Source organism: Malania oleifera, chromosome 5 (assembly GCF_029873635.1).
Source record: "Malania oleifera isolate guangnan ecotype guangnan chromosome 5, ASM2987363v1, whole genome shotgun sequence".
Lineage (NCBI taxonomy): Eukaryota > Viridiplantae > Streptophyta > Magnoliopsida > Santalales > Ximeniaceae > Malania > Malania oleifera.
In genome coordinates, this window is record NC_080421.1 from 2,751,939 (window position 1) to 2,824,027 (window position 72,089).

At 36.1% G+C, this 72,089-nt stretch overlaps 2 protein-coding genes across 3 annotated transcripts in view; both read left to right on the forward strand.

The window, feature by feature from the left end:
- The window catches only part of LOC131156600 (serine/threonine-protein kinase STY46), a 16,448-nt gene extending 9,830 nt beyond the window's left edge, over positions 1-6,618 (forward strand). The window contains exons 7-16 of the mRNA XM_058110412.1: positions 613-663; positions 2,404-2,579; positions 2,655-2,762; positions 2,948-3,021; positions 3,208-3,383; positions 4,458-4,553; positions 5,509-5,589; positions 5,689-5,742; positions 5,891-6,025; positions 6,220-6,618. Coding sequence (XP_057966395.1) covers positions 613-663; positions 2,404-2,579; positions 2,655-2,762; positions 2,948-3,021; positions 3,208-3,383; positions 4,458-4,553; positions 5,509-5,589; positions 5,689-5,742; positions 5,891-6,025; positions 6,220-6,303 — 1,035 coding nt within the window. The 3' untranslated portion in view covers positions 6,304-6,618. The remainder of the gene's footprint in view (positions 1-612; positions 664-2,403; positions 2,580-2,654; positions 2,763-2,947; positions 3,022-3,207; positions 3,384-4,457; positions 4,554-5,508; positions 5,590-5,688; positions 5,743-5,890; positions 6,026-6,219) is intronic.
- A 27,487-nt stretch (positions 6,619-34,105) lies between these two features.
- Positions 34,106-53,437, forward strand: LOC131156601 (mechanosensitive ion channel protein 6-like). Of its 2 annotated transcripts, none has more exons than XM_058110413.1 (5): positions 34,106-36,215; positions 48,261-48,384; positions 51,671-51,964; positions 52,072-52,274; positions 52,782-53,437. In XM_058110413.1, exons 1-5 carry the CDS (start codon positions 34,423-34,425, stop codon positions 53,068-53,070), a joined length of 2,703 nt encoding a protein of 900 aa, XP_057966396.1. In that variant the 5' UTR covers positions 34,106-34,422; the 3' UTR covers positions 53,071-53,437. The 2 variants fall into 2 exon arrangements, with proteins under 2 accessions (XP_057966396.1, XP_057966397.1); XM_058110414.1 differs by having other exon boundaries at positions 34,117-36,215; positions 48,261-48,381.
- Positions 53,438-72,089: the final 18,652 nt, after the last annotated feature.

The following is a 72,089-nucleotide window of genomic DNA, read 5'->3' on the forward strand; positions in this document are numbered from 1 at the left end:
CTGAATTCCTAGTGAATGAAAGGCCCAATGTTGCAGTGGGGGGGAGGGAATGGAATTCGAGCCATGGCATAGTGTCATTATATTGTCATTTGATGGTATTTTGAGGTTTTCACATGGGGTATATTTATTTTTGTAGCGGACAGTTGAAACCCTAAGACAATATTTATTTTGCGGGGGCTCTGGACATAAGCGCATAGCTAGACAACATAAAAATTGCTGTGTTTTTTCCTCCAGTTTTGTTTTCTTCTGATTTGCTCTGCATGTGTGGGGGTTGGCATAATCCTAGTCTTATTTACAATAAGACTTGATTACGTGCATCAAATCTTGTTTACTGCCCATTCATTCCTATGAGATTGTTGAAATTTTCACACTAACAAATCATAACCCATATGAGATTTTTGAACCTCGTTTTAGTCACATATGTTAAGGGATACCTGATTTTGTTTGATTAAGAGCTATTTGGAAATACTAACTGCTTTTAAGGTTTCCTAACTTGCTCATATTTTATAAGTAAAAGCATCATGTTAACGTTATAGCTTTCTTTTTGCGTGGTTTAGTCCACTGCCATTTCCATGTGACACTGCTTAATTGAATTGATATTGGAAATTTTAGGAAACAGAGCAGCTTAAAACTGCATTGGAAAAGGAAGTTTTGAAAATTGAGGTAATTCTATTTCTTTCTACTCATTTGTTACTGCTAAGGCATGATATACATTGTTGACCACAACCTAACTGCATAAGTTTTTATGTATAGTAATCTAACATGGTATCAATGCCATGCATGCCATGAGGTCTTGGGTTCTAGCCTTGTTGCCTGTGTTTATTTTTTGTTTGTTAAGAATTACCCTATACCCTGTAACTGGTATTTGTTTATCATGTGTTCATCTCTCCATATGCGATCAGGCTGTACGTGCAGAGGAATGTTAAGGCTTGATTTACGTTGTTGGTCTACAACCTAATAGCTTGAGCTTTTAGGTAAGGTGGTAATCTAACAATTACAACAGAAAGATTATGAATCACCATATATTATATCCGAAGTTAAAGATCTCAGTTTGGACTTATCCTTACAATGTTAAGACTATGAATCACTTCAAAAACATGACGTAGAAGCTAAGTAGAGGGTTGATGAATTTTTTGTCTTGAACTTTCAATTGAATATGTTACTAACCTCAAATAGAATAAGGTTAAAATCTTTCATTCACCTGTATCTTTACCAAACTATGCTTAGATATTTTTGAGAAATTGATCTGGACATGTTCACAGCAAGTTGGTGGTCTTGAGTTTCTTGTAGTTCTAAAATGATCTTTTCTCCTTGACTTCTTGACCTAATGAATGATGACATTTTCAGTTGAGTTACCTTATATATATGAGCATAAAAGGTATCAACATCTGCATGGATCAAAATTCATAGTTATCATAGTTGTTTTGTATGCTCCCTAAACCAGTAGGAACTCTCTCTCTCTCTGTCTATACACATGCACTCATTCATGCATCATACTTGGTAATCCTAGTTGTCTTGTTAATTTATTTGTCCTCAAATGGTATCAGTGTATGCATAACCAGCATAACTTGTTTTGTTCTTTATAAAAGCTGGTCTCACTTTTTGTCATGTGTTTTCTTAAACTTCCATTAACTTTAGGGGTTAATATTTGGTGCTTATACATATGACAAATTTACCTAAAGCTCAATCGATAGGTTGAGGGGCCGAGAGGTGTCATACTATTTAAACGAACTCTGTTAGGTGGACCAACCGACCAACCAAGTTTGCTGAAGCTAAAAACTTGGTAGAGCTTCTTGAATTTGTTTTCTCATTTGTCCAAAAGCAAAACCAAATCTGAAGCTTGTGTCTTTTTTTTTCCCTTGGAAACTCAGTTTTCGTTTTGCTATGGCATGCTGAAAATAATGGTGTGTAAGTTCCAATGACACTAAGGGCTTATTGAATACGGTGCATGCTTTACATGGTAAATGCTGAATGTATACCACTGGACGACTATGAGACTTTCAGGTGTAAGAAAAATGGACATGTTTCAGTTGCTGTGTCTATATTTTTTTTGTGCAAAGGTTTGTTGCATATGAAAGATTTTGAAGATTGGGCCATGCAACATTTTGCTAGTATCGTGAAATAATCTATTGTGACAACCTGTGCAGTAATTGACATTTTGTGAAAATCACTCCATCAGAAAATTGAACTTATTCCTTATTGGTTGTTTGTTTGTCCTGATTCTATATCTTTATTATTTACTTTTACCTGTTGAATACATACCAATGGAGACTACACAGTTCATGTAATGATTGTTCATTGCGTCCATTGAGAAAACTTGATTGTGCTTTTTAGGTTTTACTGATAAATGGGTTTTTTTTCTCTGTTATGTGCTTTTCTCCATTGATGTTTATTACTGTGCAGAACCATTCATGGCCAAGTCATCATTCATTATTACCTTTAGGAGAGCAAGAGCAAAGGCTAATCAAATGTGAGCCTGACCATGTAACTATACCCAATGATGGGACGGATGTGTGGGAAATTGATGGCAAACATTTGAAATTTGAGAACAAAATTGCATCTGGTTCATATGGTGACTTGTAAGTTTTTCTTACTTCTGATTCACATTTCCTTGTGTTTGAATAGTCAGTGAATTGTTTCATTTGATTGATTAGGTACAAGGGTACATATTGCAGTCAGGAAGTGGCTATTAAAGTTCTAAAACCAGAGCGCTTGAACTCAGATTTGCAGAAGGAGTTTGCCCAAGAAGTCTTCATCATGAGGTTTGTTTATTGTAGTCCTGTCAGATCTGCAATAATTTGCCTTTTTTAGAAGTTCTCCTACATGTGTCGTTGCATATAATGATATATAATTGTACATGTACATGTACATAAAATGCATGCGTGCACACACATGCATAGCAGTAATTCGTAATTCTCTTCTTACAAGATCCCCATGGTACTTGCAGGAAAGTTCGACACAAGAATGTTGTACAGTTCATAGGCGCGTGTACTAAGCCTCCAAGCTTGTGCATTGTAACAGGTACATTTCTATGAGTTTAAAATGTTTCTAATAAAACAAGGAAGAAATTTCAATTTCAGAATGAAGCTTATATGCTCCTGAATTCTGCCTGTATTAATAAATGAATGAATTAGTTCTTCGTTTATTTACTTATTTTCTATTGTCATCTCTGCCAATTTTAATTTTCTTTTTAATTTTTATGTTCAGAATATATGTCTGGTGGAAGTGTGTATGACTATCTACACAAACAAAAGGGTGTTTTTAAGCTGCCATCCTTACTTAAAGTAGCAATTGATGTTTCGAAGGGGATGAACTACTTGCACCAGAACAATATAATCCACAGGGATTTGAAGGCTGCAAATCTTTTGATGGATGAAAATGACGTAAGATGCTCCCTTGGATCTGTATTTCCAGCTATGGCAATTTGTTTTGAATTTGTATTTGATTCTTGGAGAGATCTCCATATCCAACAAATGACAAGTTGCTCAGATGTGTAAACCTGGTCCTGAGGAGACCTGTTCATGAGTCTTGGAGAGATCCCTATGTTCAACAAACCAGAAGTTGTTGCTGAAGAGAAATATACTCTTCATCAGGATCTAGATGCAAGCATGTGTTTACAGTATCTTAATTGGCAGGAGGAGCTGAAGACGGATGCTCTTCATGATGATCTAAAAGAACACATTCACAGCATCTTATTTGACAGAAGTACTGCAGTTTTGTAGTTATGGTTGTAAGAACCTTATCCCAGCTGCAAACTATGGGAACAAATAATCTGTGGGGAATTAGGCCGCAACAGGGGCTTTCTGTCTTACCAAAATATCTACTTTACTTTTTAACCTCATGTCTCGGGTGTCATACTAACATACTCCTTACATATACAAATGGTGTTGTTCTCCAGTTTCTCATGCAGTGCTTGAAAAAAACAAGAATGACATTTGCAATACTTGATTCTTGTCAAGATTTGTACCAAAAAATGGCCAAAAATAAGAAATTGTTTTGAGTAGAAGAATTCCAACTAGGTGGCTGCTTTTATGTATTCCCACACAAGTACAAGCACGTGCATGCGCATGCACACGCACACGCACACTCACACGTACAAACACACGACACAAAACCAAAAAGAAAAAGGAAAGGCTTGTTATCTAGATGAATTTTTTTCTCATGTTATTTTATTGGTGTCGATTCCTGATCTTCTCTTTGTATGCCTTGTAGTTAGCTGTTACTGAATGTGTTTTGTAAAACAGTGTGTAGGTGGTTTTAATTTATATCAGTGGTGGTTGATACAATCAACTCATAATATTTTCCATGACATTCTTTGTTCTGATTTATGCTATTTAATTAATCCCCTGCACTGAGACATGAGAGTAAATTTTGGCGATTTCTTGAGTCTACACCAATGCCCCTATCTCTAGCTCCAGCTTTTAAATTGATTTCTATTTCTATGCATTGCATTATAGGTTGTCAAAGTAGCTGACTTTGGAGTTGCCAGAGTCAAAGTTCAATCCGGAGTCATGACAGCAGAAACTGGGACATATCGATGGATGGCACCTGAGGTGTGCCTAATTTACATTAAATGTTGGTTCCCTTTTTAAGTTCTTCATATGTGTTTGTTGACGCAACTGAATTCTGCTTTTTCATTTCCTATGAACTTAATTGATATATCTGTTTATTTTCTGTGAGATGCTTCTAGCTTCTTGATTGACATATTTATGCCCATATGGTTATGCACACCGATGCTTCTAGCTTCATGGTTTTCTGCATATTTATGCTTGTGTTGTAATGGGAGTGTTTTTTTGCTTGGGCTACACAGTTCAATCCATCTTCCATCCCATATCCCCTCCTCCACATTACAAAAAAACTCCCTGCCTCATCCCAAGGTTTAAAACTGGAACCGCCAAGTGTTCCGTTGTCATAACTTTCATGCTGTTCCTTGCCAAAAGTTCGACTTCTAGATTAAGCTTCCATTTTTTATCCATATGCCAGCCATAAGAAATATGTTTCTTACATACTTTCTCTGCTGTTTTTATATGATTTAAAGCAGTTTTTTTTCAATGGTAATTTTCATTCTGTGCAGCTAGATTGAGTAGTTCAATTTGTTACAACATGAAACAAATTATCATGAGTATGTTCCTTTGACAGGGGAAAATTATTTTTCCCATCTCCAAGAAAAAAAGCTCAATGATAAATGAGATATGGACCTTATGCTTGCACTGTAAAACTGCTGTGGCAAATGTTGTATACAATCAGTTTATGTCCATTTCTGCCTCATAAAAAAATAATAAATGAATAAACAGAGAAAGTGGCTACGTTTGTTGCACATTTGCCACAGCTGAAGCAATTGTGGACAAACAAAAATTAGGAAAAAAATTTCAGCCACTTGAAAGACTCCTGTCACATACCTGCTTCTTATTGTGATCTGACTGGGCAGTTGAGATGATCAGTCTTGGTCATTACTATTGTATCCGTGGTGCACATTTTTTTTTTCCAACAGTTCTTTTTGCAATGTAGGTTATTGAACATAAGCCATACGATCACAAGGCTGACATTTTTAGTTTCGGAGTTGTGTTATGGGAGTTGCTTACTGGAAAGGTACTGTTGGCTATTATTAGCATTTTCTGAACCTAGAAGTATAGTTAAATCTGTGTTCTTGTTCTGTTCAATCACACCATTCCAAATTTGTCTTGCCAGATTCCATATGAATACTTGACCCCGTTGCAAGCAGCTATTGGAGTTGTTCAGAAGGTAAATAATAATATTATTCCACAACAATGTTGAATATGGCTTTGGTATTTGGTAACCATGTAATTTCTACTTCCCCAAACCATTTGTTGTTCTGATAGGAAAGACAACTTTTCTGTGAAAATATCACTTGGATTAACATGGTTTTCAGGGTATGCGGCCTACAATCCCTAAGCACACCAATCCAAAGCTCATCGAGCTGCTTGAGAGATGCTGGCAGCAAGACCCAGCATTAAGACCCGATTTCTCCGAAATTATAGAGATCTTGAAGCAAATAGCCAAGGAGGTCATTTTCCTTATGCATATCCAGAATATTTTCTTTTATCCATTTGTCCATTGCTGCTTGGCCTCGATTTTCCTGAAACCCTCCCCCCTACAGAATTTCAGTTTATTAATCCATAACATACTAGGACAACCTTCTTTTGCACTTGAACTGATAGTTAATATAGCTAGAGCAGTTCTGATGAGTTTGTGGTTCAGGTTGGTGATGAAGGTGAGGATCGGCGCAAGGAGAAGTCATCCAGTGGACTCCTATCCGTCCTCAGACGTGGTGGCCATTACTGATACATAAAGCTAGAGAAGATATGTTTTGTGCTTTGAACATAGGCTCTAATTGTATTGGCCATTACCCATCTAACGCTGTACAGTATTTTCTCGACACAAGGAACGTTGGTTTTTTTTCCCCCTTTATTTTTAAGCATATTCAGCTTCCAATCTTCTCTTCCGGAAAAAAAAACAATCTCCCGAACCAACCAGACATTGTTTTCATAGTGCCAACATAGAGTTGGTAAGACTGGTGTGGATGAGCATTGTAACTATGCAAACTCCTGCGGCAATACAACTGCAAATTAGTAAATACAGTTATTCTTTTACTTGCCAGCTGGAATGTGCAATCCAAGTTGTCGCATCCTTGTACTCTTTACTTGGGTATTTTATGTTTTTTACAGGGCAATTATTGATATTCATAATTGAGTTTAAACCCTAAAATGGTTTGCTTTTAGCATAGCTGAGACTTCGTAAGAACTCTGTAGAGAAATATTGTTGAGTCATGTAAATTGCTGTTATTATTTTTCCGTTCAGTTCTACGAGTATGCATAGAGTTGATTGGCCCATTTAAGCGTTCAGCCCATTACGTGTTAGGAATATCTTTTGTAGCTCTATAAATTTGGGCCTTTCTTGGACCTGATGGGCTTATGGCTTACATTTAGGTGATATCATGTGTATGTTCTATTAAAAAAAGTTGTAAAGGCCCAAACAAAAGTATATTATATTAGAACAAATGCAAGGAGGGAGAAAATTTAGGAAGGTGCAAACCCACTGTTCAAGAATAAGTGGTGCTTATTAGATGGATTAATTTTTTGCCGAGCAGTGCTCATCTATTGTTGAGCCTCATGAGTCGTGCTTATCAAATAAGTATTTTTGCGTCTTATAAATTGTGCTTATCAAATCGATCAATTTTTTACCAGGCATTACTTGTCTCTTGTTATCTCATAAGTGTTGCTCATCAAATGGACATTTTTGGATTTCATGAGCTGTGCTCATTATATGTGACAATTTTTTATTGACCAGTGCTTATTTTCTAGGTAGATTTTCCTAGCATGAAGTCTTTACTAAAGGTATGTTTCCTTAAATACGCAGAACATAGAAAAGCCTAAAAGGAGACGGGGCTGCATGTGTGCTCTGTGCAGAATTAAAGAAAATGTGCTGTGTGCAGAATTAAAAATAAATCAGAGTGTTGTGTGCAAGAAAAATGTGCTGTGTGCAAAATAAAACAGAGTACTGTTTGCAGAATTTAAAAAAAAAAATTAGGGTGCCGTGTGCAGAAAAAAATGTGCTATGTGCAGAATAAAACAAAGTGCTGTGTGTAGAGAAAAAAATGTGGTGTAGAATTAAAAAATAGTGCTATGAAATCTCATGAAGTCTCATGCTTCGTGCTACCTCTTTTTCTCCTATAAATAGTTTCTCTCCCCTTCTCTTATTCTCCATACTTGGAAGGGAAATCTTTACTAAAGGTACGTTTCCTTAATCCTACCTCAATGATTTCATTAGTTTCTCTGGTATGTTTTCTTTTCAAATTTAATATGCTTCTTTTTGTGATGATAACCTCCTCTATGTTGATATATTTCTGGGTTCGCGCCATTAGCTCTCCCATATTAGTCGGGGGTTTCTTCTTTATAGAATTTAGGAAATGACAAGGTTGCAGAGTCGTCGTCAGAGCGCACCTATTGCTACTTCATAGTTTAAGTTTCTAATCTCCATAGTTGCATTGACAAAACAACGCATGAACTCTTTCACCATCTCTTCCTCTCCTTGAACAAGGCTTATAAGGTGGCCAAAGTCTTTGCCATTTTCGGTTTTTGACGAAATACCTCACGAACCGCCGCTCTATCTTAGAGAAAGACCTAATCAAGTCAGGCTTCAATGTCTAGTATCATACTCTAGCATTTTCCTTCTTTGTTGTTGCAAATGCTCGACACATAATGACATCATGTATATCTTATAATTGCATCAACATTCTGAAGGTGTTGAGGTGGTTTAGGGGACCTTAAAACCCATCATATCTTTCTATATAGGGCATCTTGAATCTGCTCGGTAAAGGGATCTCCATTATTTTCTTGGTAAAGTGGGGATCATAAGGGTTGATTGCGTACTTCTTTTACCAGCTTTTCTAGTTGATCAATTTTCTTGAGTTTTTCTTCCAATTCCAAGGATCATTGCTCATTAATGTCCAACATGTTGCCTTCTTCTACTTTCTTTGTCATATTTCTACTTTCTTTGTCATATTTAAAATTTTCAAGGTAGTGTTATGTGGTACCACCACTCTTTAGGTGTTGTTTCTACCATGTTCAATAGGAATTCTTTTATGTTGTAAGATTATGCTACACATTTCTTCCACCCTCCTTTGGAAGGCAAAAAATTGCTAAAGACATTATTTGCGGCGAATTGTCTAGTAGTAGGGAGTGAACAAATTGGGGTGATTGATCCCCAGCAACTTGTTTGGCCTCAAAATTGCATGATGCAACAATGATTGAGTTTTAGAAAGAAATCTTTCCAAGTTTTCCACAAATAACATTGACTATTGCTTGCTAAAATTTGTCTAGGGAGAATTTGGGTCAATTACGACTTCCATCATATGTCAAGAATGACCCAAGGTATGCTTTGGAGAATCACTCCAATGCCTAAGTTAGGAATTTGGAAAAATTATATGATTGCAATAGTAAACGAGTAAGTGAGAATAAGATAAAATTAGGTGAGATTAGATGTCTTACCTTTCTTAGAGGATCCTTTTTATAGGTATTTGGAATACCTTCCTATTGATTTCCCTACTAATGGATTGTAAGGATTACATTTTGAATATGTTACCAAGAAGTAAAAAATTGGTATACTAATCCCCTGCTTTAATTCATGGATGTTACCTCTTTTCCATTAATCCCTTGATATCTTTTCATTTTTTAGTCTTATATAAGTTAATGTCAAGTTTAATTTTAGAGTCTCTTTTAGGTTATGTCAATTATCTATAAAAATTTTCTCAATGCATACACTTTGTCACATGAGAGTTCGAATAGTTTCTTTATATTTTTTCCCCATTTTTCTTATACTTATGAAGGAAAAAATATGACTATTTTTTTCTCCTCAATTCATAGCCAATTTTTCATTATTCTCACTATTTTTTATGAATCAAACTTAAGAGACTGCAAGACTCATTTTTCTTCCAACCAAATAGTAGTGACCTCTGCTTGGTCATTCACTCTCCTATGTTTTGTTTTTCTCATAAGCATTTAGAGCATGTACTAGGGGTGAGTAAACGGTCAGTTTGGTGAAATTCGGTTAATTAACCAAATTAACCAAAAATTTCGGTTAATCATTTCCATTAACCGAATTGACCCAATAAGGGGTATTAACCAAACGTCGCCTGACTAAATTACCTGTTTGGGTAATTCGGTTAACCGAATTTAACCAAAATTATTTAAAACTAATTATTAAAAACAGAATTTTGGCGAAGCTTAATTATTTAACATATATTAATTTATATTTTAAATTTAATTAAGTATTAAATCAGTTAACCGAATTTTTATTTCCTATTCACCGAACCGAAAACTGATTCACCGAATTTTGGTGAAGCTTAACTGAACCAATCGAACCGATTTTTTTACCCAAATCGAACCGACCAATTTCAGTCGGTTAAATCGGTTAATTTGGGTTTCCCCGAATTATGCTCGTGAATTTAAAAGAAATTTCATATGAAATTTTAATACATTTTATTTAAATTCGTACAATCCAAATTAAAAATTCAAATCTCAAAATCTTACTCTATATTTAGGAAAACAAAGTTTGGATTTTCATAACATAGTTTAAGGTTATATCGAGTTTCTTGAATCGAAAATTCAAAAGTCATGCTCTCACAATAAATAAATAAATAAAAAGGTAATTTTAAGTTATTGCATTAACCACATGAGTGAAACTCTTTAATCACTTTTATTTTAAATTTGTATAAATCTTTTTCAGTTGTTCGTAACATCTTATTCGACAAAGAAAAAAAATTAATGTTGATATGAAAAAGTATAAATCGAGTTTATTGTAAATTTTAAAATAATAATTCCTCCACCAATTACATTGCCTAAAAAATTAAAATTAAAATTAAATTTAGATTTCGTAATTAAAGATATCAAAAAATTATAGGAAAGCTATGGATGACATGAATATCTGACGTGGTCCCTGAATTGTCAACTCATTAAGAACGATACGAGGTAAGCTCTGCCAACTCAATTCTGACGTGGTCATTTTGCATGCATGGATGTGGAAGCAAGCTTCATCCCACTTACTGAATACTTTTGAGAAGATAATATTAAAAATAGAAATTAGTGGCCCACTAGGCTGCGGGTTCAACCAGTGATAATGTAGCCATGTAGGTGACGTGGAGCCACCCATGAGGCTAAACCCTAGCTGCCAAAAATGGATTCTTTATATTTAAAAAATGTTACCGTAGTCAAAATAGAATTATTGTGTTGTTTGAGAGATAATTTATAAATTGTGAGCTGGGAATTTTAAATTTCATTTTTAATTTAAAAATATTTTAATACAAAAATATAAAGAGCATGCTTTATTTTAAGAATGATTTTTTATTTTATGTCCTAAAAGAACTATCAAAATATCAACTTCTTTTTTAAAAATATAAAAATGAAAAAATCTTTTCATAGGCTTTTGAAAGCTATATTTTATTTGATAATTGAAATATATTAATGAACAAATATTTTTTACTTATCATTAAATTTTTAGTTTTGGGTAAAATGCATTCACCTTCCTTGAAGTTTAATAAAACGGCAAAAACCTTCATTAGATTTCAAAAATATTACAGATCTCCGCTAAGATTTCAAAAATATCACATACCTCTCCTAAAGTTTATAAAAAAAAAACATAAACTTTCGAAACTTTATTTTTTACAAAATATAAAAAAAATTTTGTACCTTTTTGATAAATCTTAAAAAAGGTTTGTGATATTTTTGAAACTTTAAAAGAAGTTTTTGAAATTTTTAAAATTTTAGGGAAGCCACTGTCTTTTTTTCAAAGACTTTTCTGAAATTTTAGTGAGAGTTATTATCTTCTTATGAAACATCAAGAGAAGTTAGTGTACTTTACTTTTTAATTTTAAACTTTTTTATATTTAAAAACTCTTTCCTTTTCATCTTTTATCTTTTTTATTTTCTTTTTTTTTTAATATTCCTATTAAGAACAAAAAAAAAAAAAAAAAACATGCGTATCTAACTTGTCCTTGCTTGCTTTTTTCTTCTTTTCCAAACTCCTCCAAAAAAAAAACATGCGTATCTAACTATAGAGTTCCCTGATGAACTTTTCTCACACAGATAATTCATTTGCCCTCCAGACTCCCCATCCAAAGTTCGGCCTCACCGCTCAGAAACAGAACCGTCGATGGCTTGCCATGATTTCTCTGAGGCTGTCTGTAAAGACCCAAAAAAAAATAGATATTATTAATCAATTAATTAATTAAATAAACAAATAAAATAAATAGTATGAAAAAAAGCTAATTAGAATAAAGTTATATATATATATATATATATGTGTGTGTGTATGTGTGTGTGTGTGCGCATGTGTGTGTGTGTAATGTTATTATATTATTAATAAAACTTAATGGATTGCATTAAATGCAATCCAATGTTGATTTCAAATTTGGTGAAATTCAAATCCAATCTAATGTTGATTTCTGAAATTCAATTTCACCGATTCCTTTCACCGTCCCCCCCGTAACACCCCCCCCCCCCCCCGCGGCGGCGCCTCTCCAATGGTTTTCTCTCTCCGCGGCCACCTCTCTCTTTCTAAAATTTTTTTCAGGAATATTTAGTTGATTGGGAAATGGAAGGTACCGTTGGGTTTCTAACTCCGTCACCGATATTTCTACAGGAGTAGATTTATCGTGAGAGTGGTGTAGGCACCATTCTGGGGTAAGACAATTTTTCCCTATTTTTTCAATTTTTCCTTAGATCTTTAACCAAATCGACGATCGGGCACCACCACAAGGTCCTAGTCGCGATCGTCATCATTTTGGTTGGAGTAAATTTTTAATTTGGGTTTCCTAAACACCATTCCAAAGCCAAAGTGGGATTTGAGAAATTAGGTAAATTGGTTATATTTAAAGGTATAATTATTTATTTAGAATTTATGAGTTTAGGAAATATTAAAATAGTTTTTTATTTATGGTTGATTTAATGGAACTAGGATTTCTTATGCAGGGTTTGGGTGAGCGCCGTAGGTAACTTTTCGGGATCCCTGTTGGCGTAATTCAAGAAACCTGGTAAGGGGGAAATTATATATATTAAATCAGGTTTTTATGGATTAAATAAAAATGGACTATGTTATATATATTTTTTCATGTAAGTATAAAATGTCAACCATGTAAATTATGTTTTCTGAGCTTAGGATTGCTTATTTAGCTACATATATGTGAAAATGAACTGATGAAAGTGAAAAATATTTCAAGATAATTATGTAAGAAATGAAGGTATATTTTCAATAAATAAACGTTAAATATTGGTTGGCTTATTTTATAGGCAATGTATGAACTTTTCTGCTAAAATGTGTTACATGAGTGGATCGTAATGTTGTTTGAACATATGTTATTTGTATGAGATGCAGACCATGTAAGAAATGTATTGTTAATGAAATGTTATAAGGACCATGTTGCTTGTGTTTGATAATGCAACCATGTATGCAATGACAACTAAAAGAAGCTATAGACTAATTGATGACAACTAAAAGGAGTCATATTAGTATATTATAGTGCATATCTATGTGGACTAACTGATGTACAGCTAAAAGGAGTTATAGTACGAATGAATGAAATGAAAATGAAAGGAATGGAAATATGAATGAAATGGATGTGAAATATGAAATGTGAAAGATATAAAAGGTGAAAGGTTATGTAAAGTGAAATGCTATGAAATGGTAAAGTTATGAACATGAACAGTTATGGATGTTTGAATAACGACAAACAGAATAATGTATTATGGTATTATCAGGTATTTATGCTAGTAGAACGTCTTATGCTAGAGCGAGGTAAACTCTTTGTCAGAGGGCTTGCTGAGAAAGGCGAGTATACTAGTAGTATCAGATGTAGCAATCGGCTGCATAACGTGTTAGGGTAGAGGGAAATTACTTATATGGGCAGGTAGATTTCCCTATTCTTGAGAACCTTCACCGGTAAACTTTTGTATAAACTATGTGAGTACAAGATTAATCTATCACTTGAGAGCTTACTGAGTAAGGTGAGTGCCTTGGTATGCTTCAGTCGTGACCCTTGGGTTGCCTAATGTATCAAAGCAGAGGGGTGTTACTTGTATGGATGGGTAATCAACCCTATCCTTAGGTAATCTTGTGGGTAAAATATCTTACATTTGTTTGAATAAGATCAGAAAATGATTTCAGAAATTATGTTAATGATTTGCAAATGATGAATGTTATGTTATATACAAACTTCGTGTTGACCACACACTGTTTTTATATATATTGTTTCTTCCCTTGAGATGTGTCTCACTCGAATATGAATTTATCTTTTTCAGGACCTCCACGAGATCGAGCTTAGAGAGCTCGAGGTTGTTACAGCATTTTTTTGGGTTATAGAAGGGAAAATAGTATAATTTTAATGATATTTTTGGGATATATATTAAGTTATACTTTATGTTTAATGTTTCAAGTATTATGAGATATGGATGATTGTGAATACTGGATGTGTATATATGAGAATACATGTGATGAATAGTTATTTTGGATTATAGATAGAAATAGTAAACTCTGGTATTATATTTGTGAAGATTATATTTATGTTTTTCGTTGCGTACATGATATTAAAATGTAGATTATCAGGTAAATGAATGGATTAGTAGCACTCCGAGCCCACGTAGAGGGTCGGGGCGTTGCACCGTCACCTTAGGAAAATCATAAAAGATCATCAAGGGACTTCTGCCTCCAGACAACAAGATAAAACCCCAAAATCTTAAGTACCCAACTTCGCTATCCATCCAATATACCTGACCTACTCACAACACTTAGACTACCCATTCCTACTCTTATCACAACTCATTCCTATATTCTAGTAGTATTATCCTCTAAAGTTTGTAGAACTTAGCAACTTAAGCTCTGATATCACAACTGTAACGCTCCCAAAAAATTTTTCCATAATAAACATAAAAATAATATCATCATATGATACATTTGATACCATACATGCAACATTCACGGACCCAGTGGGGTCTAAGGTAATACCATCCATAATTAATTTAACCAACCAAACAACGGAAGCAAAATACTATTCTACTACCATATATGTAATGACCTGCTTAATTACCATATATATATATATATATATATATATATATAATATTACAATAATATTCTACATGCTCTGATACCATGCTGGGGGGTAAACCCAATCATTAACCTAAGCAGCGAGAAGCATAAATCATATAGATATAACCATATGAAAATATATACAAAATACAAAACCAATACCAAAGTACTACATGTTTCCCAAAATATACACATACCACTGTTCCCAAAACACCCTCAACTAGTTAGGGTATACAAAATCATTCCCAAAAATATACTCACTGGACACTGACAGGGCACTACTGAAGCTCCTCTATCTGCAAGCCTGATCTACTCGCCTACCTGGATCACCTGAAAAATGATTCAACACTGGGATAAGCCAACGCTCAGTAAGACGAAATATGCTATTACTAGTGTGTGGCAAATGAGCTACTATATCATGAAAATCTATTTTCAAATAAACATGTATAACTGAATATTTATATAAGTGATAAAATCCACCACCCCTGTCCCTATTGCTTAACATGACAGTATTGGAGATTATTATTCAAAATACTTCTAGTATAAGTATGTTCCCTGTTTCAACAAATCTATATATACGTAATAATAACTGAAAATGTACCCTGTGGATATCTGTGTGTCATGACTTACCCCCTCATGACAGGGTTGTGCGGCCCGTAGGCGGGATTTACCCTGGCTGGCCAACCAGGAATAAATCACTATACTCCATCGGTTGATTTGCCCACCTCAACCCATATCTAGATGAGGAGTCTGTCCTCGTCAAGGGCCTAGGTGATCGACCTGCTACCATGTATTATCTAAATAGGTGGTTGCACTCATAAAGTAACATAATATCTGTAGCAACGGTACCGTACTCTGTAACTACATAGTCCAACAAGGTCTGATACTATATAATGTATTTACAACTATCTGATTTACCATGATTCTAGAATAATTGAAATAACCATGATGCTGCATAAACTAAACTGTAATTCATACATCGTAATACTGAGAACTGTATAATCATAACACTGAAATTACATAGTCATAGTACTGATATTCGTATAATCATGGTACTAAGATTCATAAAATCATGATACTGAAATATTGTAAAATCAGAATACTGAAATATCGTAAAACATATTTTCGTACTATATTCATATTCACAAGCCACACGATACTGTAATACATAATTTTCATCATTTAATAATTTATATAATATTTTAAAAAATACCTAACATAGCATATTTCCCTTACCTGACTACTAGAAAGCTCCTATGGTATTCTAGACTAACACCCGCAGGGCCTCCTACAAAACACCCTGAAAATAATATTTTTCAGAACACAATATCAGTATTTCTCCGCCTACATCATTTCTTATAACTACCATGAGGCCAAAAATAGGTTAAAAGGCCTTACCCTGAATTTGGGATGAAATCCTACTTCGTTTCCCTAACGATCCGCTCTGGCAGACTTGTAAAGAACTTTGCCAGGAGCATCGTGGCAGCTTCAGATCGTCGATTCGACGACTGGAGGAGCCGAAATCGAAGAAAGAAGGGAGAAAGTGACGTAGAGAGAGAGAGAGAAGCGTTAAAAGTGAATAAAAATCCGATTTTTAGCTATTTATAGGGCCAGATTTGTCGACGAGACACGTCACCTCGTTGACGAGTCTTTCATTAAATTCGTCGATGAAACCCTGTATTCATCGACGAAATTCAGAGCAGCCAAAAATGTCGCTCGGTATTTTCTCGTCAATGAAATCTTGCCTTTGTCGACGAATTTCCTTATGCCCTCGTCGACGAACCCCTGTATTCGTCGGCGAGTCTTGGCAATTTCCTTGAAATTATTATTATTCCCCCCAAAATGTAATGTCGTCGACAAAGTCTACGGCCTCCTTATATTTCTGTTTCTATTTCTCTCCCTCTTATTATTTAAATAATATCATTCTTCGGGTCACTACAATATATACTAGAGTGCTAACTCTCAACCTTTGTATCAATATCTCCCCAAAACATATTACAGCCCAGAAAGACCAAAAACTAAATATAAACAAAATAGTGTTCTACTGACCCTCACTTTCAACTAGCTCGTTTAGGTCCCGCCCTGGGGCTCTTAGACTCAATTTGTCACGACTTGCTCATTTTTCACATATTTTTTTTAAAAAAAATATTAAAACCAATACTACACATCTCATATCCCAACTTAATAGGTCACAATCCACCTGAACCCGTGGGTACCAGGGATACATCAGAACATACAACAGAAGCCTAAGCAGCAAGAAACATGCAATCATATACATTACATACCATATATTATAATAACCAGAGTTACTACAATCACTGTATTTCCATATGTATATACAACCCAAAAATGTAATATATGGACAATCCCCACAAAAACCGAACTGTCCCGACCAAAAAACTTACCTTTCAGAAAGGGCAACAACTGTTCTAGATCAGCGAGACTTTTCCCGCTCTCCTATCAGGGGCTCCTAAAAAGTTAATAAGATTTAGGAGTGAGACACCTCTCAGTAAGGGAAATAAACTAATACCAGTGTGTGGCAATGTGAGTATTCTGTGTTCTAAATATACCATACATAATATAATCAGTACTGTTTTATCAAATCTGGAAAACATACATATATTAGCACATGGCGGAACATACTGCATTTCATAAACATATCTCATCTCATAATACAATAATAACATAAAAACAATCCTGGTAGGTTAGCTGGCTGTGGTCATGTATTACCCCCACATGACTAGGTTGTGTGGCCCAAAGACGGGACCTGATAATGGTTGGCCGACCACTACTAAGTCAATAGTCTAGTCTGTAGGTCCGATGGGTCTACCCAGACTGGTCCATACACCAAGGGCGATCACAGCACACTTTTTGAAAATAACCACATCGACCATCCAATCTCACACCACTTCGTACAGCGGCGTTAACACAGATATCATGATCACGAAGACCATGGACACATAGCAACGGTACCATGCAAGTGTTAGCCTAAACCAAGCCAACCAAGTTTTGATATCATATACATATACTAAAATCGTGATACATAGATATCTCATATCATTTATTTTCACATCAATCATATCATTTCACATATATATGTGTATCATGAAAATCATCGGCCTGTACGCCGGTATTACACATTTTATCATAGCACGGCCCGTACGCCGACAAATCACATAGCATAGTCCGTATGCTGACAAATCACATAGCATAGCCCGTATGCCGGCAAACATATCCACATAGCACGGCCCGTACGCCAAAAAATCACATATATATATATATATATATATATATATATATATATATATATATATATATAAACATCTCGGCCCGTACGCTGGTTTTCCATCATAAAAATTTATATCGTAATCACATTCCCAGAAAACAGTATTTCACGACATTTTTATACTCATGCCACACTAAACAAATTTTCCACGTATTCAGCATATCATCATTTAAACAGTATTTTCCAAACATAAATCATATATATAAATATATATTTTTTTCTTGAAACCAGATGCTACATATATATATTTATACATGCATTTTCTCAAAAAGAACTAGTTTAGTTTATTCCCTTACCTGATTCCTGAAAAGCCCCTAAGAAAATCTTCCCCGCACCCGCAGGGTTCTCAACTCAACACCCTGAAAATGAAAACTCTCAAAATTAAAATTCAGTATTTTTACGCGCATATCACTTTCTTCAACTGTCGAAAATCCGAATATTGAGTATAAAGTCTTACCTCAACTTAGGGATAAAATCCAACTTCGTTTCCCTGACGATCTGCTCCGACAAACTTGTAGAGAACTTCGCCAGGAACGTCGTGGTAGCCTCAAATTTTTGATCCGACGACTGACGGGGCCAAAATCGAAAAGAGAGAGAGAGAGAGAACCGAAGAGGAGAGAGAAGGAGAAGAATTGGCTTCCTTTGGAAATTTAAAAATTCAGATTTTCATATTTATAGAATAGGAGATTTCGTCGACGAGCCCGTCCTTCGTCGATGAATTCTCATTAATTTCGTCGACGAAATTTAGTCTTCGTCGACAAAATTCAGTTGGCTCAAAACCCCCTCTTGATATTCCTTCGTCGACAAAATTCAGTCTTCGTTTGGCTTAAAACCCCCTCTCGGTATTCCTTCGTCGACGAAATTCAGTCTTCGTCGACGAATTTTCTTAAGCCTTCGTCGAAAAATCCCCTGTATTCGTCAACGAAGCCCTGCTGATCCCCTTTTTCTGTTATTCCTTCCAAAGTTCAATGTCGTCGACGAACGCTTCTGCTTCCTTCTGTTTCTGGTTTCCATTTTCCTTTCTTTATTATTTAAATCTCATTTTAAATTCGGGTTGTTACACGATTTCCTGTAGGCCCTAAAAATTCGATATATTTACTAGGTTGAGACACTTTTCAATAAGGCAAAATAAATTATTAGTAGTGTGTGGCTAACATGAGTTTTAGTGAAATCAGAAACATTCTTTAATTTACTTTAGCTGACAAATATAACATTTGTATAATATAACTCACACCTATACAGTTGGAAATACACATTTTCCTCACAATATAATCAGTTTAATAAATAATATCATTTACATAAATTCACATATATGCGTAAAAGAAACCCCTTTTTGAACAAACAACATTATCATGTATAAACCCCCATGATCGGGTTGTGCGGTCCGAATACTAGACTTAGTCATGACTGGCCTACCACTAGGTTAAGTAAAAGAATCTTGTTTGTTAGTTCGATTTGTCTACCCAGTCTGGTTCGAACTATAGAGGGGTACAACAACTCTTTGCGGCCAAATCGACTGTCTGAAGGCCTACACGTCTCACTACCATGTGGCTGCACTAACTCATTCACTAGCAACAGTACCGTGCTTTTATCACAGTATCGACATTCAGTCGTCATATCAAAACCCATCATTCAGTTATCATATCAAACTCGACATTCAGCCATCATATCAAACCCGACATCCAGCTGTTATAACACATTTCACAATTTCCACCACATTTCCAGTATTTCCATTAATCATTACAAATCACATTTTCACTATATAATATCATATAAAAAAAAATACTCCAATTCAATTGTGCAGTAAAATATAAATAAAATTCATGTCACAAGATTTTTGACTGATAAATCATAATATACTGCTGCTCAGGAAAAATATTTTTTCGTTAAAAACTAGATCTGATCATCTCCATAATTTTATTCAACTCAAAATATAGATTTAATAAGAAAAAGGAGACTATCAACCCTACTTACTTTGATTTTCCCCAAATATATATATGATAACCAAAGCCCTTCATTTCTATATGCCTAAATAGTTCATAACATCATAACTAGTACTTCGGTATCCATATTCTCAATTCAATCGATTCAATTTAGAAAACAAACTGACATAATTTATTCCCCTTATCTGTTCCTAAAAAATAGCCTACCACGTTCCCTGGAACAAATCCCAGGTTCCTGACTACAATGAGGAGAAGGTTGTCGGCAAGCCGAGGAGGAAGAAGGAAAAGACCGAGGGGACGTGCCAGAGCCTCGAGAGGCCAGGAGAGAGAGAGAGAGAGAGAGAGAGAGAGAGAGAGAGAGAGAGAGAGAGAGAGAGAGAGTTTTTATAAAGAAAAATGAGCTCAAATCTATTTATAGGCAAGCTGGCTCGCACGAAACCGTCACTGGTTTTCCTGAGATCCTGTTATACAAGCTCTCTGTTGTTGTAACCGTTGACAGTTTTCTCGAGATCCCTGAAACCATCGACAGTTTGGTCTTGCCAAACCGTGTCCTATTGAAACCGTCGACGGTTTTTCCCAAGCTCCCTAAAACCGTCGACAATTTGGCCTATACCAAACTCATTTCCTTTCTTTTCTTTTTCTTTCTCTTTTATCTTTCTTTTCTCGGTTCGGGTTCCTACAGTTGAATTCTTCAATTTGGGTTTGTGTGATTTTTTTTAAAAAAAAAAAAACTCAATATGAAATTTTAATACATTTTATTTAAATTCGTACAATCCAAATTTGAAATTCAAATCTCAAAATTTTACTCTACATTTAGGAAAACAAAGTCTGGATTTTCATAACATAGTATAAGATTATAACGAGTTTCTTAAATCAAAAAATTAAAATTCATGCTCTCACAATAAATAAATAAATAATTAATTAATTAATTAATTATGAGTTATCGCATTAACCACACGAGTGAAACTCTTTAATCACTCTTTTTTTTTAAAATGAATAAATCTTCTTCAGTTGTTTGTTACATCTTATTCAATAGAGAAAAAAAAAAATTAACGTTGATATGGAAAAGTGTAATTCAAGTCATCCGTTCTATTGTAAATTTTAAAATAATAATTCCTCTATAAATTACATTGCCTAAAAAATTAAAATTACAATTAGATTTCACAAGTAAAGATATCAAATAGTTATAGGCAAGCTTATGCATGCAAGGATGACATGAATCTTGACGTGGTCTCCTCTAAGATTTCAAAAATGTCACATACCTCCCCTGAAGTTTACCAAAAAAACATAAACTTTCAAAACTCTACTTTTAATAAAATACGAGGAAAATATTTTGTCTTTTTGATAAATCTCAGGGATGTCTATGATATTTTTGAAACTTTAAAAGAGGTTTTTGACAATTTTGAAATTTTATGGGAGATCATTGTCTTTTTTTTCAGAGACATTTCTGAAATCGTAGTAAGGGTCATTATCTTTTTGTGAAACATAAGAGGTTAGTGTCTTTTTCTTTTTAGATTTTAAACTTTTTTTTATATTTAAAAACTCTTTCCTTTTCATGTTTTCATCTTTTTTATTTTCTTTTTTTTCCAAAAAAATTTCTATTAGAAAAAAAAAAAATCATGCGTATCTAACTTGTCCTTTGCCTGCTTTTTTCTTCTTTTACAAACCCCACCCCCCCAAAAAAAAGGTCCTTTTGAGAGCCTAAAGCTCTGGATTTCTGTAGTAGAGCATACAATTCTCTCTCCTCAAAAATAAAATATTGTATTATCCTTCATCATAATGCATGTGTATAATTTATTCTTAAACATTTTTATTTAATTACTTAATGCTATATATTTATACTTATATTGCTTTTAGAATTATGAATTTCATGCTTTTAATTGAATTTATATGAATTTTTAGATGATATTTAGTATGATTTTTAACTGAATTCAAAGTTTAAACTGTTAATTTCAAATATAGAGTTAGTTTAATTCAATAATTTAGTTGGTTATTCTTTCTTTGTTTTTTTTTTTTTAAAAAAAAATGAGTAAAAGACACTGCTCTCTTTTGAGATTTCAAAAATTTTAAAAATCTCTTCAAAAGTTTCAAAAATTTCAGAAACCTCTCCTAACATTTGTTAAAAAACACAAACCTTCCCTTATATTTTGCAAAAAAGATAATTTTTTTTTTAGAAAATAATATATCTTTTTGACAAACCTCAGGAAGATCTAACATCTTTAAAATTTCAAGAGAGGTTTATGCTATTTTTGAAACCTCAAGCGAAGTCTCTATCTTTTTATCAAATCTTTAAGAAAGTGTCTTTTTCCCTTTTTTAAATCTATGTTACATTTATTGCTTTTTTTTTTTGCATAAAAATAAAATGAAATGAGATAGAACAAAAAAGAAAAATTAAACTTATTACCTGACTTTTACATATTGTCCAAATATTTTTTTTTCATTTCATTTTATTTTGATATCATTTCTTGTATTCTTCAAATTAAAAGTGACCATTGCCCTATGTTTTGATAACTTTTGGATTTGTATTTGTATTGGTTTTATATAAGGTGTAATACAGAATTGTATTGAAATTTATTAAAATTGAATCAAATTCAAATCCAATGTATGAAATCCATGCTCCCAAATGCAGCTTTAAAGTATTTTCTTTTATGTCAAAATGATTTACTAAAGTTCTATGGTATAGTATGGTTGTACAAATTTAATTTCTTTCTTATTTTAGTTCTTGGACAAATCATTATAAGAGAATATTGCTTTTATTAAAGTTTAAAATTTATGTAAATATATTTAAAGATGTCAACAGAATCACTTGAAAAGGAGTTGTATGTAATTGTTGATTAATCATGAGTTAGTTATGAAATATTTCTATTTGTCAATAATTATGGAAACTTAATAATGAAATGAACATTTATTATTACTAAAAATAAATTAATTGTGCTATTAAAAAATAATTAAATTGTATTAGTAAAAGATAGAGTCTCTCTAATTTCATTCATGAATGTCTCTCATTTTATTCTTCTTGCAAGCTTTTATTCTTCTTTGAAGCCCTAGTTAATTTAAAGGAAAATTCAACTATGACTTTTTTCTAAAAAAAATACTTCGACGGTAAAGCTTCTTGCTTTGTGAGGTAAAGGGAAAGTCGTTACAGTATTCGCAACCTTACCCCTATATTTACTAAAAAGACTGTCTCTTTAGACTCCAACACTTACTTCAATGACTTACAATAATTTATACGTAATTCGAACAAAAGATTAAATGTGACGGAGAAAAAAATTAGTAAAATTAAAGAAGTATAAAAAATAGAGTGTATAATTAATTAGTTGTCACTGCGGTTTTAGTGACCAATCCAAAATGATCACTAAGTTGGCACTAATAAGTATTAGTGACAATTTGCTATTATTAATGACGGTTTCAAACCATCCCTAATAACCTTCTTTTTTGCAAACACCCTATATGAGTGAATTAAGATTTTAGAGATTTTATGCACATGAGAGAGAGAGAGAGAGAGCACAAGACATCCATGGATGCAAATATCCTGCAGTCTGCAGTAGTAGGGTTGTCTTCAAATTCCACTGCTACTCCCAAATGCTTTGCTTTCGCTTCAGTGTTGCGGCCAGCAGCCATGGATATTTTATATATATATATATATATATATATATATATATATATGCCAGCTGGAAGTATCTGCCTCACCTTTTTTCCAAACTTCAATATTCCTTTAAGGGATAAAAATTTGAAGAATTGTATAAAGGTCCAGCTTCAAATCACTGGTGCTCCTCAGATATCCTCTACCTGTTCTAGGGCCCAAGGCGGTGGCTTCTTCTTTGCTTTCCTTTGGAAGATCAAGGGGCTCTCGACTCTGTGTTGGTATTAGAGCAATATAGAGTCGAGAGCCTCTTGATCTTCCAAAGGAAAGCAAACCAATCTAAGACCACATCTCCAACACAATCCTTCCCATGGATTTTCAAACGGAGAACTTGGGTCTTTCAACCAATGCTTTACCAAAGGAGATCAATGAAGACCGTACAACCTTTTTGATGTGCAGGATCCTCCATAGAGGCAAGCACAGAGCATACTTGACGCCATGACATGAACATTAGAGGTACCCATTACAATTTCGTTAAACCTGAGTTTAAGCCTCAAATGCTAGGTTACAGGTATCCAATGTAAAGTTATCCCTCATGAAATCATGAGAACATTACAAGCTCATAGAAGTGAGGCTTAGAAGCCCTTTGGACAAATAGCTCTAGGGAAAGAGAGAATTAGAAAGCCATGGATAAGAGCACAAGGATTTTTATTTCTCAAACTTTTTCCAACCTGTTCTTGAATGGGCTAAAAATATCGAAAGGAATAAGAAAGAGAATAAATTTTGTTTATTTAAGCAAATGGCTTGAATTCTCTTTTGCACTTAATTCCGGCGAGAAGAATTTTCAGGGATTTGGATAAATAATAAACATCCCATCTTAAAAGAACATCTTTTTGTGGGAGATAACTCCCAATGACATGTGTCCAAATGATGCAATTAAGAAGGAGTTTAGTTCCAATTTTCCTTTTTGGAAATCAAGGTGGTAGTGAAGATTTGATCATTTGCAGCTCTAAAGAACTGAGTGTGGGAAGACCAACAATCCGAAGGTAGAACTTTAGGATTAATCATGGTCTTATGAGAACCCGTATCAATGTATGCAACATTTGGTATGAGTTTACCATACTTTTCAAGAAGGAGCTGGATTTGAACATAAGGACTTATCTGTGATTCTTCAGAAGGGAGAAGAGGTTGGACATTGAATATTTCATCTGAGTGAGAATCATCATTTGAATCAGAATCTTCTGAGTCAGTAAGGACAAGAATGGTTTCTTTAGTCATTTCTTCTTATTCTGAAAGAATAGATTCAACATCTGCATCAAGATGCTCAGTTTGTAGCTGTTGGGCAAGCTTTGCAGATTTTGTCCGATTTGCAGGGCATTGTTTAGCATATTGTCCTTTCTTTTTGCAAATGAAACATCGAGAAGACTTGTCATGTCCTCGTCGAGATTTCCTTTTGAAGAATCTGAATCTCTTTTTCCTTCTGGAATCCTTTCTGAGAAGCTTCTCAAAATCATACTCTTTGAAGTGTTTCTTCTTTTTAGGACTACAGATGCAATCCTTTTCTTTGCATTTGATTTGCAAATAAAGCTTCTTGCACTGCTTAGTGAACTTGTGGTTCTGCTTCATCATCTTTGAGAATAATTGGTGTGTGTAACATAATTTTTCAAGAGAGACCAAGGCAAGCTAATGAATTTCTCCAAGAGAGATGTCTCTAAGATATATTTGGAGAGAAGAGAGTCTCCTTTGAAGTTCAAGCTGAATATCTTTTGGTAGAGAATTAACATAAACTTGTTTGAGGTTTTCATCATTAAGACCGCCGAGAAGATAATATTGTCTAGACATTATTTGATAATGAAAATCAAGATCTTTTCTCTTTAATGAACAATGACGCATCTCAAAGTATTCTTTTCTAACTTCATTACCATGAGCATTAGGGTCTCTAATGAATTCTCGATAAAGATTTCCAAGGGCATGAGAGGGAGACTGTGATCTAATGAACTGTAATTGTCTATAATCACCAAGACTTTGAAACCAATCTCTTAACGTTCTAGTGAATATAGAAATAAATTCAAGAAGAACTGTTTCAAGATTGTTGCTTGGTTTAGAGAGTTGGAGATCAATCCAAGCACCAAATTCTCCAATTCTGTCTCTCCATTTTGTGGGTGAGAGTCCTTCAAATGAAAACTAGGGACCATTATGAGTAACAGATTGCTTTGGGGCTGAGTCAGTTGTGGCTGAATCAACTTCAATGGGTTCTTCTACAATTGGAGTTGTAGTATCAGTCTGTTCATTGAATTCCTGTGTTTTGGAAGATCCTGGATCAGTGGGGGACGCCATTAGCATGTGTGAAAGATCTGTAATCTAATCATCTGTTGTGGACGGAGTTTCTGATGATGCTTCAGTAGAAACATCACTGTCATCATCATCTTTGAAGGATGCTTCAGGGATGGACAGAACTTTGTCAGCAAGCATTGAGGGTGGTTGATCCGGGGATGGAAATGGTAGCTTAAACTTTTGATCAACAGAAGTAGGATTGGAAGACTTTGACTTGGGCAAAGTTGGGTTCTTGGGGAAGTGGCTTTGGATGGTATGAGAGAATGTCTTCTGTGGTAATCATCAGTTGATTTGAAATGTTTAGAGTAATCTGGTAAGTAGGATGGAGATATTAACTTATTTATGCTACTCTCACTGTATTTTACCCACTTGAATTCCCATGCGCCACCCATCCTCATTTTAATATTTAATTAAAGTTTATCTCACTCCTTTCATTTCCTTGTTTACCACTGAAACGCACTGCTGATCATATCTGTCGACTATAGTGTTCTTAATTTTCTAGCCTAAGAATATTGTTTTATTCTTTGACATATAATTTATTCTTAAATATTTTTATTTAATTACTTAAATCTATATATTTATACTTATATTGTATTTGGAATTATGAAATTCATGCTTTTGATTGTATTTAATACTCTTTGGAGTAAATTAGGTAGCTCTATTAAAAAGATAAAAAAAAAAATTAGGTGAATCAAGGGGAAGATTCTTGAATAACAAAGAAAGTTGGTGGTGGGATGAAAATGTACAAAAAACCATAAAAATAAAAAGATTTTGGTATAAAACGTGACAAAAATGTAGATTTAGAAAAAAACTTTGAAAAGTATGAGGCAAGAAAAAATGCAAAAAAGACCGTTAGTGAAGCTAAATACAGATCATTTAGTAGTTTGTATGATAGATTAGATACAAAAGAAGGAGAAAGAAATATATTTAAACTTGTTAAAGCTAAAGAAGGGAAGAGTAAATATTTAGGAAATGTAAAATGTATAAAAAGTGTGGATGATATTGTCTTGGTTAAAGATGAAGACATTAAAGAAAGATGGCGAAGTTACTTTAGTAAGTTGTTTAATGAAAACCAAATAGAAGACTTAAACTTAGAATTGTCAAATGAGGAAAAGATGAAAAATATGAGATTTATTCGCAAAATAAATATTTAGGAAATGTAAAATGTATAAAAAGTGTGGATGATATTGTCTTGGTTAAAGATGAAGACATTAAAGAAAGATGGTGAAGTTACTTTAGTAAGTTGTTTAATGAAAACCAAATAGAAGACTTAAACTTAGAATTGTCAAATGAGGAAAAGATGAAAAATATGAGATTTATTCGCAAAATTAGAGTTAACGAAATTAAGTTTGCACTAAGAAAGATGAAAAATGAGAAAGTTATGGGAGCAAATAACATCCCAATTGAAGTTTGAAAATGCTTAGGTGATAACGGAATTATATGGTTAACGAACTAATTTATGAAATATAGTTATAAAAACTAAGAAAATGTCAGATGAATGGAGGGAAAGTACTTTAATACCTATATACAAAAATAAAGGAGATATTCAAAATTATAATAACTATCGTGAAATTAAACTTATGAGTCATACGATGAAATTATGGGAAAGAGTAGTCGAATAAAGATTAAGGTTAGCAACGAAGGTATCAAAAAATCAATTTGATTTTATGTTTGAGAGATCTACCATAAAAGCTATATATCTTTTAAGAAAATTAATGAAAAAGTTTAGGGGAAAGAAGAGGGACTTGCATATGATATTTATTGATCTTGAGAAAGCATATGATAGGATATCTAGGGAAGTTCTATGATAGGTTTTAGAAAAAGAAAAAAAAAGGTGTATGCAGTAGGTATACTGATGTCATTAAGGATATGTACGATGGAGTAATGACTAGTGTATGGACTATAAATGGAGAAACTATAAAATTTCCAATCACCATAGGTATACATCAAGGATCTGTTTTGAGTCCTTATCTTTTTGCTTTAGTGATAGACCAATTGATTAAGAGTATTTAAAATGAGGTTCCATGGTGTATATTGTTTGCAGATGATATTGTATTAATTGATGAAACTAGGGATGGAGTAGAGGCTGAGTTAGTATTATGGAGAGAAGTTTTGGAAATCTAGAGGTTTTAGGATAAGTAAAAAAAGAGAGAGAATTTATGAAATGTAATTTTAGTAAGGATAGAAGGAATATTGGAGACAAAGTTAAACTTGATGATAAATAAATAAATAGTACTTGTAGATTTCGATACCTTGAATCTATTATGCAAGCTGAAGAAGAAATTGAAGATGATGTAATGCATATAGTTAAAGCAAGTTAGGAAAAATGGAGAAGTGCTTCAAGTGTACTTTGTGATCATAGAATACCCTTAAAATTGAAAGGGAAGTTTTATAAGACAAGTATAAGACTAGCTATGTTATATGAATTAGAATGTTGGGCGACGAAAAAACATATTATTCAAAGAGTAAAAGTTGACGAAATGAGAATGCTTCAATGGATAAGTGGTATAACATTAAAAGATAAATTAAGAAATGAACATACGGTAAGTTAGGTGTAACTCCTATATAAGATAAGATAAGGGAGGGACGACTCTGATAACATAGGTCACATAGTGCACTATTGAGGAAAAGTGAGTTATTATGGGGGGTAGTAGAAGGAGAAGGGGTAAACCTAAAATATTTTGAGAGGAGATAGTGAGTAAGGATTTAATATCCCTGAATATGTCAAAAGAAATAGTCCATGATCGCATAAATTGGTGGAAAATAATTCATATAACTGACTCCACCTGGTGGGACTTAAGGTTTAGTTTTGTTGTTGTTGTTGTATGTTTTTAATTGTATTTATATGAATTTTTAGATGATATTTAATATGATTTTAACTATATTCAAAGTTTAAACTATTAATTTCAAACATAGAGTTAGTTTAATTCAATAATTTAGTTGGTTATTTTTCCTTTTCATATAAAGAATAAAAGACACTGTTTTTTTTAGATTTAATTTTTTTTTAAGAATCTCCCTTAAAGTTTCAAAAATTTCAGAAACCTTTCCTAAAATTTGTTAAGAAAACACAAATTTCCTCTTATATTTTGTAAAAAGATAATTTTTTGAGAAAAGACCTATGTCTTTTTGGCAAACCTTAAGGAAGGCCTAACATTTTTAAAATCTCACAAGAGATTTATGCTATTTTTGAAACCTCAAGTGAAATCTCTATCTTTTTATCAAATCTCTAAAAAGGCAAGTGTCTTTTGCCCTTTTTTAAATCTATGCTACATTTATTGCATTTTTTTTTTTTTTTTGCATAAAAATAGAATGGAATGAGATAGAACAGAATAGAAAAATTAAGCTTATTACTTGCCTTTTACATATTGTCCAAGTAGTTTTTTTATATTTCTTTTTATTTTGGTATCATTTCTTCTATTCTCCAAATTAAATGTAGCCATTATGTTTGGATAGCTTTTGGATTCGTATTTGTATTAGATTTGTATAAGAAGTAATGTAAAATTGTATTGAAATTTATTACAATCGATTCAAATTCAAATCCAATGTATGAAATTCATGCCCCAAAGGCAGGCTTAAAGTATTTCCTTTTATGTCAAAATTTTTTACTAAAGTTCTTTGGTTTAGTATGATTGTACAAATTTAATTCCTTTCTTATTTTAGTTCTTAGACAAAACATTATAAGAGAATTTTTTTATCAAAGTTTAAAATTTAAATAAAGATATGTAAAGATGTCAAAAGAATCACTCAAAAAGGAGTTGTATGTAATGGTTGATTAATCGCGAGTTAGTTATGAAATATTTCTATTTGCAAATAATTATGGAGACTTAATAATGAAATGAACAATTATTATTACTAAACATTAATTAGTTGTGCTATTAGAAAAGAATTAAACTGTATAAATAAAAGATAGATTCTCTCTAGTTTCGGTTGTAAGGTTTTTTGTTTTGCGAGGTAGAGGGAATGTCATTACTGTATTTACTACCTTACCGCTATATTTACTAAAAAAAATAAAAAACTATCTATTTAGACTCGAACACTTCCTTCAATAATTTACAATAATTTATACATAATAAATCGAACAAAAGATTAAATGTGACGGAGAAAAAAATTAGTAAAATTAAAGAAGTAAAAAAATAGTGTATAATTAATTAATTATAGCTTTGGTTGAAATTTTTTATCCTTCAATATTATGACTTCTTATTATTCATACATTTTTAATGTGCATTTTTTTTCGATATTACATGTCAATCTCTTATTTAGAAAAGTTTGAATAGCTCATGCATTAAATTTCTCTTTTTTCTCTTATAATGTTACAATTAATACATTTATAGTTGACTATATACATTTTTAATTTCGAATCCAAAGTTTTGATTAATTTTGATAACTGATTGTTTGACTCAAACTTATAATATTTTTTATAATATACCATTAAAAATATTCCACAACAATACAATAAACATACATATTAAAAATTTTAAAACATCATGTGATTATTAATGTAAAAGTATGTGATGGACATGTATTTAAAAAAAATTGTTGACAGTTACTAATTAACATTTAATAATAACATTTCAAAAATAGGAGTGTATAAGTAATAATTTGTTCTTTTATCTACAATGAAAATGTAAATTGATTTGCACTTAAAAAATAAAAAAAAAACATTACCGTCAACTCTTGTCTTCAATTGCATGTTTTTTTTTTTTTGTTGGGCAAGGACTAATTTATGTTATGGAGTCTCAATTTTTTTTTATTTTTAATTTTTTTACTTTTATGAGCAATTATGTTTGTTTTCATTGCCAACCTTTACAAGTCCTTCTCAGACACACCACGCTACAAAAAATGGTATTTTTAGTGACAAAAATATTAGTGATGAAGAAAAATTATCACTAATAATGTATCATTAGTGACGAAAATTAAATTTGTCATTAATAGTTAAGATATTAGTAACACACAACAAGTATCCGTCACCAATAAGACATTTTTAACTCAAACTATCACACGAAAATATTATCAATGATTTTTTTTTTAAAAAAGGCGGCACCTCCATTTATTTATTAATATACCCTCACTTATGGCAGAAGAATACCGTGGTTACAAAATAAAACAAAAGGGAGAATACGGAAAAACCATCCAAAAAATAAAAATAAAAATCAACACTGCAACCAAACTAAATTAGGACAATAAAAACTAAACATAACTAACAAAGAAGATAAAAACATAAACACAACCAAAATTGAATCAAAATACACCCAACGAAACTTAGAGTTGAACTAATGACGATTGGAAACGAGACCCCACCTATCCATCAGAAGAATACCTTTCAGATAACGTGTTAGAAGCTGTTATTTTTTGTAAATTACATTATTTCTCATTTCTTTTTTTTAAGTAAGAAAATCAGTCACACTATTGCCTTCCCTATATTGATGCATCACCATGACATTCACTTCTTCTAACTCCACCACGAGTTCCTCCCAAAATTCCCAAAGATACCACAAAGTATATCTACATTTCCGCAACCAATCAATATAATCAATGATTTATCGATTATTAGTAACGACATTTTTCGTCACTAATAGTCTATTATTAGTTATTGTCGAAAACTATCACTAATAGTTTTATGCTAACATTTTTTATTTTTTTTAGTTAAGATGCAAATTAACGTTGATGTGTATGTAAAAAGGATAATTCTTTATAAGAGGTGGTGTGTAATTTTACATAAATATTTTAAAATTTGTATTGTTGAATGCCTTTTGACCAAACAATAAAGCACTAAAATGGCATAGCCAAACAAACCACATAAATGAAACATCAATCTATTAAGGACTGCACTCGCAATGTCAAAAATAACACAATTATTAAATTTAAAATATTAAATAATTACATATTAAAAAAATCAAAATGTCAAAGACAAAATAGGCGGACCGCGATTCATGCTTGCATGTGCATAGCCATTGTGGCCCGCAAAATTTCATTTTTCAAAAAACCCCCCCTACATAACTTTTTTTGCCCCTAAGCCCTCCATCGTTGAAATATTTTCATTTTCAGGCCTCCCCTTTAAAAAAAAAAAAAAAAAAACCTTAAAACGTTCATCATTAGGTCTAATCCTATCCGGACCCACCACATACGAATCGAGTATTATTGCCCGCTAAAAAACGCACTTAATTTTTTTTTTTTAAATCATAACTAATCCGACGGTGATGGTTTTAAATAAATCGTTTTCCTTTGCTTTGACTTCAACTTTATCGACGTCAGACAGTCCACTTAGATACGAAATCTGTTTTCTTCACTTTCGCGGGCCGTCAAAAAAACATTCCCTTTTTGTCCACTGGTCTGTTCCGCCTGTTGCCGTGCCTTTTGCCGTCACCCTAACACAATCGCTCCTTTTGCCGGCTTCCCCTTTCCGCATAAATTGTAATTAACATGAATCATCTCACCGCCTATAATGTCTCGCCACGCGGATGTAGGGAAGCCACTGTGGCGGCGCCGGTGTCACCCGCTGGTAGTTTTATGTTTTATTTTCTAGCTTTTTTAGTGGAGTGTAGGCCCCGGTACCTCGAGAAGGAGTCATTGGCGCAGCTCGAGGCAGAGCTTTGCAGAGCACTGGACCTTTGGGCAACACTAAAATTACAGTACTACCCTCTTAGCTTAGAAAAATTTACAAGGAATTTTTAAAATTCATGAATTCTCTATTACTAAAATTTAGTTTCATTCTAAATTTTAATTTTGACCCAACATTTTGCCTCTCAAAAAAAATATTTTTTAACTTACTCAATAAAACTGAATTTAATTAAGAAATACTATTAAATTATAACATTAGATTCATAATATAATAACAACATAGAGCCTTAAATTCAACTAGACAAGGTCAAGTATATAATTCATTTTTCATCAATTTATTCAATCAAAAATATTTTTTTTTACTAAATTAAAAATCATTAAATCCTCTCTTGCTGTTTTATTTTAAGTTATTTTAAGTCTACCCACATCCCTTTTAATAACAAAAATAATAATTAACTCACTCTTCCTCATAGATGTTTTACTAGTAAATATTATGATATAATCATAGCATAATTGTTGATTATTTATATTATTATTCTTAATTTAAAATGAAGTCAAGGTGCTGATTGCACGCATGTGATGCATCGACCTCAATCGAAGTATACCAACCTCAATCGAAATATTTTGCACGTGGTGCGCCAACCTCAATTGAGGTGTTGATTGCACACATGTGATGCATCAACCTCAACCGAGATGTTTTGCATGTGATGCACCAACCTCTATCGATCGAGGTGTTCAAGTACATGCAATGCATGTGCTCGAGTAATGTAATGCACATAGTATGTTGATCTGAACCAAGGCATTTCGACTTCAATTGAGGCCCTCAAGTACGTGCAATGCACATATGTGTTGACCTCAACTGAAGTCCTCGAGTACGTGTAACACATATGGTGCGGTGACTTCAATCGAGGTGTCCCAAGCATGTACGTTCATAGGGCCAGCTCTGCCTTTAGGTAGTTGAGGCGCCCGTCTAAGGCCCTCAAATTTTTGGAACTCACAAATTTTTTCTTAATATAATAATATAGTTTTTGGGTCCCAAATTTTTTTTAATTAAATAATATTAACATTATTTATTATGTTCTATTCCCATAATTAGTGATTTTGTATTTCAAAAAGTTAGAAAATTTAATTTTAAATAAAAATAAAATTAAACAAAATATTAAGGGTCCTTAATTAAATCATTTGCCTAGGGCCCCATATTGTGAAGAGCCAACCCTGTATGTTCACCATTCAAGGTATACAAAATTCAATCGAGGTGTCCAAGCATGCTCAACACACAAAGTGTATCAACCTTGATCGAGGTGCCTAATCACATGCAATGCACGTGGTGAGTCGATCTCAACTGACTTGTCATAAACACGTATAGTGGACATGGTGCGGTCAACCTCAATTGAGGTGCCTCGAGCACACGTGACATACATTGTATGATCAATTTCGATTGAAATTTGGATTCATTTCAAAATTTATATTTGTATATAACAAACATTATCTTAAATTAGACAAAAAAAGATTTAATATAATATTAATTGTTGATATTATTAATTAAAAGTATGATAATATATTTAATAATAATACAAGACACAAAAAAGATTTAATTTTTTATATTTTTTATTCAAATGCTTTCCACTCTGATAACGACTTGAAATTTAAAATTTAGTGGTAAATTAACCAACCTTACCGAAACTTTGGTACTAAATTAAGTTAAACTCAGCCAGCAGGAGCACAAACGTAATTAAAAATAAAGTGAGGGCTGTTTTGGAAGACATCGAAACTTCTAACCTAACAGCGGCAATTGCGCTAGTTTGGTGCACTCTGTCGTCCCCGTTAAGGCCACCTGGTCTCTGCTGCACCGGTTCCCTTCACACTGTCTCGATTTCTCTGCAAATCCAAGCTCATATTTAATTAATGGCGATTTCACGACACGCGTCCAACGTCCCGCATACCCTTTCCATTAAATATTTCGTTAGATTGTCATCTCATCATTCTATTTTTGAAGCTTTTTTTAATGGCCATTAATAACAAATTTCCTGCGGACCATCTCTCTCTCTACTGACCTCCTCTCTCTGTCTCTGCCTTTCCCTCTCTTTCTCTCTTGTAAAGATAGCTTTTGCTTAATATTAATGGACGCCTTAAGAAAATCCTTTAAATCCCACAGGCACTCGCGCAAGATATCTGCTGGGGGAGGCGAGGACCTGAGGGGCGAGGAGCAGTCCATACTGTTGGATCACGACATGACATCCGCCAAGGATTCCGGCGAGCGAGGGGAGGTGATCGTGAAGATCGACGGAGACGGCAGCGGCAGAGGGAGTGCTGGTAACGCGATATGGAGGGGGTCGAGTTACGAGTTCTGGAAGGAAGAGAATGTGAATCAGAAGGGTGGAGAGAGAGGGAGTGAGGGTTTCGATTTCCGGCGCCGGTCGACGGAGGACCCGCCGTCGAAGCTAATCGGGCAGTTCCTGCACAAGCAGAGGGCGTCCGGGGAGATGTCGCTGGATATGGACTTGGAGATGGACGAGCTCCGCCGCGATAGCCGGGGCTTGCCGCCCGTGGCGGAGAGCCCGGGCGACAACAGCCGAACGGTGTCGTTCCAGACGGAGATCGTGCCGGAGAGAAAGTACAAGGGCTCGTCAGACGAGGACGAGGACGACGACGAGGACGACGATGAGGAGCGTAATGACCGGCGACAGGGTTCCAACTCCCCCGCCGAAAACGGCGACGGCGAAGTGTTGAGGTGTACTTCGAACTCCTCGTTTCAGAACAAATCGAACTTGTTGAGGTTGAAAACGAGGTCCAGGCTCATGGACCCGCCGGAGCAACCTGATCGGAAATCCGGACGGGTCCCGAAATCGAGTCAGTTGAAGTCTGGAATTCTGGGAAAATCCATGGAAGAGGAGGAAGACGACCCATTTTTGGAAGACGACTTTCCGGAAGAGTACAAGAAGACGAAATTCAGTATTCTAACTCTGCTCGAATGGCTAAGTCTTATTTCAATAATAGCTGCTTTGGTTTGTAGTTTAACAATTCCTTCATTTAAGCGTCGGACTCTGTGGAACCTTCCACTGTGGAAATGGGAAGTGATGGTTTTAGTTCTGATTTGTGGGCGTTTGGTTTCTGGTTGGTTGATTAGAATGGTAGTGTTCTTCATAGAGCGAAATTTTCTATTACGCAAAAGGGTTTTGTACTTCGTTTATGGTGTGAAGAAGGCAGTGCAGAATTGCTTGTGGTTAGGTCTGGTTTTAATTGCTTGGCACTACCTGTTTGATAAAAAGGTTGAGAAGGAGACCAATACAGCAACCCTTCAATATGTGACCAAAATTTTGGTGTGTCTCTTGGTGGGTACCCTGTTGTGGCTTGTGAAAACCCTGATGGTGAAAGTTCTTGCTTCATCGTTCCATGTTAGCACCTTCTTTGATCGAATTCAAGAGTCCCTTTTCAACCAGTATGTGATCGAGACGCTCTCTGGACCACCCTTGGTTGAATTGCAGAATGCTCAGGAGGAGGAGGAGAGGACGATGGCTGAGGTCCAGAGACTCCAGAATGCTGGGGCTACTCTGCCTCCTGAGCTGAAGGCTGCAGCCTTCTCATATGCAAAGAGCGGTAGGGTGATAGCGAGTGGGGGGCTCCAGAAAAGTCCAGTATTAGCAAGAAACGTCAAGTTTTCTGGGGCAATTTCGAAGAAACTTGATGATAAGATCACTATTGATCACTTGCATAAGTTGAATCCTAAAAATGTGTCTGCCTGGAATATGAAGAGGTTGGTTAATATAGTCCGGCATGGAGCTCTGTCGACACTGGACGAGCAGATACTGGATTCTACTCAGTACGATGAGAATTCGAAACAGATTAGAAGTGAAAATGAAGCAAAAGCTGCGGCAAGGAAAATATTCCAAAATGTGGCTAGACCTGGCAAGAGGTTAGTTCTTTTACCTTTCATATTGCTTTAATCTTTTTTGTTTGTAAAGCATTATCCTTCAGTTGTGTGTCTACCTGCATTGGTTTCCACTCAGTATCAAAATATAATTTTCTGCCTTACCTGATTGTCTTTTCAGTTGAAGTTTTGTGTCATGGAGTTGTGTAATTATGCTTTTTGTTGTATTACTTTCTCATTCCAATAAAATACCTGTCCATTCATCACCCTCCAAATCTTATCCAAGAAACTAATGTGGGAGAACTAATTCTACCTTATAGGAACATAGGTATATCAATGCACCTTACTTATTTAAGCTTAACTCTGACAAGCCTCCACCTTGTCTTAACTTCTTTCCATATCTTGTTACTTGCCTCGCATTCCAAAAGTTGTCACATCATAAAGTATGCCTGTGACCTTTTCACTCTTCATACTTTTCATAAGCGTCAAACCATGATTTTATACTATGATAGGAGTAGCCTGAATCAAGCAACCATACATCAGTCAATTTTTTGCCACTTGCTCTGTGCTCTGTAAAATCATATCCTTGTAATTTTCTATCACACTTAAAGCCACATATTATTTTTCTGTTCCCATATTTTTTTACTCAAAAATCTTCTTCAATTCTTGTAAGTCTTTATCTTTTTGCAGAAGTATTGGATATGCACTATTTTTACAATAGTAGCACTTGTTATTGCTATCATCCACCTTTGGTCTGAGCTTGATCCAGACTTCCTGCTACTGAAATCCCTCCCATGTGAAGTGCTCCTACCTTGATTTGGGTTCACCACAAGAGCTCCAGCTTTAGAGTTGCTACAAAGTTTCTTGAATTTCCCATTCTCTAGGGCAACAGTCATCTAACTTGAGCATCCCTTTCCAACCAACAGTGCAGTTACCAATTACCACATGATGCTGGAAGAGAAGTCCACAGGAGGGCTTCATGCTCCTCAATCTTAATATCTGCACCAACCAATTGAGTAATTTATATTATATTCTTCAAAAATAATTCACTTGTGAGGAATTTAGATAATTAAATTTCTGAGGGCCTCAGTGATGCAGGGGCAGCATCAAGGTTCTGCAGCCAAGGAGAATTAGTAGAGAGGAAGGGAGGAGGGGAGAGGGGATACTAGAGGGGAACTCACGTTCTATCAACAATTCAAAGGAGGGGGAAGGGAGGAGGAGAGAGGGGATACCAGAGGGGAACTCATGTTCAATCAACAATTCAAATTCATCAACAATGGCCTACATCATGGCTTTCATACTATTTATAAGGAAGCCTAAACACATAAAATTACACACATGCCCCTAAAACGGCATGAATTACAAACAACTCCCTACTTTACACAAATATTACAAACTAGCCCCTATATATGCATACTACTGGACTAATTAAACTAACTACATAACAAACTACTAATTAAACCCAACAATTATCAATCCAATTCTTCTGGAGTAGTCTCCAACATGAATCTTCCCAAGGTCTTGCTTCTTGTCCTACATCACTTTGTCTCCCTTATCTTAGGCTTTATGATCATTACAAATTTTACTTTCACTCCCCATGTGTGTTTATTGGCTACAGCTCTCAACACAAAGCATATTGTTGCATGCAATTGTCCAACAATTAGATTTTCATATGTTGTTTCATGAGTTAATCTTTTCCTTTTCCAACATTTTCTCCTTCCACATCCTCTCGAACTTCAAATTCTACTGCTTCTCAACTTCCTCTCTCTACTGTTTCTCCTTCTCACCCTTCTAATTGCTCTCCACTAAATCCTATTTTTCCTCCTAATTCTTCTTCCTCCGTGAAATCACCTTATGCTTTGATCCCTCCACTACTTCAATCTCATTTTCCTCTATCTTATGTCCCTTTTCTCACTTTATTGTCCCACTCGTATTTGATCTCAATTATAATCCCTCTCCTATTGTTCATTCGCTTTCAAATTTTCATCCTATGGTTAGTTGTTCAAAAAACTATTCTCCTAAAACATAAACCCTATCTTTCCACTACTTAATCTTTATCCTTATCCTATATGCCATTGAATCTACTTGCTTTTCAAACGCTCATCAAGTTTTAGGATTGGAGAGATGCCATGCATGATGAGAATTTGGCTCTCATATATGATAATGATTGTCATTTTCTTGTTATCGTCCTTCTTAGTATATGATTGGATGTAAGTGGGTTTATCTAATCAAAAGGTATTGTGATGGCACTGTTGATAAAAATCTTGTACTCTGCTGTAGTGCCTGCCATGGATTGCTATTGGCGCATAACTTTTGCTATAGGCCATAACAATATTCTTGCAGCCACTACATGGCTATTATGACAAAAAAAGAATTATCTATTAGTATCAAACTCATTGACCTCTCTCTCAAGGAAAGAGAATTCATTCAAAGGCAACAAGGAGGTGTCATGACTCTTGCTCTTACTCGTGGTGGGTAAGGATTACCTTGTCGGCTGCAAGATGGGTTTGCAAGTGTTTGCCATTGTTGTTATTGAGGTTGGAGTAGGTCACTCACTTCAGCAATATACCTTACTGGGTGTGTTGTGAAAATAACGCCTCTTCCAACAATGCACAGTGGAATAAACAATACCATATGCAACAATTTAAAATGGTGAAATACAAAATATATCCACAACCATAGAAATATAAAGAAAGTAAAGATGAGCAACGACACCAAGAATTACGTGGTTCGGCAAAGCTTACATCCACGGGAGCAATCGGCAAGAGATTTCACTATGAAAATCAAAGATACACACTCAATGATCTTCTCTCCTTCTCTCACCCCTCTCTTACTCTTTTACTTGTCAAAATATGCCCATAAGAACATATATAACAAGCCCTCAGAGGCTTCCCTCCGAATCCCCAACCGTCACACCGTTTACATTCAAAATTTAAATATTTTCTCGTAGCCCAGGCGCACTCGTCGACGAGAACAGGGGATTCGTCTACGAGTCCAAGAAGCCCACTCGTCGACTAGTCTATCCTCTCGTTGATGAGCTTTCTGCTCTGAAATTTTCTGACTCTCAGTATCTACTTGTTAATGAGCACAGGGCACTTGTCGACGAGTCATTGTTGCTGCACCAACATATGTTTTTCTCCCTTTGTTCATAAGCCCCCACAAAGTATAAGAGCCACACCATAAACAACAATCTCCATCTTGGCGATTATACGCCCCTTAGGGGAGCTCGAAAAACATATCTGACTGCTCCACCTTGAATTTAGAAAGCTCAGTTGGGACCGTCTCCCTTCGAGCACTTGGAGACATGCACAAAGTCCAAACATCGCTTGAACTTGCCGATGGCAGCTTCAACTTCTACCATCAATCCCGATATAGTTGTAGATGCAATACCCGAAGACTTTGCCCTAGGCTTCCAACAAAACTTTCCCACAACAGTAAACACAACCACTGCTACAAGTCTTCTATCACCAAAGCCCCCTGCATAGTCTTCAACAAAACTAACAACTGACGGCCCACTCTGTTGCTTGCTGAAACACCCCATTGCACAATCATGGGGGACCTTGACATATCCCGGACATCACATCCCGTCCTTGGGTACCGAGCGGTAGACATTCCATATTGATTCTCCACAGAACCTCCTTGAGACAACAAACGAAGTCTCCTTGTGGTTCCATCCATAAAGTCACCCAGAGATAACACCAATCTCCCTGTAGCCTTGTCCACAAATTCACCCTAAGATAATACCAATCTCCCTGCAGTTTTATCCATGTTAATAAGCAAATCAAGACCCATCTTGGTCATACCCAACACATTCATGTCAAAACCTTTCAATAGAGTATCCAACTGATTAGCCTCAGTCAAAGTCTTTCTAGCCAATAATATGTTATTCACACACAACAGATACATGACTTCACGACATCCTATCACCCTCTTCCAAACTAGAAGCCTCTCTAACGCACACGCCTGAGTAGTGGTTTGATAGTACACATGGGTTTACCGTGATTCTGCTGGTCTCCCGAGTTGAAAAATACTCCCTGCAATATGAACTATGTCATCTCTGCTTTGAGTCTGCTGCTCCACCTACATCACATGCCCATTCATACCGTGATACTGTTGACCCGAGATAGAACTCCTTGCATTTCTGCCTTGAGTCCCTAACTCCACCTGAATAACACGATTGTTGCTACTGCAGTTTTTTGGCATTTGTTTCTCTTCCTTTACCTAAGTACGCTGCCCCATGACTTTATCATCAAAAGTCATATCCTCAATCACCCCTTTGTTTGCTATAGGATCACCTAGTTTGCACCCACCTTTCTTGTACCCCAGAAAAGTGTACTGTCTGAACATAACACCAAGCCTAGATCCTCCATCACTAGAATAGTGTACCAATGGACATCCACTTGCAACCGAGTAGTCTACCGTAAAACCTGCCCACAATCCACTTGCAACTTTCCCATCTAGCAATATCTTTGGCGATCGGTCACACGAGAAACGCATCATACTCATTAACTTCACCAAGAAGTACCCTACAAACCCTGCATATAACCTGCCTTGCTCACTAAACTTCTTGAACGAAACTAGCGTATTCAGCCTCAATGTTTGACTTAAGAATCTCTCTCCCGGCTAATTCTCTACCTCAGCCACTACATGAAGTACACCAAGCCCCTTCGTGATAAATCCACGAAATACATATGTCTATCCCCTGATGCTATCATCATTGGTTCCCAAATATCTGAATACATGTAGTCACCCATATGCTTTAACCGCATATGCCACAGGATACCTGACTCAGATTCAACAGTTGCAACTCTACCTACAATCGTAACATCCTGCAGTGCATAGATATTTCCCGCTATTATTTCTTCTTTCATCACTATCAAGTTACCTTCATACACTTTTATTTCTTCACATTCAGACTCGTAACAATATCCATTACGGTCTAAAGTTCCCAATGAAATACCATTCTTCCTTAGACCCGATTCAAGCTTTACATCACATATGGTTCTTACAATATCACCATACATTCTGATTTTGACATTTCCAATAACAAACATTTTGCATGAAATATCACTTTCCATCAAAATGCAACCAATATAAATTGACCTATAGATGTCAAACCATTTTTTAGGATAAAAGCATCCGGTATCTAAGATCCAAGAATCACCCATGAGGCACTCCAAACCCAATGAAACACGTAGCATATCTCTATCACTACATTCTGAGTCTTCCTTCACTACACTTGTAGATTTTGACTAACCCTTAGACATATATCGGCATTCCCATTTTCGCCAAATTAATGTCGGAGAATTCTCATCCATGATGCGATATAGCACGTCCTTAGCCAAACAAAGACGAATAATTGCTCCCAATTCATTCCAAGTCATTGCATCCATGCTATTCGGTTGAAATTCTGTATAAACCTTTCACCATGCCTTGCTACACCACGAGATCCTTCAATTCAAAGGCCATACAACACACACTCTGATGCCAATTGTTGTGAAAGTAACGCCACTTCCAACAATGCACAGCGGAATAACATTATAAATGATCAAACAATACCATATGCAACAATTTAAAATGGTGAAATACAGAATCTATCCACAACCATAGCAATATAAAGAAAGTAAAGATAAGAGCAACGACACCAGGAATTACGTGGTTCGGCAAAGCCTACATCCACGGAAGCAATCGGCAAGAGATTTCACTATGAAAATCAAAGATACACACTCAATAATCTTCTCTCCTTCTCTTACCCCTCTCTTACGCTCTTACTTGTCAAAATATGCCCAGAAGAACATATATAAAGCCCTCGAAGGCTTCCCTCTGAATCCCCAACCGTCACACCGTTTACATTCAAAATTTAAATATTTTCTCGCAGCCCAGGTGCACTCGTTGACGAGAACAGGGGATTCGTCGACGAGTCCAAGAAGCCCACTCGTCGACTAACCTATCCTCTCGTCGGCAAGTCATTGCTGCTGCACCAACATATGTTTTTATCCCTTTGTTCATAAGCCCTTATGAAGTATAAGAGCCACACCATAAACAACAGGGTGGCATTGAAGTCAAAGAATTATGTCTTTTTTCGTGAGTTGGGTCTACAATCGAATGACAAGATTCGATCAATCTTCATTCTTGGTGGATTGGAAGGGGAAGGTTGGTGTAAATTTCTATAAGAGATGCAAGAGCTTGTAGGGTAGGAGGAGATGAACAAATTTGAGGCTCAACTATTAGCAACTCAAGATTGTTGGAGTTGGAAGGAAGTTCTTTTTGGTACTTTAGAGGCAGGGAAGGTTGGATGGTATTGTGGGAGTTAGGGAAGTTACCACTTTGTGAGTTTTGGAGTAGTTGTAGGAACTCGAACCCGGAAATAAAATAAAATAAAAAATAAATATAATAATAAATATCTTGGAGGAGATATTTTAAGATATTTATATATATAAATATCTTGGAGGAGATATTTTTAGATATTTATATAAATATCTTGGAGGAGATATTTTAAAGTTATTTAAGAGCTAAGTTATGTATTTTTCTTATGTAACTCTCAACTCTCACTCTCTCTCTCTAGAACCCACGCCCACTCTCTCTCGCTCTCTTCGATCTTTTGCCGATCGTTGCTTGATTCAAGGATCGGAAGTTACCACGAGGATCAGGGAGTGAATATCTACAAGTCTAGCGGAGCGGATTCTCAAACTTGGGAAAAAGCTAGGGTTCGGTTTTCAAGCATCTCGGGTTGTTTTTCAGGAAAACAAGTAAGGGGAATAGATTAAGCCAATATGTTTATGAATATACCGATTAAAAAGAAGTTTATGTGTTTATGAATATATATATATATATATATATATATATGATATCACGTGAGTTTCTAAAAGAAAAGCCAACCATTGAATTATGATTTTGAACCTAGGGTTGTATAGTTATTATTGTAGAAATGAAATATGGAAAGTAAGGAATTTTATGGATGATTATAAAGGATTTAAAGGTGTATTTTCATGTATGGTAAAAGATGAACAAGGGTTGGCTTATGTTATTTTAAATGATGTATGTCACGGGTATTGTTGAAAATGTGTGGCATTAGTTAATGAACATACTAAGTTGAGTTGTGATATATATATGTATGATATGTTGGAAATATTGAAATGAATTGGGATTATATTGCATGTGTATTGTAAACAGAGCAGAACTTGAGAGTTAAGTTGCAAGGTATGATTTGAGAACTCAAATGGACGATGGCAAGGCACAGTACTGTTGCGTATGATTTGGGTTAGTGTAGTGCACCCACACGTCTTAGAGAGACTGTGAAGACGGGATAGTCGATTGTGTTGGAAGGGAAGGATCCCTCTGGAGTCTAGATCAGTGTGGGAACAGCCGATCGGACTTACAGACTGTAGAAGGTGATTGATTTAGCTCTAGTTGGCCGACTAGGGTTAAGACCAGCCTACGGGCTGCACAACCCGTTATGGGGGGAAGCATAACATTGATTATCCATCCGAGATGAGTTCTAAATGCATAATTGTTTACTTTAACCTATTAACCATATGATATAAGAACATGTGAATGATATAAAATGTGGAAGTGAGATTCGCTTGCATGAAATCAGAGTAATGCAACGTGAATTCAGACTATGTGATTCCAGCCATGAGAACGGAGTAGCATGAAATCAGAATATACGAAACGTATATGTAAACTATATGACATGAAAGAATAAGAATATGAAAAGATGAACAATATAGAAATAACAGATTTAGAGTAAAGTAAAATGTATTGTAAATTGTAGTATCATGTTTATTTGGGGCGAGGTACATACTTCGCCTGAGGGCTTGCTAAGAAAGGTGAGTGCCCTGATTAGTATTTGATGTAGCCATATTAGGCTGCATAACAAATCAAAGCAAAGGGAAATACTTGTATGGACGGGTAACCTTTCCTATTCTTGGGGACTTCTGCCAGTAAATCTTTCTATGAATGTGTGTGTGTACGAGATACATTATCCACTTGGGGCTTATCGAGTAAGGTAAGTGACTTGATATGCTTCAGTTGTAACTATGAGTTGCATAAAGTATCAGAGCAGAGGGGTGCTATTTGTATGGGCGGGTAATCATCCCAATCCTTAGGCACTCTCGTTGGTAAAAATATTCTGCATGTATGTGAGGAAGAATAAGGAAATGTTTCATAACTATGTTAAAGTTTTTTAATGGTGTGTATATATATATATATATATATATATATATATATATATATATATATATATATATTTGTACACAAATCTCATGGTAGCCACACACTGGTACTGATCTATTCCGACTTACTGAGATGTGTCTCACCCCGATATGGAATTTATCTTTTTAGGACCGTCGCGTGATCAAGCTTAGAGAGCTTGGGGTCGGTGTAACATTTTGGGAGTTATAGGTTATAACCTTTGGTTATGTTTTTGAGTTGTAATATATTTATGTTTTCAGAAATGTATGCATTGTGAATACTGGATGTTGGGTTCTTTCTTTTGAGGAAGGATATGAGTAGAAACTATGGTATTGTATTGAGAAGTTGTTTATGTTTTCTGCTGTGCATGATTATGAAGAGCAATATGAGACACCCAATTCTCCCTTATTGGGCGGGTAGTATATGTATGGTATCAGGGATATACATGTTATGTATGTATAGTAGCACGCCGGGCCTGGTTAGAGGGTTGGGGCATTACAGCAGTAGTGGCAGCGGCAATTTATGGTTTAGGATGCTTTAGGGAAACTAAGGTTTGCAAGAGGAAGGGGGCAAACGTGTGCTGGTGTTGGCCTTAAATGGGTTGGGATAGGAGTGATTAATGTTAGTTAATATGGTCCAACCTTTGGAAAATAAGTCATGGGCTTGTAAGAGGAATGTGGCTCATTTGCAAAATGAAACTAGAACTAGAGGCCAAACTATTTCTGATGGGCTTTTTAGGGAGTTCATTTGGGCTTGTAAGCTTCCTAATACAAGGGGGTTTACTAGGCCAAAATGGGACCATCTCTTCTTCTCATACGCCCATCCTAACTTGGGAACCCACAATAGATATAAAGAGGGTGTCTAGACTCAGTATTTCATTAGAAGATTGGAAGTTTGGGAGTGGATTGTGCGGCAGTGTGTGTTGAAATGTTTGGACATAGCAAACTTGGTCTCAGTCAAAAAGTGAGCACCTGGAAAAGAAACAACATCATGGTATTTCCTCCCCAATAAAGGTGGTCAATGAGAATGAACTCCACTAGTTTTTCTCCAGTGGGTTGAGAGATGGGGGAAGGGAAATCTTGAGGATTGATGAGCTTGCTAGAGGGGGTTTCTATGAAGGATGGATGCCAGAGGCTCGAAGATAAAGGAATGGCTGTTCATATTGGGAATCAATATGGTGCGAGTTCCAGTGACAACATGGTGAGGTTGGATGGGATGTAACATCATTAGGTTTCCAACAAATCAGCAATATTGCAGCTTTACACTTGTTGGGGGCATAATAGTAGGGGAAAGGGGTTGATTTAGGCGGCATGCACTGCATTATAGGGCTGTCGAGACTCTTGAGAGGCCAATTAAGGATTCGTTTAGCTGGGAAAGTGTATGTTTGATTTTTCAGTAAGGTAAGAGAATATCACCATAGATGCGGAAATTAGGGAGATATTTGGCCAATTGTCTATAGATAAGCATGCAACAATGAACATCACTATAAATGTGGAAATTTATAATATTACAAATATTTAGGTCTCGCTTCATATGACACCTTCCTCGGATGATCTTGTGGCAATTTTCTCCACTTTCCTTCATGCATGATTACTCCCTATTCCTATACAACTGCATGCCACGTGTTGTCTCCTGCTGTGCCACATTGTCCACTTGTACAGGTCTCTTCATCAGATCCTTGGCCTGCCACAAAACTTTCTGATATGCATTTGTTACATTAATTCTAGCTTGTACATTTAATGTCCTAGTAAATATTTCACATGCTTTGCACAAGATTGCGTGTATCTTGACTCTTCTATTGTATAATTTGTTATAAACAGCTATATAACTTGTGATTCGCTAATTAAAATATTTATAATCATTATTTTTATTTATTTAATGGTCAATAGTAAGTTTATTCTAATTTTAAAAAATTAGTCTTTATTATCTAGAAGGGCTTTTAAGTCTATGATTTTATCTCTAATATTTACCTTTTAAAAGATTGAATAGTATTCATTTAAATCATATTAGAAACTTTACAATAATTTTAGAAAAGGTCAGAAACATTTAACTATTATATTAACTGTAATTTAATATTGAATTGAACGATAGGCATATATTTCTCTCCACAAAATGATTTACACTATTAGTACTTTTCTTTATAATATTAATTTATTTTTTATTTTTTTAATTAAACACAATTTTTTTTTCTTGGGTGAACCTGTCCAAAAAACTTCATAAATTTAATTTTATCTGAATGTATTTCTGCTCACTAAAAAAAGAAGTCTTGACAAGTTTAATCTATAATTTTTGGTTCATTATATTTCAAAAGAATTCTTCATCGTTCATATGTTAATACTCAAATATAAAATATTCAAGAAATGGGTGGGTATGTGAGTAGTTTGAAAAATAAATGTCTAAAAAAGTAAATATTTAACCATTTAAAACATTAGACCACCATGAACAGTTGAAACCATTTAAAGTTAATCAAAATTATAAAATTTATTACAAAATTTTAAAAAATTTAGATATGATTAAATTATATAATATTTTTACACGCATAGCATTTGCACAGTTGCTATATCTCTTTCTCTACTATTATAGAAGGGCATAACATACCGGTTGTTTTTCAAAATTTTAAATAATAAATCCGATGAGATATTAACCCAACCATCAAATCTGCCTACCAAATCAAGTTGCATTAATGGGTTGAAACCTGAGCTAACAAATTTGCAATGGCTATGAATGCATCCATAAAGTATGTGTTAATGGACAGTGTCAACCATTCTGGTACTTGTGCATTTGTGTTCTCAATTTTGTTGGTGAATAAAGAGTTCCACAAGCATAGGGGTGCTCCCACTATCAGATACATCCTCCAAAGGGCAAAAGCAAATGAAGTTATTACAAAAAAAGGGAAGATAAAAAAAAATTAAACAGTTCACATAGAAATGATTAAGCAAATTCAACGTGATCAAGTCCCATGGATGCATTAGCTTAGCATTGGCAGGCATGACCATTTGATAGTAAGGGGGTCAACTTTTCTCTCTGATCAAACAAAGCATTGCACAAGTGCCACTTGTTGGGAATAGAGGAAGAAGAAGAGAGAGAGGAGATGATGTTAAGGTTGGGTTCTTTCTATATTAAAGTATAAACACTATCATCTTATCTAGACACCATTCATGAAAGGATACACTCTTTCACATAGAGATAGAGACATTCTTTCATGAAAGAATGCATCTCGTAGAAGACATCTATTATAAATGTGTGTGTGTGTGTGTGTTCATTTTATTATATATATGGAAGGAGACAAATCTTAATAGACACCTATTGGAATATGTACCTTTTAGATATTAAGGATAAAATAATAAAATTTGATTAGGCATCCCAATAAGAAAACATATATTTATTAGTTGTTTAATTTGAAAAAATAAAAAATTCAAGGAGGAACCCTAATGTGAAAACAGACGCCATTTCCTCTTCTTTTATGAATAGATATCTTTTTTGGAAAGTGTTAACTTTCACAAAACACCTGGAATACATACCTTTTAGAGAATAATGATAAATTGTAAAATTGAAAAAAGCATCCAAATTCACATAACCTTCGGTTGTTTAAAAAAAAAAAAAAAAAACTGTATACATACCTAGGCCTGCTTTTTCACTGTATATACATTTATAGTGTGTGTACATGTTGTGACTGATAATTTTCTTGTTATTTCCCCTCAAAAAAATTTTTCTTGTTTGTCTTCATGGTAATTTATATCTTAAAAGAAAATATTACATAAAGATCTAGGCTTGCTTGTTCATATTATACATTTAGACTGATAATCTCTTCGATGGGTTACTTGTCTCATGTCTTATTTATCATTCTTCTTTTCTTAAACTTCTAGTCATTGAACTCCTAAGTGTCTTTGCTGGCAGGTACATTATCTTGCAGGACTTGTTGCGTTTCATGCAAAATGATGAGGCTGTGAAGACCGTGAGTCTCTTTGAAGGAGCCTCTGAAAGCAATAAAATTAGCAAGTCAGCATTGAAGAACTGGGTGGTAAGAACTTTATGGTAAATGTTGCTCGTTCTTTACTGGAAATGCAAGTCCTCATTAAACAAGAACCTGTGTGAATTGGTTATTGTGGGGGGCAGTAGAAGAGGTAGGGGTAGACCTAAAATAACTTGGGAGGAGATAGTGAATAAGGATTTAATATCCTTGAATCTATCAAAAGAAATGGTCCATGGTCGCATAAATTGGCGGAAAATGATTCATATAGCCGACCCCACTTAGTAGGACTAAGGCTTGGTTTTGTTGTTGTTGTTGTAGAAACATTTTGATAAAATTAAGCATTAAGTGGTGAATACTGAATGCAGTTTTGGCCCTGTAAAAACTGAGTCATGAGGATAATTGGAACTGTCTCTGCCTCTCTGGGTCTGGATGCTAAATGCTTTTAGTTGTTTGATAACTAACCACTAAATATGTGTATAAGATATGATTTGGGAGATAAGGAAAAGTCTATTATAGAGTATTTTGGAATTTACATTTTTTTTTAGGGCCAAAAATATCTAAGTCTCAGGATTGATCTGTTACTCAATAAGCAGTGGGAAGATCTCTGATTCAGCAACAATTAAGAAATTTACCAAATAAGACCATTTCGCTGACTTTGAGACCATTAACAGCCCAGCCTCTATTAAGAGGCAGCATGTGTATTTCAGGGCCTTCTGTGTTTGGTATTCGGCATGGTATCAGGGTTGCCTAGTGGGTAAATCTGGGTTAACTATCAGGGAGCGCAACATATCTGGGCTCTAATTGAACTGTTTGGCGACATTCTGTCACATACTAGGTCCTTGACCATATGTTTGAGTATAGCAGTTGTTATCAGAAAGATTACAAAATCTGAAACAAATCAATAGAATGATGATGTGATGGTAAAGGGAATAAAAAATGACGAGACAATGAAGACAGTAAGATGTAATTTGTAATTACATCTATTCATCATAGGTTCGACTTTGGTAGATAAGATAAGAGAGGGGCGCTCTTTGGACCCTGTGGATTGAGAGGAATGCTAGGGTTTCTAAAAGTCGCTCAACGTGCTCATGGCTATTATGGAATAAAGCGACTTTCCTAGCTTTCTTATGGGTGCATGCTCTTGGATTTTTTTGGTGATTACTGCTGTCCAACCTCATTAGGGATTGGAGGTCAGCAGGTCAGCACTCTTATAACTGATATTCGTATTGTTTTTTCTGTTCTTTTGGTGTATTATAGCTATTCTATAATTTTTGTTATTGAGAAGGACTCCCTGTCCTCTATCATGTTCTCTGATTCTTGGCTTTAATAATATTATCTTCTTTTATCAAAAAAGATGAGAGGGGCGTTTCAGATGGCTTCTGCAACGTAGGCCAAACAGTGCACCTCTGAGGAGGAGTGAACTATTTGCTGTTAGTGGTAGAAAGGGTAGGGATAAACCTAAAATAACGTGGAATGAGATAGAAAGGATTTAATAACCGTTAAATGTGGGAGGAAATTGCCCATGATCGTGTAAATTGGTAGAAAAGGATTCATATTGCCGACTACACCTAGGACTTCAGGCTTGGTTTGTTGTTTTGTAGGTTCAACTTGGTTGGTTTTTGCCCATGAAGCATGGATACAGGTAAGGTGATGTGAGATACAGATTTAGGGATACATAGATAAAGTTATTCTTAAAAATTAAAGACATGATGCGATGGGGATATGTTTTTAGCTATCAAATTTTAACTTTTACCATGTTCTATCCAAACATGTGTAGCAAGTATCAAAAAGCTTAAATTTGAAAGCAGTGTTGAGGATTTAAGGTGTTATAGTTCTTTGTTATACCCTGTCTTGATTTCTTTAATTATTTAAGAATTTACAAATGGAATGTAAAAAGGATGTGATGCCAATATTTTGTAGTTCTCCAGTTACATCTTAGAAAATGTTCAATGTAGTTTCAATAAAACAATTATATACAAGTATTGAATACATTGTGGACATGTTTAGAGATATATTTTGTAAAGAATTTGACACATTTTTAAAGTATCTGTTGTGTATCCAAGGAGTATCTTAAAATTATTAGTATCTGATAAAAATACGTTATGAAAGCAACTAAACCTTTAGGGGGCTTTTGTTTCTTGGCATCTTTCAAGATTCCCAGGAATGTGATGCCCATGCCATCTCATTCCCACGTTTGTTTGAACATTGGACTATGACATGACGGCCTGGCGGGCATGTTCATATCATGGGAATGAAAGGATTCCCATGAAAAATGGACATTGTATTCCCACCTCTCCCATGAAAATCCTACTTTTTTGACCAAATTGCCCTCACTATTTGGTCTTTTGAATAATAATGCCCTTATAATATAATCATATTTTATTATTATATTTAAAATAATAAATAACTAATAAAATAAAATTTAAAAATTTAAATAACTATGAACATGAATTATTTTTAATTAGAAAATATATATAAAATGTTAATTAAATATATAAATATTTGTAAAATGTCTAATAAAAGTATAAATATTTTTGTCAATTAACATTTTAATTGACATTTGTAATTTAATAAATTTATTAAATAAAACTAATATAATTTTATCTTATAAAAATTTAATATAATAGTTGATACTTAGACACTATATTGCCCTCAATTATTTTGATGAGTCAATTATTAAGTGTTAAATGTTTTAAATTTATAAATGTTGAAAATTTTAGGATATGGATTTAATTAAGTACTATTTTAGTAAGTTTTTGGATTGAAGAAACACACATTTCAAGAGTATAATGGTCATCTTCTTAAAATACCTATCAAGATTATCATGTTGAACCAAACATTGACATGGGTTCAACATGGGAATTCTGTGTACATTCCTGGGAATCTTACAATGGAAGCCAAATAAAAATATTCCCATGTGGTTGGCATCTTATTCCTAGGAATGAGATTCTCAGGAATGTCACTTCATGGGAATATTTTTTATGCTGCAGACCAATCGATCCCTAAGAATTATCCATGCTTCATGGATTTTTTTCTAGCCTAATTTTTTGTGGTATCATTGTTGTGGAAATAGGATTGAATTAATACAATATCTTTGTCTAGGTTTTGAAAAACATATAAGAGAATTGTGCAATTTTGAGCATCTTATTTCTTTTCTTTTCCTTTCCTCAACACTCAACAGCCTCGAGTGAGTGGGTGATTTTGGCAAGTGAAGTCATTTTAAGCTTCCCAACTTGATTTATGGACATAAATTTGCATCCCTGATGTAAGATGCATTGTATTTTTGTTTTATTTAGTGATTAATAAAGTGAGGTGTTATGCTTGTTTCTTTCAGGTTAATGCTTTCAGAGAACGGAAAGCACTCGCTTTGACATTGAATGATACAAAAACAGCTGTAAATAAGCTTCATCATATGGTGAACATTGTGGTTGGCATCATTATAGTGGTTATCTGGCTACTTATACTAGGCATTGCAACCAGCAAATTTCTTGTCTTCATAAGCTCTCAGCTTCTTCTTGTGGTGTTTATATTTGGAAACACCTGCAAGACAGTATTTGAAGCTATTGTCTTCTTATTTGTGATGCACCCATTTGATGTGGGTGATCGCTGTGAAATCGATGGGGTTCAGGTACCAAATTTACTTTGAACTGTATATAAATATTTTTCTGTCTGCATTTATGGAAGTTTTTTGTTTCTCTTATTTTGGTATGCTAATCGGATTCCAATGAATTTCAGATGATAGTGGAAGAGATGAACATCTTAACTACTGTATTTCTAAGATATGACAACCTGAAGATTATATTCCCAAACAGCGTTCTTTCTACAAAACCTATCTTTAACTACTACCGAAGCCCAGACATGGGAGATGGAATTGACTTTTATGTTCATATTGCAACTCCAGCAGAGAAGATTGCTATCATGAAGCAAAAAATAATAAGGTATGAGAGGGCATTGCTACACATGCACACATATTATTTGCTTTCCTTCTTGTCTTGGTTGCTAGTTGGTGAGCAATTATATATCAGAGGGCCGGTGTTTGTCATACAAGCAATTGGTCGTATGACAATCTATCCCATTGAAGAGGCATTTCTGCTCTTGCTGCAGTTATGCCTGATTTATGATGACCATAGAACTTTCAACTGATAACTTGCACTCTCTTGGATGAGCCATGTCCATGTCAACTGATTAGACTCCATAGAACAAAAAAGTATTCTCTTAGATGGCTTTGCTCGTATGATTATATGAGGCTTCAGGTTTTACATTTGTTTGAGTTTTGCTATTCATCACAAGATGACAAGAATGGTGGAAATAAAATGTGAAAACACCTCATGGATAGATTGAAAAAAAAGGGTGTCACGTCTGATGGGTTTTTCCTTATATTGCCCAGGAAATTTCTGGAAAAATATCTCTGTTTAACGAATTATTTCTTATGGATGTGACTGCAGTTTCATTGAGAACAAGAAGGAGCACTGGTGTGCTGCCCCAATGATTGTCCTCAGGGACGTTGAAGGATTGACCAGGTTAAAGTTGTCAGTATGGCCGACTCATAAAATGAACCACCAGGACATGGGGGAGAGGTGGGAAAGGAGAGCCCTTCTGGTTGAAGAGATGGTCAGAATTTTCAAGGACCTTGACATTCAATACCGGTTGCTGCCACTTGACATCAACGTCCGGTCCTTGCCACCTCCGACCTCCACCCGAGTTCCCCCTAATTGGACTGCACCTACTGTGTGAGGAAATGAAAAAACTGCCCGAGGTTTGTGTTGCCATTGAGATGCAGCAGCAGCCATCTTGGGCATGCCCAGTCGCTGCTGGGAGCCAATTTGCCAATGAAAGCACAGAGGCCCATTGAGAATGGAGAGGGTGATTTTTCATCATCTTCACGCTGCCCCCTTGGCGGGCTTGTTTTATGTTTTATTTATTTATTTATTTATTTATTTTTGTTTTAGGTTCCTTCTGTATATTTTACATATTTTGTTCTTCCTTGTAGTTTATAATATTAGATGACTCTTTAAGGAATAAGATGTGTAAATGGATGCATAATTTTGGACAGTTGAGTGCTAGTGAACATCCCTACTGGATGCACCCAGTGGTTCTTTCCTATGATTCATCTTGGTTAGTTGATTAATGTCGCTGATAGTTTCTTGGACAGTTGATCAATTAGTTTGTGGTGTGTGCACCAGTATCTGCCTACTGAACATTCCAATTCTATTTGTCCTTTCTCCTCTGTTCTTTCTTCTTCTCGTGTCTTTTTTGTTTATATATTTTATACCAAGACATTCTTAAAGCACATTGTGTCTCCATTCGGATGAAAAATTTTGTTTGACGTAAAGAAAGGAAAAAAAATAAAGGAATTTATTTTTATTGCATTTTTCTTTATAATGAACATTGAAAAATTGTTACAATATGATTGAATTTTTATTTTAAATTAAATATTAATGACATGCAATATCAATGTTTTATTAATTAATTTGTTACATATTTTTGTTTCTTTTTTAATTTGTTCAGGGCATTATGCTTGTCTGTGACCATTTGTCTTGTGTGTTTAGGATGAGTTTCCATCATGTAAATACTTGTGTAGGGTTAATTTTTGTTAGTAGGTTCTTTGTATGCCAAATAAGGTAGTATGACTTCTGGGTCACTTTGATGTTTCCTAGTGTCAAGATGATATTTACATAAAAACCTCTTTAGGGGAGGGTGAGTGTTCATCAGTCTTGAAAAACTCACTAGCTATTGTCAACGTATTTAGCCTACTTATTTAACCTACTTGTTTCCCTTGCTAAACACATAATGTTAACGGAGGTGTTGTTAATGAATTGCGCTGTTTCAATGTTTACTACTTGCTTGCCACTGCTTACATGATTGTTTACTATTTCCGTTGTCATTTGATTGAATGCTAATGAAAGTGTTTCGTGGATGAATGTTGGTAAACAATAAGTTGGCTAGTTAAGCAAGAATGTTTTAGCTAGCGCCGCACGACCCTTTCACAAAGGTGTGAAAATAGTCGACCTATGACACCTGGTATCAGAGCAAAGGTTCATTGCTACAGGAATTCAGTTACCTTCGTTGTGGGATTTGGAAAGCTTTTGTAAGTGATCATGACACCAAACAATGCTGAGAGAATCAATGTGTTGGAAGCACAGGTTGAGACAACTGCCAACACTGTGGCCGCGGAGGTGGCCCAGATGAGGGAACTTGTTGATGAAGTGATGGGGTTACAAAAGCATCAAGCAAGTTTGATAAGCGACATGTCAAAGGACTTTCACCATACAGTGGAAACTTTGCAATCACGGATGGTTGATCTAGATGCAAAGATGAATCTGATGGTTCTTGCTTGGGGAACTCCAACACTGCGAGAGTTAGCAAGACCAAGGTACCAGAACCCATGACGTATGGGGGTGCCTATGATGCCAAGGAGTTGGAGAACTTCTTGTTTGACATTAAGCAGTATTTTCACGCTATGAGGATGATCTCAGAATAGGTGAAAGTTGATACTACGACCATATACTTAGTTGGTGATGCCAAACTATGGTGGCGTACCAAGTACATAAAGATTGAAACTGGACGTTGTGTAGAGGATAATTAGGCAGACTTGAAGAGAGAGCTCAGGACCCAATTCTTTCTTGAGAATGTTGAGCATAATGTTAGGAAAAAGCCTAGAGACCTCAAGCATAATGGGTCAAAATACGTGAAACAATTTTCTACTTTGATGTTGGATATCCAGGACATGTCTGAGAAGGACAAGTTGTTTTATTTTCTTGAGGGGATGAAACCTTGGGCAAGGACAAATTTTCATAGACAAATAGTTTAAGAGTTGTCTACTGCACAAGCTATTGCAGAACGCTTAACTGACTACGCTGAGGATAACCCTACTTCGTCCAAAGGGTTTGGCAGAGAGGGAAACAATGGAAAGTTTTTCAAGAAAGGCAAACCCAATAGTGGGGGAGCCGACTATAAAGCATCAACCTCAAAGGAAGCTTCGTCGTCTCGAGGGTTCAACACTCTTAAGGAAAAGGGTAAAATTGAGTGTTACTTGTGTCGAGGTCCTCATAGAGTTTTTAACTGCCATCACAAAGCAACACTTAATGCTTTACAGGCTTCCATTACAGAACAAGTAGTTGAAAACGATGGAGAAGAGGATGATACCTCTAGGATGGGTGCAATGTAACGCCCCGGCCCTTTATACGGCCCCGGAGTGCTACTACACCTATATAACACACCTGTCTCTAAATGAACATACATATACCACCCGCCCTTAATAGGGACACACAGGCATTTCATACTGATATCTAATCGCATGCACAGTGAAAAACATAAACATCCACATGGAATCTAATAGACAAAATCATAGTTTCTAACTGTATCCTAAAATACATACAATCGTACTTAAAACATAACATGTTCTTATGATCCCAAAAAGAGCGTTCTGAACTAAGTCTATTACATATACCAACACTTACGTAAGCTAAACAAAATATGACCCTCCAAGTCCCTCTATCAACTAGGACCAACATCCGGTAGGACTTGAAAGAGAGGTTTTATGTTGGGGTGAGACACTTCTCAGTAAGGTGGAAGATATTACATCAATTTGTGACCACATGCACTTATTTCAATTGAAAGCAGATACATATAAGGCATATTCTCAATACTGTAATATAGGAGATATATAGACATAATTCCTATGATAGATGGTTTAGCATCATGACAAGCGAGAGTTCCCGAGATTAGAGTAGGGTATAGGCTCATACACTGTACGATCTCTCCGCCTGGTACTCAAACTTGTGACTTTGGCCATTTTAGTTTTCAAATCATAAATATGCATATTTAGAACACTGTTCAGCTTAGATGCAATAATAACAAATGCCAACACATTAATACCCCTTGGTTACAAATTATGCGATTTACTATAGTCCATCTGGTACCACCTGGTCCATAAATCCACCAGTGGCCACTCCAATATCCAGCCAACTATCTCGATACCCACATTGAAAATCATACGTGTGGTTGCACTGTATCTACTATATATAAAGCAACATAACCGCGCTTAACGTTGAGCTTTTTAAGGCTCTTTTATAACGATGAGCTTTTAGGGGCTCTCATATAACGGTGAGCTTTTTAAGGCTCTAATAGTAACAAGTTGCAGTTTCCAAATATCATAACATTCACAGATCGGCCACGTCAACAATCCTACTATCATTCGTATGACCCGACCCGCATTGGGAACCGAGTAAAAAGTAATTTTATTATACAACCTAACAGCGGAAGACAGTATACACAATTCAGTCAGAATACAATACCCAGAGTATCCATATACACATATACACAATACTATCTCATACCCAAAAAAAACAATACAACCCTAGTCCAAACTCACCCTATATATCAGGGTCCCAACTCCCTACTATCACGGAACTCTATCACCTGGTTTATCCCTGTTCCCTGAAAAATTTAGATAATTTGGGGTAAGAAAGAATAAATTATTTACAATGTGTGGCCGTATGAGTTAAATTATAATACACTTTACTTTTCAAATCATCGTTTCATCTGAGAAAATACACTGATATACACATTCTCATAATCATATAGATTTACAACACAAGCTTTTACAAGTTTTAAAATCATTTCTCAAATTCAATAACTTTCAACACATATTTACCGCAAAGTTCCTAAGAATAGGGAAGATTACCCGCCCATATAGGTAGCTTCCCTCTGCCCTAACACGTTATGCAACCACGTATGACCACATCTGATATCTATCAGGGCACTCACCTTACTCAATAAGCCCTCAAGCGGAGAGTTTCACTTCGCCTCAATTATATATTTCGTTAACTCACACCTCATTTCTCATATTTAGCATTCTTTATTTCTCAATTTCCATTCTTTCTTTCATTTCTCACTTTAGCCAATTTTATCATTCTTTTACTTTTGGTTTCCATTTTACTTTTCAGCTTTTGAGTATCCTCGGTATCAAATACCAATATCGCGTCTGTAACTTATGGCCACCTTAAGGATCTTTCTATACACGCCATGCTTCCCCCCATGGTCAAGGTTGTGCTGCCCGAAGGCTAGATCTAACCGCGGCTGGCCGACCTGGTTAGATCAAATATCATATCACATATCGCATCTGTAGTACGACTGGCTGACCTATAACCCTGATCCGGACTCAGGGGGCCCAACAACCCTACACAATGGCACAGTCGACTGTCACACCACATGCTCCAAGAGTCTGTGTGGTTGCACTAACACCACTAGCAACGGTACCGTGCTCCATATCATAATCATCTAACAGGGTTTACCACCACATACCTGCAATCATTATGCGGTATTGGTATTTTATCATTCATATTTCACGTATTTCCACATTTCTCATTTTCATATTGCAGAAATAACATTACAATATTTTCATTTCATATATTCACATTTCAATATCAGTATTCTCAACACATTTCATCATTTAAATGATATTTTCTCGGTTCATAATTCATCTCATCTCATACTATCATATACATATCTTATTTCACAATTACTCAATATTTCTCAAAACACATTTCCATATTTCACCTTTCTTCATTTTTTCAGAGAATACATTTCTTGCACATTTCACTTTCATCATTTTCCCACATTTTAATTCTCATATTAAAACACATTTCACCATCACATATTTCACAGGGTAAATAATCTAATTCAGTTTAAACATTTCTCAATATAAATCATATGCCACAAAAATTTCATCTGATATTTATATCATAATAAATTTCAGGTAAAATAACATACACCATTTTCACATATTTCTCAACCCATAGTTTTCATAAAAAGACTGTTATAATTTATTCCCCTTACCTGGCTTACTGAGAGTCTCGTTAGGACTCAAATCCTACGCCCTTGGCGCTCGAAATTCAACTCCTGCAATTTACATTTTTTCCCAGATTAATTAATCTATTTTTCTAAAATAATACTCATCTAGCCTTTCCTAGGCTCCATATACCTCAAATTAATATTTAAACTATTATTTAACACCCCCACTTAATTTTCTGAATTTTTCTTGCAGGTCCCAAAATTACACTTGCGGCACTCATCCGAGCCCTAAATTATAGAAATCCTACTTCAACCCCAGATGCTCAATATTTTAGCATTTCTAAATTAATGCTAATTAATTAAAAATAAACCTCTTAATAACCCTCGTACCCCAAATTTGGGGTTTTGGCCCGACACCCCCACGAGAATTTTGTCCCGTTAGACTTATAGAGAATCATCCCTAGATTCTCGTGATGGTGTTTATTCGTCAATTGGGCTTATAATTTGCAAGAAATTAAAGAAAAAGGAAAAATTGGCTTACCCCACGGGATACGCCTACGCCACTCCAAACACCGATCCACTCCGGTAGAAATGACGACAGCGGAGAATGGAGTCCAACGATATCTTCTGATTTTCGATCGTGCAAAAATCCATCATGAAATCAAGGAGAGAGTGAGAGAGAATGAGAGGAGAGAGTTCCTGAGAGTTCTTGCACGTAGGAAAAGAGAAGAGAAGAAGAAGAAGAAGAAGAAGAAGAAGAATAGAAGCCTCCTGAAGCTTCAAGCTTCAGGAGGGTAATAATAATAATAATAATAATAATAATAATATATTTAATTAATATTAATAATAATATATTTTATTAATAAAAATAAAAAAATTTTAATTATTATTTTTTTAAATCCGATTAATTAATTAATTATTATTATTATTATTATTATTATTTGGGAATCACTCTACTAATCTTCTATAACCCTTTTGGGGGTTATACATTCTCCACTTCTTATAAAAATTTAGTCCTCGAAATTTGCCATTCCCCTGTTTCCCTTCCTTAGCGAAAACACTTCCATTTTCATTAATTACGCTCACTTATAGTGGAGGAATACCGTGCTTACAACGAGAGTTCTAGGAGATTACAACTATTCAAAATTCTTCCAAAACCATCCATGTTCCAAAACTAAAAACCGTATCTATCATATGTTACACTATACAAATAAAAACTATACAATATTATTCTTTTTACTCTGACTGGCTCAACTCTAAACTCTACTGAATAAGTGTGGATATCTTTGACACATCTGATCCTCTAGTTCCCAAGAAGCCTCCTCAATGGCATAGTTACGCCACAGAACTTTCACTAGTGGAATCTTCTTCGTGCGTAGCTCCTGTTCCTTCCAGTCAAAAATCTGCACTAGCACTTCCTTATAAGCTAAAGTATCACCCAACTCCAGTGCTTCATATCTGATCACATAGGAGGGGTCTGAGACGTATTTCCTCAGCATAGAAACGTAGAATACGTCATGGATCCTAGATGGTACCGGTGGTAATGCTAAACGATAGGCAACTGGACACTCTTTCAAGAATATCGAATGGTCTAATATACCGAGGGCTCAGCTTACCCTTCCTCCCGAACCTCATAACTCCCTTTATCGACGCCACCTTTAGGAACACGTGATCTCGTACGTCAAACTCCAATTCTCACCGACGAGTATCAGCATAACTCTTCTGCCGGCTCTATGCTGTCCTGATCCTGTCTCTAATGAGTCTAACTTTATCCTGAGTTTGCTGTATTAGCTCTGGCCCCAATACCAGTCTCTATCCAACCTCATCCTAGTACAACGAGGATCGCCACCTCCTGCCATAAAGCACCTCATACGGTGCAATCCCAATGCTGGCCTGGTAGTTGTTGTTATACGCAAATTCAACCAGTGGCAAATATTACATCCAACGACCTCCAAAGTCCAACACACATGCTCGCAGCATATCCTCCAGAATCTGTATCGTCCTCTCTGTCTGTCCATCTTTTTGAGGATGAAAAGTCGTGCTGAATGACAACTGAGAACCCATGGCCCCTTGCAAACTATTCCAAAAACGAGATGTGAACCGTGGGTCTCTATCTGAAACTATGGACATTGGGACACAGTGGAGCCTAACTATCTCCTAGATGTATAACTCAGCCAATCTATCCATGGAGTAGCTAACTCTGATTGGCAAAAAGTGGGCAGTCTTTGTGAGTCGATCCACCACTACCCAAATAGCATCCTATCCATGCAATGCCAGCGGTAATCCTGAGACGAAATCCATCGCTATATGCTCCCACTTCCACTTAAGAATGTGAAGTGGCTGCAATGATCTCGCTGGTCTCTGATGCTCAGCCTTCACTTGCTGGCACGTCAAACACTGATCCACATACTAGGCTATCTCCATCTTCATGTTGCTCCACCGGAAGGTCTCTCGAAGATCCCTGTACATTTTAGGGCTACCTGGATGTACAGTATATAGAGACCAATGTGCTTCCTCCAGAATAACTTTCTTGATCTCGGGATCTGCAGGAACGCATAACCTGGTACGAAACCTCAAGGCTCCATCATCTGAAATGCTGAACTCTAGTTCCTGACCATCTTGTACCTTCTCCATAAGCTCTACTAGTTCTATGTCATTCCTCTGGGCTGCTTTAATCCTCTTATGTAGAGTCGGCTGCAAAACCAAGTCAGCAATGAACTATTGGGGATCGCCCTCTACCAGCTCCACGCCGAGCCTCTCTAGATCCATCTGAATCGGATGCTGAATCTCCACTGCAGATACAGATGAATCCACTGATTTCCGACTCAAAGCATCAGCAACCACATTAGCCTTTCCCGGGTGGTAACTGATAGTGCAGTTGTAATCCTTTATTAGCTCCAGTCATCTTCTCTGCCTTATATTTAATTCCTTCTGCGTGAAGAAATATTTTTAAACTCTTACGATCACTAAATATCTCACACCTACCCCCATATAGATAGTGCCTCCAAATCTTCAGTGCGTAAACAACCGCCGCCAACTCTAGATCATGGGTAGGGTAATTCTTCCCATATTCTTTCAATTGTCATAAGGCATAGGCTATCACTCACCCTCGCTGGATCAATACGCATCCGAGCCCTTTATGGGACGCATCACTGTAAATTACGAACCCCTTTTTCCTAAAGGAATCGTCAACACAGGCGTAGTGATGAGTCGCTGCTTCAATTCCTGGAAACTCTGTTCACATTCCTCATACCACTCAAACTTCACTCCCTTCCTGGTCAATCTGGTCAATGGGCCTGACAGCCTAGAGAAGCCCTTAACAAACCTGCGGTAGTACCCAGCTAATTCCTGGAAACTCCTGATCTCGTCCACGTTCTTTGGTCGTGCCCAGTCTACTACCGTCTCAATTTTACTTAGATCAACTAAAATACTAGCCCTGGATATAACGTGTCCAAGGAAGGTAACCTGTTCCAACCATAACTCATACTTCTTGAGCTTCGCATAAAGCTTCTTCTCTCGCAATACCTGAAGCATTATACTCAGATGCTCCTCATGCTCCTCTAGGCTCTTCGAATACACCAGCATATCATCATTAAATACCATCATGAACTGATCCAAATACTGGTGAAAAACCCTGTTCATCAAATCCATAAATACTGTAGGAGCATTCGTCAACCCAAACGGCATAACTAGAAATTCATAGTGACCCCGTGTTCTGAATGCCATCTTCGGAACATCTTTCGCCCTGACTTTCACCTGATGGTACCCGGAATGTAAATCTATCTTCGAAAAGATCTGTGTTCCCTGTAACTGATCAAACAAATCATCGATACGCGGGAGCGGGTATTTTTTCTTGATAGTTACTTTATTTATTTCTCGATAGTCGATGCACAACCTCATCGAGCCATCCTTCTTCCTCACAAACAAAATCGATGCTCCTCAAGGCGACACACTGGGCCGAATAAACCCCTTATCTAATAGTTCTTGCAACTGCTCCTTTAATTCTTTCAGCTCTGCCAATGTCATTCTATACGGAGCCTTCGAAATCGGTGCTGTCCCTGGAACCAGATCAATAACAAACTCTACCTCACGATCAGGAGTTAGTCCCGACAAATCCTCGGGGAATACATCAACAAAATCCCTCACCACTAGGATATCCTCCAAACTCAATTCCCCTTTTGATATAGCCTTCACACAGGCTAAATATCCCTGGCATCCTTCTAATAGCAACCTACATGCCTGAATAGCAGATAGTAACTGAGGTGGGGTGCGCACACGTGATCCCACGAATCCGTACTCCTGTCGCTCTGGATGTAAAAACCCAAACATATATATATATATATTAATTAATTAATTAATCAAATTTAAAAGAAAAAGAAAAAAAATTAATTAATTTTTTTTAAAATAAAATATATTATTATTAATATTATTTAAATATGTATTTTTTATTATTATTATTATTATTATTATTATTATTATTATTATTATTATTATATATGTAGATATTAAATATCCTGAAGCTTCAGGTGACTTTTTTAATAAATGATTCACGCGCCCCTCTATATTCTATCTTCTTCTTCTTCTTCTTCTTCTTCTTCTTCTCCTTTTCTTTTCTTTTCTTTTATCTTCTCCGCAACTCTCTGTAATTTCTCTCTCCTCACGTTCTCTCTTCCTCTCTCCTTAATTTCGTGACAGATTTTCGCCCAATCGAAAATCCAAAGATACCACTGGACTCCATTCGCTGCTGCCGTCATTTCTACCGAAACTGATCGGTGATAGGAGCGGCGTAAGCGTATTCCCTGGGGTAAGCCATTTTCCCCTTTTTCTTTAATTTATTGCAAAATATAAGCCCAATTGACGAACGGACGCCACCACGAAAATCTAGGGATGATTCTCTACAAGTCTAGTGGGACAGAATTCTCGTGGGGGTGTCGGGCCAAAACCCCAAATTTGGGGTGCGGCGATTATTAAGGGGCTTATTTTTAATTAATTAGTATTAATTTAGAAATGCTAAAATATTAAGCATCTGAGACTGAAGCAAGATTTCTGAAATTTAGGGCTCGGGTGAGCGCCGCGGGTGTAATTTTGAGACCCGCAGGTAAATTTGGAAAATTAAGTGGGGATGTTAAATAATAGTTTAAATGTTAATTTGAGGTATATGAAGCCTAAGGAAGGCTAGATGAGTATTATTTTGAAGAAATAGATTAATTAATTTAGGAAAAAATGTAAATTGCAAGAATTAAATTTCGGGCGCCAAGGGCGTGAAATTTTGGGTCCTAAGGAAATTCTCAATAGTCAGGTAAGGAAATAAACTAAAACAGTAATTTTTCATACAAATTATTATTGATTATGAGTAAATTTATTTTCAGAAAAGCATATGTTATATTGTGTATTACGAATGAAATGTACGATTGGGAAAATACTGCTATGATGACTAAAATGTATATGTATGTATGAGATGTAAGGAATTCACGATTTTAGAATATGAAGTATGACTTTTAACAGCATATGTGTGGCATGAATATTATTTTATATGAAATGTATTATGATGTGAAAGATTTTACGAACCAAGCATGATTTCAGGTATTATGAAAATATGAGTTATGTTGTGATGGTTTTGACGATTATGTAATAAATGATGTATTTTCAGTATATATATACCTGAAACAATTTTGGCGCGAGGCCATATATTTATGTTATCGGCACGAGGCCGTATTTATGTTATTGGCGCGAGGCCATGTATTTATGTTATCGACACGAGGCCGTATTTATATTATTGGCGCGAGACCATATTTACTATGATTTTGGCGCGATGCCATATGTATGATTTCGGCGCGAGGCCGTATCTATGTTTTCGGCACGAGGCCGTAATGATGTTACGTGTGATCATGTATTATATGTTTTCACAACCAGGATGTTAGTTTAGTTCAGACCAGGAGCTCGGTACCGTAGCTATGGGTTCATTTTGGCACGAGGCCTTATTAGTGCTACCGTCCCACGAAGGGATGGGAGATTGATAGTCGATGTGGCTTTCAGTAGAGTGTGGACGTCCACCTGGCAGTCCGGACCAGGGTGTGGCGGACTCATCGTAATTATAGACATATTTGATTCGGCAGTGGTCGGCCAGCCATTATCGGGTCCCGCCTTCGGGCTGCACAACCCGTCATAGGGGGTAATACATGACACCAGCTAGCTAGTCATCCTGGGTTTGTTTTCAGTACTACAGTTATAACAAATGATTTTATGTATGTTATGATTTATTAATAGATGTGAAAATATATGTTTACCCAATACGATATAATGATGTTTATAGAATTATGAAATGTACTGTATACGTACAAATGCATTAAATATTCATGTTGCCACACAGCTGTATTTAGTTTATTTCCCTTACTGAGAAGTGTCTGACCCCCAAACTTAATTAATTTTTCAGGAGCTCCTGAGAGACTGGCGGGTCAAGGCCGCCGTTGAGCTAGTGAGATTACCCTGTGAGAAGGGTAAGATTTTGTAATAGCGTCAGAGTTATTTTGTGTCTGACCCTAGAGATATTTGGATGTATGTGAGGATGTATAGAATGCTCTGGTATTATGTTTTATGATTGGATGTTTGAGATTTTATGTTTACTGCTGCTAGGTTTTCTGCTGTGTTTGACAGGTGTCCCCGCTACCCACGGGTTCGGGTTGACCATTTTATTTATTATGTGATATTTTATGTTAAGAAATTGAGGGACGTTACACTGGAGGTCTGAATACTACCACTCTCTAATGGCAGTCAATGCTAGTATAGTGGGAAGCTAGCCAATCCATACCCAAGATTACCTCAAACCTATGCATGTCTAAAACCACCAGATTAGCCAACAAAGACCTCCCCTGAATATCCACTGGACAGTCCCTAAATACCTTTCTACATACCTCTACAACCCCAGTCGGCGTAGCAACAGACAAACTAATTTCTAATTGCTGAGGCTTAAACCCATACAATTTAACATAATCCCGGGTGATAAACGAATGCGTCGCCCCAGAATCAAACAAAACAGTAACTTTAAATGACAGTATTGAAACCGTACCTGTCACCACATCTCCAAGAGTCTCAGCATCTCCCGGCGTCAGTGCATAAACTCGTGCTAATGCAGTATTCCTCTGTTGTCTACCTCAAGGTGCCTGATAGCCTCCTCTGTATGGTCGAGGAGCAACCGCTACCACTGGTGGTGTCTGACAGTTTCTCGCGATATGCTCAGGCTGGTGGCACTGATAGCAGACCACCTCTCTCGCTCGTCACTCTCCTGGGTGCCTTATTAAACATCTGGGACAAGAAGGGGGCATCTGTCTGCCCTGTACTGCTCGATCTCCTCCTCCCTGTCATCGTTTCCCCCTGGTATCATATCTTCTCCACAGTCCTCGACTAGGCCCTACCTGAAAATCAAAAGGCGCATACCTCTTCCTCTAGCTCTGGCCTACTGCGCCTCTCTGTATGCTGCTCTCAATCACCGCATCTCTGTCCACTATCTCCGAGAAGGTCTAAGCTCGGAAACCTACCACCTGCTCATACAGGTTCTGCCTCAAGCCCTCCTCAAACTTCCTCGCCTTCTTCTCCTTATCTGGCACCATATACAGGGCGAACCGAGACAACTTAACAAACCTTGCTGCCTACTGCTGCACCGTCATAGGCCCCTGTGTCAGGTACAAAAACCCTGACGCCTTCACACCCCTGACCATAGCAGGAAAGTACCGCTCGAAGAAAATCTCCCTAAAGCGACTCCATGTCATTGTTATAGGATCCGGTCTCTGCTCCTTCAGTACTCTCACTAACCTCTACTAGCGCTTTGCCTCCCCGGTCAATTTAAATGTGGCAAATAACACCCTCTACTCGTTTGTACATGAGAGGACTGCCAGTATATCCTCTATGTTCTGAACCCAGTTCTCTGCTACTAGTGGGTCTACTCCTCCAACGAAAGACAAGGGTCGCATACGCGTGAACTGCTCGATCGTGCAGCTCCGCTCCCCCAAGCTCCTGGCCATCTTAGCCATCACCTGCTGAGTGATGCTACGCAATACCGCATCAGGTTCTGCACCACGCATACTGGAAGGTCCTACTCCATCACCTCCCGCTTTCATGTTACTGTTCCCCGAATCCATTCTGCAAAGGAGAAAGCTAATCTCTACATACAATCACTATCACATAACCCATACACTACAATAACTCAAAAATTATTCTTCTATCCACACCTAAATCCCCATTTAAGACTCAATCCTACCACTTAGAAACAAGAACCAACGGTAGTATCCATGATTTTCCTGAAATCGTCACCCCAGGAAAAACACAGAAACAACCCCAGTACTCCTGCCTCTAGGCTGCAAGATAGAATCCTATATTATCACCTCATCCTCTAACAATCACTAACTCACATTTCAATCTACCCATCACCTATTTTCCTCAAAATTTCACTCCTATACTCTGGTATTGTATTCCACTGTCCACTAAATTCAACAAAACCTAGCAACCTAGGCTCTGATACTAAACTGTGATGCCCCGATTTTTCATACAAATTTTTTTTTCTTAAAATCAATAAATAATCACACGTCATCCATAACATTCAAAAATCGGCTACGTCAACAATCCTACTATCATTCGTATGACCGGACCTGCATTGGGAGCCGAGTAAAAAGTTATTTTATTATACAACCTAACAGCGGAAGACAATATATACATATCTGTAATAACCCCAAAAAAGGGTTATATAAGATTAGTAGACTGATTCCCAAAAAAATAAAATAAAATAAAATTAATTAACTAATTAATTTATCGGATTTAAAAGAAAAAGAAAAAAAATTAATTAAAATTTATTTTTATTTTATTAATAAAATATATTATTATTATAATTATCTCCTGAAGCTTAAAGAAGCTTCAGGAGACTTTTTTTTAAAATTCATTCATTCTTCTTCTTCTTCTTTCTTTCCTTTTATTTTGTTTATTTTTCCTACTGCAACGCAGGACTCTCTCTCCTCACGTTCTCTCTCCCTCTCTCCTTGATTTCGTGACGGATTTTCGCCCGATCAAAAATCCAAAGATACCACTGGACTTCATTCACCGCTGCCGTCATTTCAACCGGAGCATATCGGTGAAATATAAGCCATTTTTTCTTTTTCTTTAATTTCTTGCAAAATATAAGCCCAATTGACAAACGGGTACCACCACAAGAATCTATGAATGATTCTCTACAACTCTAGTGGGATGAAATTCTCGTGGGGATGTCGGGCCAAACCCCCAAATTTGGGGTGCCGGGGTTATTAAGAGGCTTATTTTTAATTAATTAGCATTAATTTAGAAATGCTAAAATATTGAGCATCTGAAGTTGAAGTAGGATTTCTGGAATTTAGGACTCGGGTGAGCGCCGCGGGTGTGATTTTGGGACCCGCAGGTAAAATTTAAAAAATTAAGTGGGAGTGTTAAATAATAGTTTAAATATTAATTTGAAGTATATGGAGCCTAGAGAAGACTAGATGAGTATCATTTTGAAGAAATAGATTAATTAATCTGAGAAAAATGTAAATTGCAGGAGTTAATTTCGGGCGCCAAGGGCATGAGATTTTGGGATTTTAGCGAGACTCTTAGTAAATCAGGTAAGGGGAATAAATTATAGCAGTGTTTTTAGAATTATTATTTGAATTAATATATGAAAATGAACATATGATATTTTGTTTGAAAATTATTATGATATAAATATCAGATAAACTGTGTGTCATTTAAGTGATTTTAAATTGTGGTATTTTGGAGTGTAAAATATAACGATAAGTAATTTCTAAGAAAATATTGAGATGAGAATTACTGATGTGATTAGAAAAAAAATAATGTAATATGGTATTATTATATGAGTAGAAATGTTTTTCCTGGAAAATAGGATTTTGTGAATTATTGATATTGGAAAATAATGAAATGTAGTATTTATTTGTGAGTGGAAATTATTTGCATAAGAAATGAGTTTGTACAAATTATTGATATGAGTATTTTGGGAAAATGTGAAAAATACGTGAAATATGATATATGATATTATGAGATGATGAAATGTGCATAGAAAATGATGAGAATATTTATATTGAACTGAATTGTGATATACTGGAATATAATTGATGAAATGTCATTACCGCATAATGATTGCGAGTATGTGGTTGTAAACCCTGTTGGATGGTTATGATATTGAGCACGGTACCGTTGCGAGTGGTGTTAGTGCAACCACACGAACTCTTCGAGCATGTGGCGTGATAATCGACTGTGCCATTGTGTAGGATTGTTAGGCCCCCTGAGTTCTGATCAGGGTATTAGGTCGGCCAGTCACACTACAGACGTGATATGTGATATGATATTTGATCTAACTAGGTCGGCCAACCGCGGTTAGATCCAGCCTTCGGACCGCACAACCTTGACCATGGGGGGAAGCATGAAGTGTATAGAAAGATCCACAGGGTGGTCATGAGTTACAGACGCGATGTTGATATTTGATATTGAGGATACTCATGAGTCAGAAAGTAAAGTGGAAATGAAAAGTGAAAGAATGATAAAATTGGTTAAAATGAGAAATGGAAGAAAGAAAGGAAATTGAGAAATAAAGAATGATAAAATTGAGAAATGGAACAGTGTGAGTTAATAATATAAATAATTAAGGCGAAGTGAAACTCTCAGCTTGAGGGCTTACTGAGAAAGGTGAGTGCCCTAATAGATATCAGATGTGGCCATACGTGGTTGCATAACGTGTTAGGGCAGAGGGAAGCTACCTGTATGGGCGGGTAATCTTCCCTATTCTCAGGAACTTCGCGGATAAATATGTGTTGGAAACTATTGAATTTGATAAATGATTTTAAAGCTTATAGAAACTTGTGTTGTATATCTATACGATTATGAGACTGTGTATATTAGTATTTTCTCATATGAAATGGTGATTTGAAAAGTAAAGTATATTATAATTGTACTCATATGGCCACACACTGTAAATAATTTATTCCTTCTTACTGAGATGTGTCTCACACAAATTATCTAAATTTTTCAGGGGACAGAGATAGGCCAGGTGGTAGAGCTCTGTGATCATAGGGAGCTGAGACCCTGATATACAGGGTGAGTTTGGACTAGGGAGGTGTGATTCCCTAGGGTTGTATTATTTTTGGGTATGAGATAGTATTGTGTATTTGTGTATATTGATACTCTGGGTATTGTATTCTGACTGATATGTGTATATTGTCTTCCGCTGTTAGGTTGAATATAATAAAATGCTTTTTACCCGGTATCCAATGCGGGTCGGGTTGTATGAATGGTAGTAGGATTGTTGACGTGGTCGATTTGTGGATGTTGTGGATTTATGACGTGATTATTTATTTATTATTATAACAAAAATTGTATGAAAATCGGGGCGTCACAGTTTGGTATCAGAGCCTAGGTTGTTAGGTTCTGTAGACTTTAGTAGACAGTAGAATACAATACCAGAGTATAGGAGTGGATTTTGAGGAAAATAGGTGATGAGTAAATTGAGATTTGAGTTAGTGATGGTTTGAGGATGAGGTGAAAATTTAGGGTTCGATCTTGCGGCCTAGAGACAGGGGTACTAGGGTTGTTTCTGTGTTTTTCCTGGGGTGACGATTTCAGGAAAACCATGGATACTACTACTGGGTCTTGTTTTTGAGTGGTAGGACTGAATCTTAAATGGGGATTAAGGTGTGGATAGAAGAATAATTTATGAGTTATTGTGGTGTATGAGTTGTGTGATAGTGATTGTATGCTGAGATTAGCTATTTCTTTTGCAGGATGGATCCGGGGAACAGTAACACGAATGCGGGAGGTGATGGAGCAGGACCTCCCAGTATGGGTGGTGTAGACCCTGACGCAGTGTTACGTAGCGTCACTCAGCAGGTGATGGCTGAGATGGCCAGGAGCTCAGGGAAGCGGAACTGCACGATCGAGCAGTTCACACGTATACGACCCCCATTTTTGCTGAAGGAGCGGACCCATTGGTAGCAGAGAACTGGGTTAAGGACATAGAGGACATATTGGCAGTCCTATCATGTACAGATGAGCAAAAAGTATTATTTGCTACCTTTAAATTGATCGGGGAGGCAAAGCACTAGTGGAGGTCAGTGAGAGTACTAGAGGAGCAGAGGCCTGACCCTGTAGTGATGACGTGGAGTCGCTTCAGGGAGATTTTCTTCGAGTAGTACTTTCCTGTTACAGTCAGGAGTGTAAAGGCGTCAGAGTTTCTGTATCTGACACAGGGGTCTATGACGGTGCAGTAGTACGCAGCGAGGTTTGTTCAGCTATCCCGCTTCGCCCCGTATATGGTGCTAGATGAGGAGAGGAAGGCGAGGAAGTTTGAGGAGGGCTTGAGGCAAAACCTATATGAGCAGGTGGTAGGTTTCCGAGCACATAAATTCTTAGAGATAGTAGACAGAACTGCAATGATTGAGAGCAGCATACAGAGAGGCGCAGTAGCCCAGAGCCAGAGGAAGAGGCCCGCACCTTCTGATTTTCAGGCAGGGCTTAGTCGAGGGCCGTGGAGGAGATTTGATACCGGAAGAGGACGACGACAGGGAGGAGGAGAGCAAGCAGTACAGGGCAGACAGATGCTCCCTCCATATCCCAGATGTTTGAGGAGGCACCCAGGAGAGTGCCGAGCGAGAGAAGTGGCCTGCTATCAATGCCACCAGCCTGGGCATATCGCGAGAAATTGCCAGGCACCACCAATGGTAGCGGCTGCTCCTCGACTATACAGAGGAGGCTACCAGGCACCTCAAGGTGGATAGTAGAGGAATGCTGCGCCGACGCGAGTTTATGCACTGATGCCGGGAGATGCTGAGGCAACAGGTGATGTGGTGATAGGTACTATTTCAATACTGTCATTTAAAGCTACCTTTTTGTTTGATTCTGGAGCGATGCATTCATTTATTTCCCGGGATTATGTTAAATTGTATGGGTTTAAGCCTCAGCAGTTAGAAATTAGTTTGTCTGTTGCTACGCCGACTGGGGTTGTAGGGATATGTAGAAAGGTACTCAGGGATTGTCCAATGGATATTCAGGGGAGGTCTTTGTTGGCTAATCTGGTGGTTTTAGACATGTATGGGTTTGAGGTAATCTTGGGCATGGATTGGCTATCGTCCCACTATGTTAGCATTGATTGCCATCAGAGAGTGGTAGTATTCAGATCTCCAGAGGGACAGGAGTACAGATTTGTGGGATCACGTGTGCACACCCCACCTCAGTTACTATCTTCTATTCAGGCACGTGGATTGTTATCAGAAGGTTGTTAGGGATATTTAGCCTATGTGAAGGTAGTATCAGGAAGGGAGCTAAGGGTGGAGGATATCTCAGTGGTGAGAGATTTTCCTGATGTATTCCCCAAGGATTTTCCGGGACTACCTCCTGATTGTGAGGTAGAGTTCGTTATTGATCTAGTTTTGGGGACAGTGCCGATTTCGAAGGCGCCGTATAGAATGGCACCGGCATAGTTGAAAGAATTGACAGAGCAATTGCATGAACTGTTAGATAAGGGGTTTGTTCGGCCCAGTGTGTCGCCCTGGGGAGCACCAGTTTTATTTGTGAGGAAGAAGGATGGGACAATGAGGTTGCACATCGACTATCGAAAAATAAATAAAGTAACTATAAAGAATAAATACCCGCTCCCGCGTATCAATGATTTGTTTGACCAGTTACAGGGGACACAAATCTTTTCAAAGATAGACTTATGCTCTGAATACCATCAGGTGAAAGTCAAGGTGGAAGATGTTCCGAAGACGGCATTTAGAACACGATATGGTCACTATGAATTTCTAGCTATGCCGTTTGGATTAACGAATGCTCCTGCAGTGTTTATGGATCTTATGAACAGGGTCTTTCACCAGTACTTGGATCAATTTGTGGTAGTATTTATTGATGATATACTGGTGTATTCGAAGAGCCTAGAGGAGCATGAGGAGCATTTG

Coding starts and splice junctions, on each gene's coding strand:
- LOC131156601 (XM_058110413.1), top strand. CDS start 34,423: ATGGACGCCTTAAGAAAATCCTTTAAATCCCACAGGCACTCGCGCAAG. Junction 36,216..48,260: donor GTGGCTAGACCTGGCAAGAG/GTTAGTTCTTTT, acceptor CTTTGCTGGCAG/GTACATTATCTTGCAGGACT. Junction 48,385..51,670: donor CAGCATTGAAGAACTGGGTG/GTAAGAACTTTA, acceptor TGTTTCTTTCAG/GTTAATGCTTTCAGAGAACG.